Source organism: Sciurus carolinensis, chromosome X (assembly GCF_902686445.1).
Source record: "Sciurus carolinensis chromosome X, mSciCar1.2, whole genome shotgun sequence".
Lineage (NCBI taxonomy): Eukaryota > Metazoa > Chordata > Mammalia > Rodentia > Sciuridae > Sciurus > Sciurus carolinensis.
The window spans coordinates 50,177,910-50,249,998 of NC_062232.1; the positions used below are offsets into that span (position 1 = coordinate 50,177,910).

Consider the following 72,089-nt stretch of genomic DNA (forward strand, 5'->3'; position numbering starts at 1 on the left):
CTCCCTTTTGAAATGTAACAGAGCCTGTGAAAAGAGCCATTTCTTCTTATCTGTTTCTGTGAACATGCTTTATGTTGGAGATCCTGCACAAGGCCTTCACCCACATAGATTAGGTTTTTTTTTACAAAAAGAGGAAAAAGCCCCAATGATAGTAAGGGTCTAAGATGACATCAAATAACATAAATATTGTGAGAAACATTAGATCAGGACTCAGAATTTGGAGCTTTTGTTTTCTTCTGGGCCCACTGGTGTAAAATAAAATTTGGAGTTCTCCTCCTCTCTCAGTGATGCTTGTTGCTTCTAGACTAGTCTGTTTCCCACAACGGAGTGACATTGCATAAAAAGCTTTGTAATAATGGATTATAAACATATTATGGTCATTCTGCTTCAACTGCTGACATGCTATGTGACTCAAAACCAATTGTTTATCTCTTCTGGTTTAGGGTTACCCAATTATAAAATGAAGACAATTTCTTCTGTCCTCCTTGGACTACAGTTACCAGTAGAAAAGAGGAGAGTATTTTGGAGGATAAATGATATAATACTGAAAAGAAAGTCACTAGATAAATAATTCAAGACAATGTTAACCTTCAGTATTTTGGTTTTGTCATGCAATTTACCTGTATACAGAAAAGTCTTTGCTAAACTTGTTTACATTCAGAAGCAAGTTTTTCCTATTGAAATTGTTTCCATTTCAGTAACAGATACTTTCATGTCTAGAAAAATGGAAATTGTCATTTTTTCTCACTTCTAAAGGATGTTGGTGAACAAATGCAGGGTCAATTTGTATTCTTTCCACTCTTAGTTGCCAAAATTTGGTTGTGGACAAACTAAGACATTTTCTGAACTTTCACCATTTTGTCAGCTTTGGTGGAAAGAAATGCAAAACTCATAACTTCTCATTAAATTCATTTCAACTTCTGAATATCAGCCTTAGTGTCTGAGTAAAGATGCCTCTCAAAAACACATTGTGATGATTAGCTTGTCTTGAAGTTGCTCCTGTGGAAAACGTTGATCTATATTTCAGGAGATAGGAATTCTATGCTGGGCCTATTAACATCAAATTGGGTGCCCTGAAGCAAGCTGAAACTCTATTATTTTTCCCATTTAATTTGTCCATTAAGTGGACTTAATGAATACTTCCCCTTGTTGCCATCTGAATTCCAATGCATTTATTGCGGTTATCATTAGAAAACATGCTACTGATTCAGTAATTCAACAAATATTTATTGAGGAACTACTTTGGGTCAGGCACTATTCTGGCTGCTGGGATTATAATAGTAATAAATAATAAGAGAAAGCTTTTGCCATTATAATGCTTATAGTTTACTGGTGGGGGAGGAGGAGAGGAATACAGAAAAGAAACAGACATATAACATTGCAGGTAGCAATAAATATTGTGAAGTAAAATATTGTACAATGATGGAGTACAGTACTAGGAAGGTGAGGAGAGGTCTCTGTGAGAAGGTGACATTTAAACAGAATATTGAAAGAAATGTGGAGGTATGCCATTGAGACATAAAGATATAAAGAAAAAATTATGCTATGCAGAGTGAATGGTAATTGTGATTTAGATGTGGGATGTCCCACAAAATTTCATGTGTGAGACAGTGCGGTGCTAAGGATTTTCAGAGGCAAAATGATTAGATTATGAGGTGTGAACTAATTAATGTATTAATTTACTGATATGGATTAATTGGGTTGTAAGTGTAGGCAGGTAGTGTGATTGAAGGAGATAAGTCACTGGGGTCATGCCTTTGGGGTTTATATTATGTCCCTGGAGAGCAGAGTTGTCTCTGCTTCCTGGTGGTCATGTACTGAGTTGCTTTCTACCACCACACCATTCTGCTATGATGTTCTGCCTCACCTTGTTACTGAAGGCTCATTCTTAGTTCCTGATGCCAATCTAATATGAGGACAAGATTTTAGGTAAAAGGATAAAGAATTTTTTTGTTTTATATATATATATATATAAAAATATAAATATAAAACAATATATAATATATAATATATATGATATAATATATAATATATTAATATAATAATATATAATATATAATAATATATAATATCATAATATAATATATATAATATATAAATTATATATATATATATATATATTTTTTAGTACTGGGGATTGAACCCAGGGGTGCTTAACCACTGAGCAACATCCCCAGCCCCTTTTTGTAAATTTATTTATAGAGACAGGATCTTCTGAGTTCCTTAGGGCCTTGCTAAATTGCTGAGGCTGGCTTTGAACTGGAGATATTCAGGGGCCTCCCCAACCACTGGGATTGCAGGTGTATGCCACCCCACTGTCAACAGACAGTTTCTAAAGAGGTGAGACAAATATCATTATCCTATGTACATGTATGATTACACAAACTGTGTGATTCTACTTCATGTACAACCAGGGAAATGAAAGTTATACCCCATTTGTGTATAATTAATCAAAAAAATAATAATAATAAAAAGTATATATATATATATGACAAAAAAAGACTACATTCCAGGTGTGTCCTGAGGAGAGGGTAGTAATTCGGTAATTCACTTTTTAATTTGGGCAATTTCTTAAATCTTCTGACCACCTCTGAAGTCTGAATTACTTCATTCCCATGGTGAGTGTGTGCTCAAGGACAGATCACTGGGCATAGGAGGGGGAGGAAGGGTAATCCTGTTCCCCCCAGATGAGGGAGGAGAACATTATGAAAGAATTAGTTTAGAGATGGGGAGAGATTAGGGAGAGGGAAAGAGAAAGAAAGAGAAGAAACACATCCATTTGAAAAACTAGTATTAGTGGCAAAACTGCAAAGACTATATTCAAAGTATGAAGTGGATCACTGTTACAGGGGGACAAGGAAGTTTTTTCACCATGCTCAGTTGCCCAGGAAGCTGGACTACTGCTTAAGATGGTGGCAGACCTTTGGATTAACCTGGTCGTGCTGATTCTGCTGAAATTCAACGTGCTAGAATTAGGGGATCATGGATGCTTCCACTGACATTTAAAAGGAAGGTCTGGGAAGTCAGGCAAAGTTGCTGCAGGCTGTCCCTGAGAAGGTGATGCATGAAGAAATGAGAAGGAAGTCAAAGCTGCAGTGGAGATCCCAAATATTCAGGTCTGCCAGTTCTGTGGGACACCTGCTGAGAAAAGGTGCAGGTATCAAGAATCAAGCCAAGAGAGAGGTCATGTGGGCTTCAACCAGTAAGGATACAGGGGCAGAGGTACATAGCCCTTTGGAGAGAACATCACCCTGCCAAGTGTCCCAGATGGAGGATGTGAAGCTACAGAACACGTTTGCCCAGCTGGGATTTGGTCTTGCTTTGGTTTCATCCCTTGTTTCTATGTCCTTATTTCTCCCATGTGGAGTGGAAATTATTACTCCGTGCCATTATATATTGGATATACGTAACTTGCTTTTGATTTTTATAGGGGCTCACATTCAGAATTGTCTTGAGTGTCAGAGAAGACTTTGGAATTGAACTTATGGGCAATCCTGGAACTGGTAAGATGATCAGGACTCTTAGAAATGAACTAAGTGAATTTTACACTGTGAGATGGGCATGAGTTTCAGGGAGCAGGGGTGGAATGTTAAGGTTTATATATGAAGTATTCCCCAAAACTCATGTTTGCCACAATGCAAAAAATTTCAGAGGTGAAATTATTAGATTATGAGGTGCAATCTAACTGGCACATTAATTCACTGATATGGACTAACGGGTGGTAACTACAGGCAGGTGGGAAGTGGCTGCAGGATGCGAGGCCCTGGGAGCATGCTTTGGGGGTTTATATTATGTCCTGGGTAAGTGGAGTTCTCTCTGCTTCCTAGTGGCCATGTCCTGAGTTGCTTACTTCCACCACACCAGTTTGTCATGATGTTCTTTCTCACCTCAGTCCCAGAGCTATGAAGTCAGTCATCTATGGACTAACACCTCTGAAACCATAAGCCCTAAACAAACTTTCCCTCCTCTATGCTGTTGTTGTCAGGTCTTTTGGTCACAGTGACAAAAAGTCAACTAAAATAGTAATTATAAATGTCCCAAAGTGGTAGCATACATAGCATGCCCAAATAATAGGCAAAAGAGACTAGGGTGGTTGATGTAGAGTGAGTAAGAACAGGATAAAGGTAGAAAGTGAGGTGAGAAAAGTGATGGGGATCCAGACCATGCAAGATTTGCAGCACATAAGGAAGTGTTCAGATTTAATTCTAAGGGAGATGGGAGCCATTTGAGGCTTTTTGACACAGGAATGGCATAATCTATGTATTTAAGGACCACTCTACTGGCCATGTGGAGAACAGATTTCAGGTAGCAAGGGTGAAATAAAAGAGACTAGTTATAGTACTATTGCTATGGTCGAGGTGAGAGTAATAATCATTTAGTCTAGGGTGATAGCAGTGTAAGTAGAATGAAATGCTATGGTTCAGGGTATGATTTGCTGAAATAGCTGACATGATTTGCTGAAATTTAACAGGGTTTGACTAAATTTGCTGATGGATTAAATTTAGTATATAAGAGAGACATTAGGATTTTCATTCTCTATGAATGATGTCGCTAAAATGTCCAGCCTCAGAAGAAGTCAAATAAAAGGGAACATTTTAGATGTTTAAGTTTTCCAAGTTAAAATTGACCAATATGAGCTAGGAGATGAATGTACTATTCTCTTGAAGTCTATGTTCTTCAGGTCCATGCTATGGGGGAGATCTATTACTGCCATACCATCATAAAATTGCTTGTTCTCTGGTGTGCCTGCCTACTCTCTAGTATGAGTTGAGGGATCAGAAAACCTGAGGTCTTATTTAGGTTCTGTTGTACGACCACTGTGAGATTTTTAATATAGTCTTTCTTTCTGACTCTGAGTTTCATTCTTCCCATGTGATAAGAGGCCTAGCATAAATGATTTATTAATTCTAACAATCTTTGATGTTTTCCAACTAAAATGTGCTTATCTTCTTGTGAAAACAAAGAAACAAACAAAAAAAAACCCTACTGAATAGTGTAGAACTAATTTTTCCAAGATAAGATATGACATCTAATGTTATATGCAATTAAAATGGATAAGATCCCAGGGCATTTGTTAGATAGGAAGGTTTCCTCAAGGTAGAAAGATAATATTTGAAAAAAGAAGAAAGGAAAGTCTTTCAAACACTTAATAGAAGCCTGAAAGGAAAAAAAAAATGTCTGCCTAGTAAATAGAGGGAGCAAGGGGCCAGCTGTTTCTTTTGAGAAACATTGAAGTATTAGTGCAAAACACAATGGCCTCGGAATTGCTCAAACCTGGAATCCAAACTGTATTATGCCACTTCTCCTCTCTAAATCTTAGTTTCTTCATATATAAAATGGGAGTAATAATAATCTCAACATTGCAAATCTCTAGTGTAGGCATAGAGCACACTGCATGGATCATGATAGTTCCTCACTAAATGGTAGTATTTTCCTTCCCCTTTTGTCTTTCTCTCTACTGTCAACCATCCTCCTTCCAACTCCCAATGCAATGCCTAGTTGAAAGAGTGGACTGTTCATACATACATATACATATATATATACACATACACACACACACACACACAGACACATAAAGACATACATGAGATTTCACTAAATGACAGATCAACATTTCTGAAGACATTTTATAAAACTCATCTCAAATTCCCTATTCTTTTTTTTATTAAAATATTTTTTTATTTTTACAGACACATTTTGATTCATTGTACAGAAATGGCCACCCCCTATTCTGATAGAAACACCATAACTATATGCATTGGTGCAAGCAATATGAAGGTGAAAAGTTGTAGAAAATAAATGGCACCGGCCTGGGAGCTCCCCTGCAGTTCTTCAGATTTATAAGCTTTGGTTTCATCGCCTTAACGATAAGATGTTCTAATTCAGGAAACAACTAAACTAATTTAATGGTATGTGGATAGCCCCAGGAAACATTGCAATCTTGTTGGGTCTCATTGCCAGTTTGTCTGATGGATGTGGAGGAAAGAGGAAGGTTTCAAGGAAACTTTGGGGGACAGTCACTAGTCAGGATTGTTTTAATTTTTAAATAATGCTATTATATGTTTATACCTTTTATTTATTTATTTTTATGCAGTTCTAAAGATCAAACCCAGTGCCTCATACATGCTAGGCAAGCACTCTACCACTGAACTACAACCACACTCCCCAGAATTGGGTTTTTGATAAGTTTTTTGTCATTACATTTTCAGATTAGAAAGAATCTGGGGATAGATTTGTAGATTATCAGGGCTAGGAAAGATAACAGAAATTTTCAGGCTCAAAATCTCCATTTCCCCTCTCCTATCTGAATGAAGGAAGCCAAAAAACGAAGTTTGTTCAAAGTTATTTCCAAGGAATAGAGCTGGTTTAGGATGGTTCCTTTTCACTTCTTCTGAGGTGTTGCAAGGTACGCTCCTGCTTTCAGTCAGAAATAAGCATATGAAGATTTTCAGAAAGTGATGTTAGCATTTTTAGCTACTATGATGCTTAAACATTGATTGCCAAAGGACCTTTTTGTTGCCAATTCAGCACATTTTAAGCTGATAGTGACCATTTTCTCAGCTGCAGCCCTTAAACTACTCTGCAAAGGAACTCATAAAGCTCAAGTCAATCTTCCTCAACAGAAAATTCCTCTTTAAAGGATGTAAAAATTAGTACCTACAGAGTACCTTGCTCAAGGTCACACTACTAATATTTGGCAAAGATGAAATTAAACCAAAGGCATCTAATTCCAAATTCAGTGTTCTTCCTCCCTATTCAATCTTATTTGAAAAACTTCTATTGAACACTAAGTGTAAATGAAAAATTTCTTAGAATAAATATTTGCATGGCTACACGTGTCTATTGATCATTTTGTGGATACTGAAAATAACTAAAATATTTTGGAATTGGGACCAATATAGAAAGGCATTCTCTTTGTACAATTCGAAGAAAATGACTGTCAAACTAGTTCGTAACCAACTCCAGTTCTTTGGGTACCTATTTTGTACTGGTCACTGTGCTGTGAATCTTCACATATACAAGCATCTCAATCAATGGGTAAAACGATCTTGGATGGAGAAAAGCTTATTCATTTTTACTTCTAATAAAACTGATGCTGATAAACAACAAAACACTTGGTCAACTTTACAGTCAGTTCATACTCTACTAGTGTACATAAGCTCAAAGGAAATAGAGGGTCTACCAGAAAACCCCAAAGAATAAATACCTATATGCTTCCCTACAGCAGGATTTCAGGTTAATACTCAGCTGCCCTGTGGTATGACAGAGACAGATCTGAATGTACAGTAGGAAGAACAAAAAGAAAGAATGATGGTCAGCACATCTTTCAAAAAAAACGCTGCTCAGAGATTCTGCTGAGGGCCCAGCCCAGGTCTTAGCTTCACTCTTGGATGGAAGATGAACTTCTACCCTGAGGAAACTGGATGAAATAAAGACTTTAGCATCTTGTAATATGCCATGAACTGTGCTTCTCCTCTCTAATACTTCAGGAAAATAGAGGTTTGGGAGGAATGAAAGGTGGAGAAGGAAGTTCCAGCATGCAGAAAGAATACCTGGCAGGTCCCAGAAAATGTGAAGGCAGGAAAATTGAGAGTATTTATGAAGGAGTTGTGAGGCAGAAGTGTGACATACAATGCATCATTTGCGCCCCAGAGAAGTGAAGAAAAGACACATGGGTACTCAGGTCGCCAAACCCACAAAGAAAGAGCCAGCCAACACAGAGAAAACATCACTGGAAGTAATGAGAAATGTAGGGCAGTAATCCAAATTTGTACTTTCATCATCTTGACATTGGAGCCACTCATACCACTCTTACAGGGTTGCTGACAGTTTGCAATGAGATTATGTGTAGTTCAGGTTTTGATAACAGATAAAATGCTACCTCAGTGTGGAGGATGATCATTAACTTTTAAACCAGACAAATAAGGGTAATATATTTTCATTTCAATAAGCTCAGAGGGAGTTGTTTTAAATGGTTCCTCTTCTAATATATTTGAAAGGATTAAATTATAGCAATTTTGTTGGTACACAACAATTCCAGATATCTATTGTGTAAGCAATGGCCTTTTATAAGGAAGTGTCCTTTGGAAGACTAGGACATGACTGAGGAAGCAGACAGACTTAAAGTTTAGCACAGGTCCAGTGGGGTTGAATGGGAGAACACAGTAGTTCTGCCTGAGCCCTATGCCTGCAGTTGTAGGATGTAGGACAGGTGGAAGAGGGCAGTTGTCAAGGCACTGAGCCAGATACATGCACACACATTAAAACAATGTAAACTCATGTAGTCCTTGCAAAAATATGTAGTTGAAAAATGAGGTTCAGGGCTGGGATTGTGGTTCAGTGGTATAGCACTTGCTTGGCATGTGAGAGGCAGTGGGTTCAATCCTCAGCACCACATAAAAATAAGTAAATAAAATGAAGGTCCCTCAACAACTAAAAAATATTTTTAAAAAGGAAACATAAGGTTCAGAGAGGTGGTATTAATTCCACAAGTTAATACAAATAGTAAATGGCACAACCAGGGACCAAACTCAGGTCTTTCTGAACTAAATTTGGTGTTCTTGCCACTACTCATACTGACCTACTAGAGTGTCTGTTGAGCGGAGAGGGAGAAACGTCTGGGAGAATTTCATTCACACCAGGGAGTATGGGGTATATCAGGGCAGTCACCTAATTCTTTAAGTACAGCTCCTCCAACAAACAGAAGGAAAGTAAGTTGAAGTAAGGATTTCATACTTCACCCAATGCAGAAGATGCTACCGGTTGACTGTATGAAGTTGTGTACAAATAGTTTATATATGTATAGTTTAATATGTACAGAAACCACTAAGAAAATTATGTAAATTGATACTCTTAAAAAAACTATGGACAAGTAAAAATGGAATCCTACAAAATGTTCATTTAGACACTGGGAAGATACAAAAAGAGAAACAGAGAAACTATAAACACAGGAAATGAACAGAAAACAATACAATCACAGACTTAAACCTTAATATATCAATAATTACCTTAAATATTAATAGTCTAAAAACTTCAATTAAAAGATAAAGGGTGGGTTGGGGATATAGTTCAGTTGGTAGAGTACTTGCCTCCCAAGCACAAGGTCCTGGGTTCAAACCCCAGCACCATAAAAAAAAAGATAAAGGGTTGAGGATGTAGCTAAGTGGTGGAACATTTGCATAATATGTGCAAGGCCTTGGGTTCCATCCCCAGCAACTAGAAAAAAAAAAAAGACGGATTGATTTAGTAGATTGAGAAACTTGATCAAACAATTTTCTTTTAATAAGAAACTCATTTCAAATACAATGGTATAGTTTGAACAAAATGACGAAAATTATATATAAGTATTAAGGTTTGAATGGCTTGCACGTGTTGTTTAAGGGTTCATGTGTTGGAACTTAATCTTTATTGTGAGGTATTAACAGATGAAAATTTAATCCAACTATGGTGTTTATAGGTAGAAACTTTGGAAAGTGATTAAGATTAGATAAGGTCAAAAAGGTATATTTTCCATGATTTAGTACTGTTGGTTTTATAAGAAGAGAGACAGAGAGACCAAAGACACATGTGTTCACTCCCTGTGTCTTGCCATGTGAAGTCCAGTGCTGCCTTAGGACTCTGCCCGTATGAATGTCATCATCAGATGTAGCCCCTCAATCTTGGATCTCCAGAGGCATCAGCCAAAGCAAAATGTTTCTCTTTATAAAGTTACACAGCTTCAAGTATTTTGTTTGTATAAAGAAGAACCATGCAAACAATAAAAATGTCGCTATATTAAATTCAGTACACTTCAGAGCAAAGGAAATCATTCACAACAAAGAAGAACATTACATAATGATTAAAGGATTAAAATACCAGGAAAACACAATGATCCTAATTGTGTACACACCAAAAATAAAGTAAAATAAAATAAAGCCTTTAAATAGATGGGGCAAAAAATGATAGAGCTAAAGCAAGAAATGGACAAATCTGTAATTATAACAGAAGATTTTAAAATCCCCTCTCAGCAAGACAGAATTAATAGATGAAAAATTAGCAGAACATCAAATTCAATCAACAGGATCTAATTCACCATATATTAAATACTTCACCCCCAAACAGCAGAATACACAATTTTTTCAAGTGCCCATGGGATATTTACCAAATACAGAAAATTCTGAGTTATAACACAAACCTCAACAAATTTAAAATAATTGAAGCCATATAAAATATGTTCTTTGGTCATAATACAATCAAACTAAAAGTCAGTATCATAAGGATATTAGGAAAATAGCCAAGACTTAGAAAGCACACCCTACAAACTAATTAATGACTCAAAGAAGAAGTCTTAAGGGAAATTTAAAAATAAACACAACTGAAGGGAATAAAAAGACAAGACACAGACTGGAAGAAAACAATTCCAAAACTCGTATCTGAAGAAGTACTTGTATCCAAACTATGGCAATAACTAGCAATATGTAAACAAAAAACAAAGTTAAAAATGGGCTAAAGGTCAGAATAGATGTTACCAAAGAAATATACAGATGACAAACATGTGAAAAGGTGATCAATATCATTGCATTAGGAAATTGCAAAAAATAGTACTAATCCTACATAATCTCTCCCAAACAAAAAGCACAAGAAGAAATATGTGATACTTCAATTTTTGAGACTAGTAATTTCCTGATATCAAAACAAAATGAAGACAGTTTTAAGAAAAAGTAGACGAGTGACATATCATTCATAAATGTAAAAACAACCAAAATTTTCAACAAGCTGTGCATAGTAGCTCATGCCTACAGTCCTAGTGATTTGGACTAAAAAGGGAGGGTTATTGGAGCTCAGAAATTCTAGACCAGTCTGAGCAACACAGCAAGACTTCATCTGAAAAAAATACTGAAAAAATTATTACCAAAACAAATCCAACAATATGTAAAAAGAAGTAAGCAATGACAAATCATAGTTTGTTTCAGAATATAAGGCTAGTTCAGCATTCAAACATCTATATATCATATTATCATTATAAAGAGGAAAAAATGAAATCATATAAAACAATTGTTTAAAAATTTCAGTCCTTCAGGATAGGAACTGTCAGTAACTTGGAATCAAAAGGAATTTTCCTCAATCTGATACAGACTGCCCACAAAATACATACAGCTAACATCATTCTTTATTCCCACAGTTTTATTGGTGCATGATAGTTGTACATAATGATGGAATTTGTTGTTACATATTCGTACATTCACACAATATAACAATATAATTCGGTTAATATCACTCCCTAGTACTTCCCCCGCCCGCAGCCTCCCAGTCTCTCATCGCTTGCAAACTATGTACTAGTTTAAAACTTTTAGGACGGTATAAAATTCCTCTACTGATCTCCTTTTGATATTCTAAATGGTGAAAACTTAATGCCTTCTCCTTAAGATTGGAAACAACACAAAAGTGTTCACTGCCACTACCGCCATTATAGATTATCCTGCAAGTCCTTTCCAGTGATATAACTGGAAAAAATTTAATGATGTGATATCATTTACAATATCTGCAAATAAAATATAAAATGCTTAAGAACAAATCTAACAAAATATGTACAAGATCTAAATGCTGAAAACTATAAAATCCTTGTCAAAGACATTCTTTAAACTAATAGAGAAGAATACTTGGTTTGTAGATTTAAAAACTCAAGAAATGTGTCAGTTCCCTCCAAATTGAATTATAAATTTTACACAATATCTTCTCACAAAAATTCTAACAGGATTCTATTTTATATATTGACATATTTAATATAAAATTATATGGTAAATTGAAATAAAGAACCGTGCAAATATTGAAAAGGATGAATAAAGGGGAGAAATCTTCTATCCACTTTTAGTTCTTATTGTATAAACTTATTAATCAAGACAGCATTATTGGTGGGGGTTAGGGTACACATAGATCAATGGAACAGAATATGGAGTTCCAAAGTAGCTTCACAAGTATAGCCAATTTAAGTTTTACAAAAATGCGAAAACAATTCAATGGAGAGAGGATAGCTCTTTCAACCAAAAGTGATTAGACACCCATGAACCTAAGATACATACACAAACTCACACATAAACACGAACTGTGAAGTAAATCTTACATAAAAGTTAATATATATTTTTTATCTAAATATAAAATTCTGGGAATCATACGTGACTATGAAGGGTACTCTAAGGAAGTTTCTGAGAATAATTCTGTCCCCTGATTGTGAAAGTGGCTACATGAATTTATCTATATGTATGATAAAGGTTGATGGAAATGCACATGCACACAGACACACACACACACTAACATACATAATGCAGAGCAGTGCATATAAAAATCGGTGAGATATGGGTGAATAGTACATGCAAACTGTGTACTAGTTTTAAACTTTTATGAGAATATGAGTTTATTTTACAATAAAAAGGTTTAAAAGTAAAATGGAATATTTCTGGGGAATGTAGTTCATTGGAATATGAAATAAACTGGAAAATAGAATGGGGAAATGTATATATCAAAATGAAGTGAATACAGATTGGATTGAATGAGACAAGGAATGAAGGAAAAGATGAAGTAGAGTATGGATTGTCAAGTAGAATGAAATGGGCATTTGAATAGAAAAAAAGGAATCAGAAATGTAATACAAAATAGGATATGGATTAAAATGCAAAGTGAATGTCATGAAATATCAAGTGAATTAAATATGAAGTGGAAAGCTATGTCGATTGGACATTGAATAAGTTGAATTGGAAGAAGGAATGAGGCATAAATTTCAATGAAATGGAAAAGTGCAACAGAATGGTACATGAAATTTAATGGAAAATGTCATGGAAATGAAAAGGAAGGGAAAAATATTAAATTTAATTACAATAAAATGTGCCTATTTAGCATGCACCAGGTACTAGGTTTGATACCAACCATTGCAAAATGATAAATAAATAAATAAATAATGGGATGGAATATATTATAGAATGTGATCTTGAAAGAAAAGTTATAAAAATTTTAAAAATGAATTCAATGTGAATGAAAATATGGAAAAAATTAAATATGGATTACCAAACTTGTATAAATTCAAAATTCAAATGAAATGGAATAAAGTAGAGAATACACATTTTGTAGAGTAGAATGGAAAACCCATAAGAAAAAAAAATTAAAGGAAAAGAAAATAAGAATTAAATGACCAGTCAAAGTAGCTCATGCCTGTAATCCCAGTGAGCTGGATGGCTAAATCAAGAGGATCTAAAGTTCATAACCAGTCTCAGCAATTTAGCAAAGCCCTAAGCAAATTATTGAGACCCTGTGTCAATATAAAAATTAAAAATAGCTAAGGATGTGGCTCTGTGCTCAAGTTTCCCTGAACTCAATCCCCCTTACCAAAATAAAATAATAATAATAATAATAATAATAATTAAATGTAGTGTAATAGGGTATGGATTACCATGGAAAATAGAATATGATATAATGACTAAATATATACTAAAATATTGTTTGGACATTCAATGAAAACAAAAATTATACTGTAGATGGAATGGCAAACTGAAATAAAATAGAACAAAATGAAACATGCAATCAAATGAATTGGAATATGGTTTGGAGAAAAGAGATAGGGAATGATGTGAAAGATGAAGTAGAGTATGCTTCATCAACTAGAAAGAAATAGACATTCGAATGAAGAACAATAAAACCTGAAATGTAATAAAAGATGGATTATGGATTAAAATTACAATGAAATTAATTATGAAATGTAGTAAAAAATGGAATGGAATATAGAAATTCAATGCAATTCAATATGAGTATTATAAGTTTGGATAAAGTTCTATGGATTATCAAATGAAGTTCCAATAGAAGCAAATTGTATTGAAACTTAGGATTTATTGAAGTGTGAAATACAAGACTAAATGAAGTATAAAACCAGACATAATTTAGAATATGGAATGGAAAATAATGCAATGGAGACATCAAAAGGCAAATGGAAAAGGTAGAATAAGGGATCCAATGAAATGCACCATAGAAACATAAAGGATTAGAATATGAAGTGAAAGTAAATGTAAACTGCAATGAAGAATACAATGAAAGATAATTTGAAAGTCAATAGATAAAAATGGAATGCGTTGTATATTTGAACTGATTATGAGAAGGAGGAATGAAATAAAACATGAAAAATGAAATGCAATATTTAACAGACTATGGTCTTAAATATAAAATGGAATTTGTTATGAAATGAACAATATAAGATAATATGGAAAAAAAGGAACAAAGATAGGAAAAAGTAATGTAACAAAATGGAATGTGAAATAGGAACAGAATTAAATATAAAATTAAAATAATCTCTAAAAATTCAATGGAATACAGAACAGAATCTTAATGGACAATTGATCAGGAAGTGAAATAAGAAATAGAATGAGGGAAAGAATCATACAGGAAATGGAATCACTATGAAATAAAATGGAATAAGTAAAATGGGATGAAATTAAGAAGAAATTAGAATGAAGTCTATTAGAACATTAAATGGAAATGTAAGGAATAGGGAAACAAAATTTGATGCTTCATTGATTTGAATTATACTAAAAGTGTAATAGGTATAGAAAGATACAAAATAAAGTTTCAAATACAGTTTGGAATTAATGAAATATGAAATGAACTGAGATGAAGTAAAGGGAATGTAGACTGAAAAATCAAATTAAATAAAATATAGGATGAAATTGAGTTAAATATAAAATAGAGCTGAACAGGAAATGGAATATTAAACATGTTATGCATTGGAAAAGAAGATAGAATTTACTCTGGTTCAGTAAAAAGAATGGAATAAAATATGTAACACAAATTGAAATGGATTAGGATTAGAAATAATATAATGTACTAGGGATGAATTGTGAAATGGAACAATGCCACAAAATGGCAAATGGAACCAAATGAACTGGAGTAAAATATAAGAAAGATTATAATCTAATTGATAACTTATCTGGAGGTAAAATGTGATAGAATAGGCAATAAAATTGTATTGGAAGGGAATGGAATAAGTAAAATATGGGATTGAGTGGATAAGAGTATGGATTTTAAATGAAATAGATATATCAACATAATTTAATAGAATATACAATAGGTTATGAATTGAAATGGAATCTGGAACATATTAAAAACATTCTCATTTCAAAAAGAATACAGAGCCAGGAGCAGTGGCACATGCCTGTTATCCCATCAACTTGGGAGGCTGAAGCAGGAGGATCTTGAGTTGAAGGCTAGCTTCAGTAACTTTGAGACCCTAAGCAATTTAGTGAGACACTGTCTAAAAATAAAAAATAAACGGGGTTGGGTATGTGGCTCAGTGGTTAATCATCCCTGGGTTCAATCGCCAGTACCAAAAACAAAAACAAAAAAACCCCAAAAAACAAAAAGCACAAAAACCCAAAAAAACAAGAATATTAAACAGAATAGAAAATAAGAAAATGATGGCATGATATAAAATTGAATGTGTTAGAAAATGGAAGACAGCAAAATATGGATCCAAATGGAATCAGCTATGGAAATAAATAAATAATATTGAATATAATTAAATGGAAAAAGGTGGTGTACAATAAAAAACAATGGAATGAAACATGAACTATGGAGTAGAATGAAATATAAATTGAAAATAGAATTAATTAATATTTTTAAAATGTGCAGTGGAACATGGAATGGTATAGGCATTGGAGAAGAAATTTAATTTAATTATGACATTAAATAAATAACTAAATGTTGAAAAAAAGCATGAGTGATTTGAAATTTATGGGAATATGAAGTAGAAAGTGGGATTAAGTAGAATATAGAATCAAGCAGTATATGTTATGGAAACAAAAAAGACTGGGACATGGAATGGAAAAATAAAATGAAATGTGAATTGTAATAAAATTCAAAATATAATTCAATGTGTTAAGAATATGAATTTAGATTGGGATATGACTGAATTGAAAATATTATCTATTATGTTATGTAATACAGAAGAGAAAGGACTATGGAAAAAACTAGAATGTACATTATAGAAAATACAATGTAGTGAAATGGATTGGAATATCAAAAAGAAATTGAACAAAATGCAATATGGTACTAAATGGCATATGATCTGGAAATGGAATAGAATGAAACATTAAATTGAATGAAATGGACAATGCAATATAATGGAATATCTAGGGAATATAGATTGAAAAGAAATATAATAAATAATGAATTAAAGATGGAATGAAATGGAGCATGGAATTGATGGATTTTGCATGCAAAATAAAAATGAACAAACTATAAAAATTAAATTGCAGGGGTATGGGGTTGTGGCTCAGTGGTAGAGTACTTGCCTATCATCTGTGAAGCCCTTGGTTTGATCCTCAGTAGCACATAAAAATAAATAAGTAAAGATATTGTGTCCATTTACAACTAAAAACATTTTTAAAAAAATTAAATTGCAATTAATTGAAATTTAACATAGAAAAGATAAATGGAATGAGTACTATTAAATTAGATATGAAATGTGGAAGTGAATAAATGATAGGATAGGAAATATAGTGGAATGAGGAAAAGGAATGAATAATGGAATGGAAAATGCAGGAAAGATGAAATAAGACAAAGTTTGGGATGGAAATGAACTACTACTTAGAGTGGAAAGTAATATATAATAGAAGAAATGGTATTGAATATGAAATATAATTGAATATGAATTAAGTGAATTAAACTATGAACGGAAATTAATTGAAAAATGGAAAGAAATAAGACATTGGAATGAAATGTTATATAAGATGGAACCAATAAAGTGAAGTGGAAATTTCTGAATTGGTATTATGAAGAGCAGTGTGGAAACTCTTCCCAAGGAAACAAAAATAACTGATAAAATTACTTTTAAACAAAACCTATACTTGCAGTATTTCTTGTATGTTTTATTTGTAATTTTATATTTTCAGTTCCTACATTTTTATCTTTGATCCATTTTGAGTTGATTTTTCTGCTGCATGTGAGACAGAGGTCTACACATCAATATCCAGTTTCCCCAGCACCATTTTGCAGAGGCTGTCCTTGCTCCAATGTTTTTGGCACCTTTGTGGAGAATCGGTTGACTGTAGATGTGTAGATCTATAACTGAGATCTTTATTGTTGCATTGGTCTGTATGTCTATTTCTATGCCATCACCATACTGGGTTACTGTGGCTCTGCAATACATCCTGAAATCAGGTATTGTGAGGCTTCCATCTTTATTCATTTTGTTCAAGATTATTTTAGATGTTTTGGGTCCTTTGTACTTCCCTGAGCATTTTAGGATTGTTTTCCCTTGTTCTGGCAATGGTTATTGGCTATAACCTCGAATGCACAGGAAAACAAGCAAAACTAAACAAATGGAATTACACGAAACTAAAAAAGATTCCGCACAGCAAATAAAACAATCAATAAAGGGAAAACACAACCTACAGAATGGGAGAAAATATTTGCCAACTTCTCATCTGGAAAAGGGCTAATATATAAGGAATTCAAAGGAATTTAGGAAACATAACAAAAAACAAGTAATTCATTTTTTTGAAAAAATGGACAAATGATCTGAACAGACACATTTAAAAAGAAGAAATACAAATAGCCAAGAAATATATGAAAAAAATGTTTCATAACATTAGTCCTTAAAGAAGTACATATCAAAACTACAATGAGTATCATCTCATTCTTGTTAGAATGGTTATAAAATAAAACAAAAAAATGCTGGTGAGGATGTGGAGGCAAAGAAACTTTTATACACTGCTGGTGGGAATGTAAATTAGTACTGTTATGGGGAATGGTGTGGAGATTCTTCAAAAACTAAAAGTAGATCTACCATATGATCCTGCTATCCTAATTCTGGGTATTCATACAAAGAAAATGAAATCAGCATACCAAAGAGATAACTGTACAACCATGTTTATTGTAGCACTTTCCACAATAGCTGAACTATGGAATCAAACTATCCATCCATCAAAGGATGAGTGGACAAAGATATGCAGTATATATACACAATGGAATATTATTCAGTCATAAAGAACAATAAAATTCTATCACTTGTAAAAAAATGTATGGAATTGGAGGATATTATGTGAAGTGGAATAGTGGAATAAGCCAGAAACAACCCTAGTACCATCTATTCTCTCTCATATATGGATATTTAAAAAGTCCATCTGAATCTAGAATAGTGATTACTAAAGGTTGAGAAGGAGGGATAGATAAAGGGAGGCTGGATTTGATTAGTGACCTCAGTATGCATGTATTGAATAATCAATCTAAACTCCATAAAAAATTAATACTTGTTAATCAAAATTTTAAAAAATAAATTCACACACATTAAGTTCTCTGGAAATTGTGTAAAGAAGGGCACACCACAAATGGGGAAGCATCTATTCAAGAAAATTACTAAATATTGGTAAAAACTGTGAAAGGCTATGATATGTGAGTCAGAATACATTGTCTTTCCCTTCCCTTCCTCAGCAAGAAGAAAATAACTTTAGGTAATTGAAACCAAGAATACAGGAATCCCTAGGCTATGGTATTCTGCATGTATGCATTTACAGATTTGAATGTACTAATTCAGGTATAAGTTCTAATTCGGCATCATTTCTTCATGTCAATTCACCTTTGATTTTTTCTTCTGTTATTGTGAAATACATTACATATCTATTTAAGTTCAATAAGTCAAATATATATATGTGTGTGTATAGTTTTGTAAAACTGCATTTTAAATCAATTATAAGAAGAAATACACAATTATATCATCTTTTATACTTATATATGTTACCTTTATTGGTGTTTTTTTGGTGTCTGCAGTCACTCACTTTCAGACTGCTGAACTTCCTTTAGTATTTCTGTTAGTATTTGATTTGCTCAGCTTTTAGAGGAAGAGGAGGAGGAGGAGGAGGAAGAGAAGGAGGCAAAGAAAGGAAAAGGGAGAAGAAGATATTTATGGAATCAGAACCCTGACAATAAAGATGTATGTTAAGTAATTAAAGTGGTAAACCAACAAGTCTACCCTAAAATCAGTTATCATATAACATTTTTGAGCAATATTGAGGTATATTTTATATATTATAAAATTTGTGCATTTCAAGTATAGAAGTCAACAATTTTTATTAACTTTACTGAGTAATGCAGTCATCACCATAACTCAATTTTAGAACATTTTCATCTGCTAAATAAGATCCCTCATGCCTATTAACATTTAATCCCTTTTCTCACACCCAGTCCCAGGCAACCAGTAATTTATCTTCTGTCACTATCAGCTTGCATTTTAATATTTTATATAAATGGAATCATACCATATGTGATCTCTTATATATAGATTATTTTACTTAGCATGCTTTGTGGTTCAAACTACAGTATACCATGTGCCAAGAGTTCAATTGCTGAATAACATTATTTATATGTTTATACTACAATTTATCTATTAATCTATTGATGGACATTTGGATTTTTTCTATTTTTTGAATATCATAAATGATGTTTCTATGAATATTCATGTACAGATATTGCATGTGCATAATTTTAATTATTTTGCTTATATACCTAGGAGTGGAATTATTGAATCATATGGTAACTCTAGCTTTTAGAGAAATTGCCAGACTATTTTCAAAAGTGTCTGTACCATTGAATAATTCTGTCAACAATGTATGAGGATTCTCATTTCCCCACATCCTTATCAACATGCTTTGTTGTCAGGATCAGAGAATATTAAACATGAGAGGAAACTTGGTTTTTCTTATTCTCAGATAAACTTATAATAGAGCACAGCATTCAAAATTAAATTATGTTCCTTTACTGGTCCCTTGTATCCAATGAGATTGTAAACACAAATACAGACCCTGAAATGGCAAAGTGATGTTCTTAAGAAGTAATCCTTCGGGTGGTCTATATAGAATAAGCTTGTGATTTTTTTAATAGTATGATCAAAATGAAAGCATACACAAATATGCAAAATCTCTTAGAGTTTTTGAAGACCTCTGACGATAGGTACGCAGTCCTCTTAGGGCTATGAAAAACTGCTTGAGAACTGTTGGTTTAAACTACAAGTGTTTCTAGTAGATTTGCAGCCTAGACACAAATCTAAATGTCATACACAATCAGAAAAATAAAAGAGAGTTGGACTGTAATCCAAATCTCCTAGGTGACAAATCAGTGAATCCCACCACTCTTGGTGCTATAGCCAGTGATCAGAAAGGCATTTCTTCTCTGTAGTCATTGTGCAGACATATCAGCCAAATGAGTAACCCTGGTTTGCTAAAAGCAGAGGAATAAACAAGATATTTGGATGTATTTATGTTTATTGGCTAATATGAAATGTTTGCAGAGTATCATAAACCAAACACAACCCTTCTAGTATCCACACATGCATATGGCTCAAGATCTAACAAAATCTCTATAAATAACTCATTTATGAGGGAAAAGGTAATTAAATGAAACTACATTCAATATATAACACCAAAGAACTTGGTAGTGAGGTGGGGGGTATGAGGGGAACAGAAGATTTGATGATCTCAGTGTGGCATGGTTGCATGTTGGAGAGAGTAGTGCTGTAGTATTTGGCACCCTTACCACATCTGGATTTGAGAATCTTGGAGGAAAATGTACCTCTCACAGACTACCTCTGGTCAAAATCCAAGTTAACCAAAACCCCCAACTCTTCACCAGCAAACATTTCCCTCTCCCTTACAAATAAAAAATAATGTTCTTCGATAGTTTAAATATGGACAACACAACTATTGTCTAGGATCAGGGATATATTGAAAATTTTTCTATCTCATGCAATTTTGGTTTCCACTGACCAATAACCCTCAAGTGGAAAATACACATACAAGCATAGTGCTCAAAGATGCTTCCACTTTAAAAGCAATGAAGAGGAAAACTTTAAACAGACTCTCTTGGACCAAACACTCACATGTAATATTGGCTGTGGTCAAATAGCAATTATAAAGGACAAAAAAAGCATCCTTTATTTCATGTCTATACAATATACCTTAAAAAACAGAGCAAAACAAAACTTAATTGCCCCATTCCAGTTGCTTACTCCAATTGTTAAATTTCAGAATATTGGAATCAAGGTGATTCTAGGTACAGTCAAACAATGTTCAAACTATGAGCAAGAACAGTGAAGTAGGGTGACTGTGTCATTTTATATTATTGTTAATATTGTGTTATAATTTCTATCTTTCCCACAGAGCGGCAGTGTTAGACTTGGGCTTGAACCACCAGGCATATTGTGACCTTTAAATACCTGGGACCTGTTTAGGCTGAATCACCCTCTGTTTGGGTACTAGTTCTTCCCCTACCAGAAGGTGTAGATATGACTAATTAAAGCCAGTGAAATAAGAATAAACTGTCCCAGAAAAAAAGAACAGAGAACCTAAAGGCCAAGGTCTAAACCTTGGCTCACACATATTTGTTAATACCTGGGTGAGGCCAGGCTGCTTGGTGCAGACTTGAAACTCAATTGCTTCTAATCCTCCATCCAGTACAATGGGACCTCTTTGCTTTTACCCAGGTGCTTTTAGCACCCTGATCAATGGACTGCCAAGGGGCCCTTAATCAGTGTTTGTGGATGAACTGTTCTCAAAGATGCATTTAATAAAATCATAGGAATAGAAGTACTGCTGTAGAGAACACTCCTTGTCAGGGCTAGGACCTGGTGATGAAGTGCACATTCTGCCTAAAGGTACTTAATTAACTACCAAGTACTTGTGGAATAGGAACTAGCTGTATGAGTTTCTGAAAAATTCTCAGATAATGAATAATAATGCAGCCTCTAAGGAGTGCTCTTCTGTCTGGTCATATGTAGGTGGGAGCTAAAGAAAAAAGATATTTAAAAAAGTATCAAAGGGGAACGAGTGCTGGAAGAGCTGGGATCTGACATGTCAATACAAAGAGGGAGGTGGGTCACTTTCCCCTCCCCACTCAGCCTATATGAATAGGACAGTGTCTTTGGGGAATGGCTGGGAGGTAGTTTGGGGAACACAGGCACCAGAGAGAAAGTCACCTTGGCTCAGAAATGTTATGTAAGGTTCTAAGTGGGCAAACTCCAGCCCTGCTCCCGGCTGGGGATAGAGAGATATAGCACCTCAAATATAGGCTGAGGCCCAGGAGATTAAAAAAAAAGAGGTAAATTGTGTGTGCTTCCCTATGCTACAAACTCAGGACCATTGCTCTTCAAACATGTAGAAGACCGAGAAAATGCCAGGAATCTAAGGGGACATAGATGAAGGCAGAAAACCCTTGTAGGTCATCAGGGGGTAAAAGTTATAGGGAGAGAAAAGTTAAAAGCTCCTCCATCCTATCCCAGTTGGATTAAGATACAAGTGAAATCATGTGCTATTTTTCAGTAGAAGATTCTATTACTGCCTTAGCAACACTTAACAGATTATGGGCCCAAATGCTTTACTTAGGTAGTGGAGTTGGGCTGCCTTAATCAATCTCCTGAAGCTTACTCCAACCTTTTAAATTCTTTAGGCAGCATTTAGTGAACCAAAATAACATGATGTCATTCAATAACACTGTCTGTCCCTTTGCCATAGCCAAGAGTAGTTTCTGCTCTAACTGCCGTTCCCAGACCTCCACTCTCAGTCATAGGATCCACACTTGGGTCTCAGGGTAGATTTGTAAGGGCAAGATCTTCCTCAAAATTAAATTATTCTGGGTAAGGCACTATTGGGTCTCAGTTTTCTCATCTTTAAAATATTCATGATGTATTAATGAACCTTTTTAAACAGTAAAGCACTTAAGTGTTATTATTGATAGGGTTGGTCAAATATATACAATCTATTTGTGGAAGGCTAATCTGACTCCAGCTTTTATCCCCTTCCATACCTCAGGGGCAAGAGAAGACAGACAGGAAGAGTCCTGTCTAGCTTTATAACCTTTCTCACTTTCTGACCTTTTGGAAGATGGTGCTCAATAGAAAGTCTTAGCTTACTGGGATCAGACCAAGCAGAAAATGTACTAGGCTGGTTGTAGCAGATAGGGGGAACTGATAGGAAGTGGGGCAGTCAGTCTTAGTACGGTGGGTAATAACATTACTTCATTCTCACACTAGTATAAGGAACTAATTTTCCTCTCTACCTCTTTTCCTTTCAAAAAGAGTTGTTTTCTGGAAGAGATATGAAAAAAAAATCTTTCTATCAAAAAACACTGTCTTCTAGAAAATAAATATTTCAAGATATTGAAGAGGGTCTGAAAGCATTCTAGTCTTTATAGTCATACCTATGTCACTGAGTAACTTAAGGCAAGTCACTTTCCATCTCTGAGCCTGTTTCCTCATTAGCAAATTGGGGATAAAAAACACTGCCTTACTCACCTCAGAATCTGTGTAAAGATCTAATGAGATGATGACTGTGAAAGCACACTGAAAAATGTTAAGTGCAGCAGTCATTAATGTAGTGGATTTCAACATTCTTAACCCAGGATAACTGTGTTCTATCTTTAGTCTTGACTTTTCTAATTAAGTTACCTCAAACATCCTGGACTATAAACATTGCTCCTGAACAAAAGAGACAATTTCTCCACTGATTTGAGCACTTGTTCCTTTCAAACCTGACCCACTATGAAGGAATGGGCATCAGTCCAGGTGGCCCATTATGGATATAAGAGGAAACCTAAAACCCATGATAGTCACACCTGAGTCCTGAGGGTTTTATCTGCACTGTTCCATTAGAAAGCATGGAGAAAGCAGTTGTATTTCATGCTGCGAAGCATGTGAAACCGGTGTTGAAGAAATTGACTGGATTTTCTCTAAACCAAGAAAGCACCAAATGGTCCTTGAGCTGCCCTAGGGTCAGGCCCCATTAAGAAACCTAGCTCCTAACTGCTCCATCCCAGACCTCAGGAATTTCACTGTCACCTCCAAGACCAAAGCTCTGAGCTCTGACTTAGCCCTGAGAATCTAGAAACCATGCCCCATAAAGGGACAAAAGAGGCAAGAGAAGAAGAGAAATTAAAATGAAAGTAATTTTAAGAAAGACCATTTTAGAAATCAAAGCACACTGACTTGAATCTCCACTGAAGAAGTGTAGACACCTACTTGTGTGGAGGAAGACGGTGACAAACATGCTGGTTCCAGAGACATCACAGGTACAGAAGTTTAGGACACGAGTTTGGGAATCATGGCACCAGGCCTCCCACAAGATATATATATGTGTGTATTGGGGAGGGAGGCAGTGCTGAGGATCTAAAAGGGAAAGGGTTTCATTTTCTCCCTAAAGTGCTAGGTAGATGACAATAAAGTTCTCAAAGGTCCTTCCTTCATGCCCATGTGACCAAAAAAAACTCAGGCAGGAAAACCCTACCACGTACATTGTCATGATCCCTCCCCTCTTCTCTACAATCCTAATTGAGCTAGGAACATGTCCAGTAGTTCCATGGCTGGGGATTCTGACTCTTCAGGCTTGAACACAGAGTCAAGATATGCTGCAGGTCAGATCTGGGAAAATGGTAGACAATCAATTCTCTGGTAGTATGGGATAGGATACACCCCATTTGTAGAGTGCTGGCTGTTGTGGATACCACATCCCAGGCCCCTGCTGCTGTTGTGGTATAGGAACAAGGCAGGAGAATCCAAGAATGACCGGGCAAGGCTGTCAGGAGCATGAACGACCTAGGGAAATAGCAAAGCAAGTTAGAAACCTGTGGAGCACTCTCACTAGCTCCCTCCTCTCCTAACCCCCCTCACCCAAATCATGGGTTATACCAGTGAACTAGGATACAATAACACAAATACATCACTAATCTAATTCTATCCTTTCTAAACTGGTGAGACCATTCTTCATGAAACTGAGTTTAGTTCTAATCCCCACATACATAAGAGGAAAATAAAGTGGTACTTTCCAGGGCTTCTGCAGGGATAACAATGCAGAGGAAGGAGATGAGGTCTGTGTGGTCCATGGAACAGAGCCAGGACCCATATGGGAGTATTACAGTGAAACAGAAAGTTTTTTTTTTCTTTATATTTGACTCAAATATATTGTAGTTGTACCACACATTTGGTGGTAGTGAGCTTTCTGACACTGAAGGTAAGGAAATTACACATACATTTGGCAGGGGAATAGGTTGAATATCTCAAATCCAAAAATCCAAAATCTTTAATACTTCAAAATTCAATACTTTTTGAGCATCTACATGACACCACAAGTGGAAAATTTCACTCCTGATTTCAAATGAGAGATCATAGTCAAAATGCAGGAACACTAAAAAATATTATACAAAATAACCTCCAGGCTATGCATATAAGGCATATATGAAACATAAATGAATTTTGGTTTAGACTTAATTCCCATTCCCAAGATAACTCATTATATATGTATGAATATTCTAAATTTTAAAAAAATCCAAATTCTGAAACACTTCCAGTGCAAGGTATTCTGGACAAAAGATACACAACCTGTATTATAAAAAACAAAATACTTAAGCATTGATTGAATGCCTCAGAGGTAAAACTAAACTGGATGATATTAAAGGTATCAAGGCTGGCAGTTTTGATACCAGTCAAGGCTTTTAAATATTCATTATTCACATTTTTAGGTAGGATATAGGGAAAAGGAAGTCATGACAAACTTGGCATTATATTAACTGAAGAAATATGGAAATTAGTGGTGAAAAGTAGTTGATTAGTTGAAAATTAGAAATCTGCCCACCCTCCTGCCCATGAGAAAGCAACATTGGCTCCAGATTAATTGCAATGGTGGAGTAGGATAAGCTCTAGAATGGAGCCCCCAACCTGGGCTCAAGTTTAATTAGTTCTGCCACTGGATTTCTCTTATGACTTTGAGAAAATTTCTTCTCCTCTCTTTGTCTCTGTTCTTGCCTCTGTAAAATGAAGCTACTATAGCCTCACCTGCTTACCACAAAGGCTTGGTGTTATGATGACCAGATAAATTCAGTGGATATGGAAGGGACATATAAATTGTGACTGGGGGCAGTGACAGAAATAAAAACTAACATGGCTGAAACACCTCTAATGCATTAGACACTGTAAAGGGTACTTGCATATGATTTTATTTTCCTTTTTTGATGGGGGTAGTACTGGGGACTGAACTCAGGGGCACTCAACCACTGAGCCATATACCAAGCCCTATTTTATATTTTAATTAGAGACAGGGTCTTACTGAGTTGCTTAGTTCCTCACTTTTGCTGAGGTTGGCTTTGGACTTATAATCCTCCTGCTTCAGCCTCCCGAGTTGCTGGGATTACAGGAATGTACCACCATGCCCTGCACACATATGATTTTAATCCAACCCTCACAATAACTTACAAGGTAGATAGTACTTTCCACTTTTTATAGATGAAAAATCTAAGACTCAGAGAGGTAAAAGAATTTACACAAAGTTCATATAGCTACTAGGGAATGGAGGTTGGTTTGAAATATAGGACTTCCAGCTGAAAAGGCTTGTATATTTTTTTCTATTGTGCCATGCTTCTTGTGCACATGAGGGAAGATACCTATGACTAGTAGACAGTGGGGTACTGAGAGAGCTTGCATAATTCCAGGTTGGAGACTGGTGTCATGACAACCTGGCCACTTTCCTCACAATTTTAAGCTCACAAGTATGACAACTGACTGGCTCAAAACATAGTATAACTACTGATGCATCTCCACCCACCAATGTCCCCAGCTTGCTGTTTCTCTACTCCTAGCACTATTAAATGGTAATTATGATAGTAGTATAGAGGAAAATTCCTTGAGGGTAGCCCCTAATTTCTGGTCTGTCTGCCCCACCTTTCCAGCTCACCTCAGTAGAGTTAAGGGCTAGGAACTTCAAAGGGCACATTGAGCTCCAGCCTGTCTCCAGAGCTGTCAGTTGTATTCCCACCCAAGGTCTCGGCTCCAGAATAGGAGGCAGAGCTGGAAAACTTTTGCAGGTCCAGCTCTGTGCATTCGATGGGGGTGTGGACCCAGTGGGAGTGGCTCTCTGAAGCGCAGGAGGCCATGGTAAAGGACTCCTGTGTGGGGAAGCCACGAGTCGAGCTGCAGTCGTCATCCAGGATGGGGTTAAGTGGCTGGGTCTCAAAGATGCTCTCACTCACTGGGGACTCAGGACTGGTCTCCTGGCCAGGTGGTACAGGGAAGAGAGATTCCTCCTCCACTGCCTCGTCAGTCTCAAACTGCAACGAACCTCCTGCAACTCGAAGCAGAAAGCCACTGGGTCACCCAAAGGCAGGGTCTCTTCTCAGCCCGGCACGTGGTCCTGAGCACAAGAGTGGGAGGGGATCTGGGAGCCAGTGTTCCCCTTCCCCTCCCTGGGGACCAGAGCACCTTGCACCAGACTGAGGTAACACGTTTGAGAAACATACTTACATTGGAGTATCAGATAGAGACTACCTGGTGCTGGATTAGATAAATGAATCAATTGTTTAGAGAATAAGAAATACTTTGTGGAAAACAATTTTTGAGAAACCTTGCCCCATCATGATATTTATCCCTGGGTGTTATGTCTGTGTATGTTATATTAGATGGCAATAGAGACTCTGAAGACAGAATTATGATGATGGGCTTCAAAATAGGGAAATCATACTGGATTAACCAGAGGAGTCCAAGTATAATTACATGCTTTAAAAGCAGGAGAAGGCAGAAGTGACAAAGAGTATAAGAGAGATGTGGAATGAGAATAACTCAACCCACCATTCCTAGTTTTGAAAATAGAAGTCCATGTGCCAAAGGGATTATGCCTCTAGAAGTTAGAAATGGTCTTCAGCTTATAGCCAGCAAAAAAATGGAACCTCAGTTCTATAAATGCAAATTCAGTCATTTGCCTAAATGATTAAAGAAACTGATTCTCCCCTAGAACCTCCAGAAAGGAACACAGCACTTCCAATATCTTTCTTTATTGTGAGATCCAGTCAAATCTGTTGAACTATTTAAACTGTGAGATAATAATCTAATAAATGTGCAGTAATTTGTTATGGCAATGACAGAAAAGTAGTACACCTTTCATGTATGAGTCTGATTCAACATTAGGAGCTTATTTAACGTGATTTTCACATACAAAATTCCAGATTTCTGTATTCTCTTGACAATTTGAAAGGTTTTACATTACTGAATATACCCACATGGCAATAAAAAGCTGGAACTGAGTAGTGGATTGCCCTTTAGTTAGGGGATATTTCTACAGCCCCTACTCATTTGTCTTGTACCTTATATTGATCTAATTCACACATTGACCTCACCTACATATGTGCGTAAGTGACTCCTGATAAACACCTTCCCTGAATGAGGAAACTTCTAGCCCTCCTTCCCTTCATGGAAACCATGAGGGAAGCAGCCTGCTTTCATATTCCCAAAAGAGTTCTACATTACTATCTTGAGGATAGAAGGGGAACAGAAGAGAGTTACTCATTATGTCTGTCCTGAAGGAGGAAGAGGGAGACAGGTAATTCTCAAATGTTCTCTCATATTCCATATCGCTGAGCCCCGGGGCCCAAATGCTTTATTGCCACTGTTTCATGCTCATGCTCAGGGATTGGGAAACCACTCTTACTTGAGACACTGGCTTCTGAAGTCAGAGAGAGGACTGTTCACCCTGAGCCACAATGCTTAAGAGCTACCAGAGAGAAGAGGAAATTGAAGTTGAGCTTGAAAATGGTATTGAAGAAACAACAGAGAGACACCGCAGCCTGTTAAATGCTAGATTCATCTCTGCTTAAGCCAGGGGCAAAACCAAGCATAAGTGCTGGTTTTTTTCAAAATAATATGGCAGATCTCACAGCAAAATTGACCAAGGAAGCTCTATCTAAAGGAGATTTTCCAATATACATAGAGTGAGGAAAAAAAATATAGTATTGTTTTGGGTCCAGTATCCATAGGCCAAGGAGTCCTGAGCATCCTAGTATCCAGAAAACTTTATCTTCCTCCTTACTAACTTAAAACTATTCACTAGTTCTGAGTTCCTCTTTTGGTATCTCTGCTTAGCTTTCAGTTCCCTTAATGGCACTGAAGCCATACTAAACTGTGGTATTCTCAGGTGAATTTCTTTCTCTTTCTTTCTTTAATTTTTGGTAATAGGGATTGAACCCAGGGGAACTCTACCACTAAACTACTTCTCCAGTCTCTTTTTTTTTTGAGACTACATTATTTAGAGCCCTGCTAAGTTGTTGACACTGGCCTTGAACTTGTAATCATTCTGCCTCAGGCTCCCAAATTGCTGGGATTACAAGCATGTGCCCACTGCCCAGCTCTTGGCTGAATTTCTAATATCTTGCTTGGTCCCGACCAGTCACCATCCCACCTGCTCCATATTTGCCCAATAAGTAAGTTCCACATTATTGGTTTAAGGGGAAATTCGTGCTGAAAACAGATCACAGTGTTATTAGAATTTAAATATGACCTTCTATTTGGGAATTTTACATGGCCAACTCTTATAGGCTGGGATAGTTCTCTTTAGACATCAGCATTGTCTGGAGAAAAAAAAGTTTAAGTCTGACAACTAGGCACTGGGTTTTGTTACTCCATTTTGGGAAATTATTATGCTGATTATAGTTATCATAGACCTTGCCCATATTTAATAGTATAGATAAGCAGAATTGGAGAACTCAAAAATGAACTAATCCAACCATATCTCACATTTTCAAGATCAGGGAGAAAGAGACCCAAAAAATCTAGATGACTTATCTAATGTTACAACAGTGATTCAGATGTAGAGTTTGAATCTAGTCCTCCACATTCTTTTTGCAAGGGGTTCAGTTCCCATTATGCTCTGCTCTGTTTTGAGTGCCTGGAACTTAATAAACAAGGCTTTCTAAATTCTTAGGGTCCTCTTCAGTCATCTTGGAAATAACATACCATCTAACACAGTTTCGAAGGCCATCCCTGGGTGTTTCCAGCATGGAAGGGAAATCCCATTAACTCTCAACCCCAGAAAATTCCTCTTTTCTACCAATGAGAATCTTACTTCTGATTCATGTCAAATGTGAAGCAGCCACCCTTACCACGCTGGCAATGTCTGCTGAAGAACTGCTTGCAGTAGAGGAAGAAGAGCCCCAGGAAGGCCAGGGTAAACACCACTAGCAGACTGCTCACCAGTGCAACAAGTGTTGCCTCCTGAGGGGGCACTGTGGGTGCATCTGCCTTCACTAAGCTCAACTGGAAGGCACCTGTGAGACAAAGAAGTGGGGCATGTTAATCAGTGTGGGCAGTTAGTATTCACCCTAACACTGGGCCTGGACTTCTTTGGACCATTACCCTATCACTAAGGCTTTCCCCAATTAGGGATTCTGGTTTTACATCTTTGTAGAGCAGGCAAATTTTAAAGAACAAAGAAGAACAACTCACATATACTGCAGACATGGTATAAATTAATATAATTAACTGAAGATATACATATCCTATGGTTTTTACATGCCAGACAAACAGATAAAAATTGATAGTGATACAGGCATAGACTTCCTTTATTTAGCTTTTAATGAGTCCTAAGATCTAGGGATTCCTATACACCTTGAATAATAATAATAATAATAATTCACAATTAAATATTATAATTTAAAGTGCTTTTTAACATCTATTATTTCATTAAACCCAGAAAACCATCTCAAAAGGTATGTAGAAAAATGATTTATTATGAGTCATATTTTTTTTCATATGATGGAAATGACCTTTACTGAGTTTGAATGATTTGTGGGAGTTTACATAGACATTATGTTGCAAAACCAGCATTCAACCTAACTGATTGACTTGCCATGACACTCCTCAGGAAGGAGGATGAGGCAGTACTCATTCCCTCCAAGAATAAAGGAGAAGTCTTTATTATCCTAGTTTGTTGTCACATAATGGGTTGGGGAAAAGGAGAGAGAAGTAGATACACACACTGAACCTCAGAGGTGGGGGTCTGCTTTGTGCATGGGATACACTCTTGGTCCTGTAGGCCTCCAATGCGTGTCTTTCGGTAGAACCTGTAGTCAGATCATAAGGAATAGCAGAGAATTGAAATAAGCAATTCACTTAGAATAGTCCTTCCTGGAAGCCAGTGCACAGAGCACTTCATGAGTTCTTTGCCTCCATGTTTGCTTCTGATTGAGAGGCCCAGAAACCCTAACTTTTCAACCATCAATTAGACTCTTCAGTTAAAAGGAGAGCTAATGTCACCAGAAGGGGGAGCACTGTTTTGCTACCAATTGCTTCATAATTTAAGTCCACAATGAAATTAACTTTAAACCTCGGCGTGTGCCAAGAGTGTAAACATGATGAAAAAACTGTTTACTCATCCAAGACTAAAAATGTGCTGGGCACTTTAAATAGGGATCCTTGGAAGACACTCTTTCTCTTTTTTGGGAACTTAAGTGGAATATGATGTGATAGTTAGAATACTTCAACTAGGTTCTCAGAGAAAAGGATGATAGAAAAAGAAGAGCTAAAAAAAGGAGGGAGGGCTCCAAAGAGCTTGGTCCAATACAATGGATTTACCTAGGCAGACAGTCCCCACAGACTGCATTAGAGGTAGCTGTGCAGTTGGCCTTCTGGACACGATTGATGACAGCACAGGTGATGCAAGTCTGACATCTGTGGTGGCCCCAACTGCTTTTGTACCTTCTAGGAGGGCAAGCTGTACAGTATGCATCTCCACCTTCTCCATAACCACAATCCTGCAGACAAATGGGAATCATCAACATTGCTATATAGGATCATGGAAAAAGGATCAGCTCTGGGACAAGTGAAAATGATATAGAGTAATGTTTTTCAAACTGCTAGTTGCAACCCCATTATAAAAAAATTTACTAAGTTGCATCCATCATTAAAAATTGAAATAGAACAAAAGAGAATAATGATATCAAATATTAGAGTACATATCATGTAGTAAAACTATGTATTTACATCAGTCGGCATAGGCTACTATATTCTTTGGTAAAAAGCAAAACCCAAATATCAGTATATCAGAGGAACCCAAATAGAACAAACTGTATTTCATGTATGTATGATTACGTCAAAATGAAACCCAATATTATGTATAACTAAAATGTACTAATAAAAGCATTTAAAAAAAGAACAAATATTTATTTCCCATTCACACTATTTGCCACCAGGAATTTCCCAAGGGCTCTGCTTTACTCCATGGGGTACCCAGGGTAACTGAGGCTTCATCTTTATGCTGCCATGATTGGAACACCAGGTAAAAGAGAACATTGTGAACTGTGAACTGGCTTTTAAAATTACCCCCCTGCACCACCAAAATGACCTATCTCCCTTTGCTCATCTGTCCAAGGTCACACACCTCAATTTCTCATTAGTAGTTACAAAGGTTATAAAAAAGTGTAATTCTACAGTGTGCCAGAAGGTGGGGAACTAGAAATATCTGACAAATAGCTGTAATTACTACCCATCTTTGATTTATAAAACTTTTACAGATAAAATATATACATGTTTATGTTGGGTTGTAATAAAAATTATTATTTTACTCTAGGTCATAGTAAAAAGATATTTGAACACCAATGGTATGATGGCTCTTGTTTCAGCTCTGGAATCAACTCTGACTCTGGCCAGCATCCCCCAACCCTAAAACACACATACATTCTGGGCATCAGAGGCTCCAACGCCTGAAATGATTGGGATAGTTGGTCTCTAAAGAATATTCCAGCTCTGATACCCTAACTTTAAAAGCAACAAGGCTCCAGTCTGATTACAGTCATAGCTCATTCTCAAGTTATTGCTTCATGGATGCTGAATTTGTTTGGAGTGATAAAAAGGTATTGGAAGTAGGTAGTTATGATAGTTGCACAACATTTTGCATATGATTAATGTCACTGAATCGTACATTTAAAAGGTTAAATAGCATATTTTATGTTGCATTATTTTACCAAAATCAAAAATTAATAATATAATATACCAAATGAATGGGTGAATTTTATGGTATGTAATCTGTATTTCAATAAAACTGTTATAAAAATGAAAGCCTCCATAAGCTTTGGTCCCTGAATGACTTAGACAAATTCTGTTACTCTCAACAATGATTGCAGTTAAAATCAATAATAAACCCTGACTCTGTTATGTTGTTATAGCAGCTAGCATTGCCTGAACTAATATGATAGATACATTTTACCTTCCCTAGAGTTGGAAAAAACATTCCTGCAATCCTGTGCTGGTATGTGCCCACTCTGGCCTTACTCAATGCCTCACAATCCCATTCATAATGATTCCATCTACCATAACCCAACTTTGATGTATACCAGATAGTCCAACATGGGTTCTCATCATTTTGCTCATAGTCTAGATTTCTTGAAAAGATAAAGAGTTTCTCGGAACTGCTGATATCTTACTTGCAATATTGGAATCCTGATAGCTGCCTATCTCCTCTACAGAGTGTGCTGAGGATCACAGTAATAGGAAATACAGCCTAGTTATGAAAAGCCCTAATCCAGGGTCCGAGACATTTAACTTTGACTCCTGCTTCTACCACTGACCAGCTATATGACATTAGTCAATGCATGGGGCCTGAATTTTCTTGTAAATCAAATAGGAAATAGTGCTATGTAACTGATAAACTTGTTAAGATTACACAAACTGAACAAATGAACAAAATGAGTATATCAAATCAATAGAAAAAAGCCGAACTTTAATAGTTCTGTTGAATACCTGGATGGCCAAGTGGAAAACAATAAATTTTAATCTATTCTTCATACTATAAATAAGTCCCAAACTCATTTATTTATTTTTGGTACTGGGGATTGAACTCAGGGGTGTTCAACCACCAAGCCACATTCCCAGCCCTATTTTGTATTTTTATTTACAGACAGGGTCTCACTGAGTTGGTTAGTGCCTCACATTTTGCTGAGGCTAGATTTGAACTCAAGATCCTCCTGCCTTAACCTCCTGAGCCACTGGAATTACAGGTGTGCACCACTATGCAGGCCCAAATGCATCAGTTATTTAAATATAAGAAATGGCAATGTGTGGTGGCTCACATATGGAAACCCAGCAACTTGTTCCTTGGGTTTATGGGAACTTGGTAGTAGGACTGAAAGTTCAAGGCCAGCCTGGGCAAAGCAGGGAGACTCTGTCTCAGAATAAAAGATAAAAAAAACTGGGGATGTAACACACTGATAGCATGCCCTTTGGTTTAATCCCCACTATGGTAAAATAAAATATGAAAAACCACAGCTATGATAGTATTATATGAGTGAACTTCTCTTTAATATGTGAATGGAGAAATATATCCTAACTATAACTCTGGTCTAGAATCTCTATGTTGTCTCAGCAACTTAACAAGACCTTGTCTCAAAATAAAATAAAAATGGGCTGCAGATGCTGTTCAAAGGGAAGACTACTCCTGGGTTCTAGCCCCACCACCATTTAAAAAAAGAATTTAATTAAATAAACTGTGGAAGACATATAACAAAGTATTTTATAGCCATAAAAGGGAATGAAGACTACCTATAATGGAAAGATCTACTAGACACATCAAATGAAATCAAGTGTGCTTTTATCTGAAAAAGGAATGGGTTGCTCTAATTTCATACACACAGATGTGTGCGTGTGCCTGCACGTGCACACACACACACACACACACACACACACACACACAAGGAAGGATAAAGCACCAATCTAAACCAAAAAAAGCAAAGCAGGGAGGAGGAGAATTAACTACAAGGAAAAAATAAATATGTTGAATGGGATAATATCAGAGACACCTTCGTGAATATGCACCTCATTTTGTAGATTTGAATTGGAGAGATTGCACATATTATACCTTAATTATAAACCAAAATTAAAATGAAAATAAAGCAAACCCTAAATTTCAAAAACTGAATGCAATAAATTAACCTAAAATGAGCATGCTCATGAGTGTCTGTATATTGTGTATACATGTATATTTTTATATATATACATATGTATACATATATATACATATATACATATATATCTTAAATATGTGTGTATGTAGTGCTTGTCACCATGCCAAGCACATAATAAGTCCTTTATGAATAAATGAACTTTAGGTATTCTTCTGTTGGAAAGCAAAGTTTTACAATATCTAAACCACTGGAAACAGAAGACCTGAACCTGATTTATTGCTAGAAAAGGGAATGGTGCAGGCTATGTATCATTTATTGAGAATTAGCTAATAAATTGATTGATTAATTGCCACTCCCCTTTGTTATACTAATTTATGAAACACTCAATAAGTGCCTATTATATACTAAGATGCTATTCTGGATAATGCGACTAAATGATTGAATCAAACATACAAAAATCCCTACTCTCATGGACTTATGTACTCCATAAACCTTCTAAGGTTACATTACCATCCCTATTTCACAATTCAGAAAACTTGAGGTGCAAGTGGTTTTGTCAGAACAATTGGCAAGTCTATGAAACCCTTTCCCTGTGGGCCTGAGACTGCACATTCACAACCATAGATACAAGGCTTCATAGAGCATCAACAAGGGGGATTTTGCCACAGTTAACTACCCAGCCCAAGAAACCTCTTTGTCCTATGGGTCTGAGACTACTGCATTGTATGGTGACTGGGTTACACTGGCAAGTTGTATCCTTCTACAACCAGCAGTCTGGGAAGGATTCTTCCTCCCTAAAACTCAGAGACTTCTTAGTTAAATCTAAATGAACCCAGAGACTTGGCCAAGGTAAACTTATAACCCTCAGGAAACCATCCGGAGAGAACAGTGGGAGTCCCAGCAACATGGGATAAATCACCCAAACCAAAAATTGTATCACAAAGTTTCTAAAACCCAAATTGTCTTTAGGATTACCACCAAGAAAAGAAGGCCAGGACCTGCATGTTAAACCTAAATGATGATTGATAAAAAACAGGATTTAAGTAAAACTGAGTCTCCTAACATGAAGTAATTGACCAAATACCCCAGATACAATGAAATATAACCCATCATAGAAACAATCAGGAGTCACTTACACCATGAATGATGAAAGGCAATCAACAGACACCAAAATGCTGACAAGGATTTTAAAGCATCCATAATAAAAATGCTTCCACATGCAATCACAAATTTGTTAACCAAAAGAAAAATTAGAACAGCTCAGCAAAGAAACAAAAGTTATGACAAAAACTCACAAATTGTTCTCAATATTAGAGAAGAGTTGATAGATGATAGAATGAGTGAACTTGAGGATAGGACACTAGAATGTATGCAATCTGAACAGGGAGAAAGTAGACTAAAAATAACAGGAGCAAAGCTTTGGGGAACTGTGGGACTATAGAAAAGATCGAACAATCATATCATCAAAATCTCATGAAAGGGGCTGGGGAGATAGCTCAGTCGGTAGAGTGCTTGCCTTGTCAGCACAAGGCCCTGGGTTCGATCCCCAGCACCCAAAAAAAAAAAAAAAAAAAATCTCATGAAAAAAATGTGTCTGAATAATTTTTCAAAGAAATGAAGGTTGAAGTCTTTATAAATTTGTCCAAAGAGGATGGAGTAAATCACAAGTAGATTAAGTACAAATAAATACACATTAGTACACATCAAAATGAAACTTCTGAAAACAAAAGACATTCTCGTAAATAGTCAGATAGAGATGACATTACCTAAAGAAAAAAACCCATTCAAATGACAGTGGGTTTTTTCAGAAGCCATGAAGGCCAGAAGCAAGCACCACATTTTTAAGTGCTGAAAAAAGAAAAAAATACTGTCCACAGCAAATTTTATATCCAGTGAAAGTATCTTGCAGAAGTGTAAGAAAAACAAAGATTCTCAGTAAAGAAAAACTAAAAGAATATGTTGCTGGTAGACCTACCCTTAAAGAACAGCTAAAGGGAGTTCTTCAAGCAGAAAGGAAATAATAAAAGACGGAATCTTGGTGCATCAGGAAAGAAGAAAGGAAAAGGGAAGTGCAAAAATGGGTATATGAAATGAACTGTCCTTTCCATGAATTTTACAAATCGTATTTGAAGATTAAAACAAATATAACAAAATATTAGTTCTTATAATCTTGACAATATTTAAAAGCTGGGAAAGTAAAGGAACCTAGATGGAAGTGATATAGCCATACTTCACCCAAAACAATAAAATGTTGATACTAGTAAATCCTGAAAAGTCAAATGTATATATTATAATATATATATTTAAGAATATAATTCAAAAATACACCAAAAAACTATAAATAAATAAAGATGGGATTCTAAAAGAAATGTCCATGTAACCTGCAGGAAAGCAAAAAAAAAAAAAAAAAAAAAAAGAAGGGACCCAGAAACATAGAGAATAAACAAACAAGAATATGGTAGACTGAAGGTCCAAAATATCACTAATTATCTTACATAGCAATCATCTAAGTAAATTAGTTAAAAGACAGTGATTGACAAATTATCAAAATATTATTGAGAATCTTCTGTCCTAATTAGAAGGCAAAGTAACTTTTTCCAAATGATCAAGACCACCAAATGCTTTTGCTACTAATCAGTTTTTGCAAGCAGAAATTATTTATTTTCTTAATTTTGCAATGCTAGCATTACATTGACAGAAAATGTTGCTGACAGTGTTAAAACAATATTTATTATCCAAAAATATTAACTTATACAACATAAAATAATACTTAACTATAATCAAGAATGGTTTTTCTTGGGGGGACCGGGGTTGTGGCTCAGTGGTAGAGCACTTGCCTAGCAGGTATGAGGCACTGGGTTCGATCTTGAGGACCACACAAAAATAAATAAATAAATAAAGATGTTATGTCTATCTACAACTAAAAACAAATAGGAATGCATAGCATATTAATTTTAGGTATTGATTTTATGTTATCAAATTAATATAAGAAAGTGAAAATTATATGAAAAATCCATAGATAATGATAGAATGAAACAAAATTCAAAAACATTTCTGATTTTAAATATATTCATATTTATATTACATAAAGGACTTTAAAAAATACTCTGCAATATGTCCGTCTACTCAGGCAACTTACAAGAGTAGGGAATGAACAATAAGCAATGAATATTCAGAATAGAAAAAGAAGTAATCAGAAACAGTTCACAAAATTGGAAATGCAAATGGACAAATAAAGAAAAAATGTTGGTATATTTCCCTATAAAATACAAAAAGTAAAAACAAAATTCTCATAAAGTCCTCATAAATTAGTAATTTAATATTACAGAGGAAGGCATAAAATTAATAGACAATGGAACATGCATTATTCATTTGTAGTTAGGCTTCTGGGACATGGGAATTCTATGCACTGTTGAAAATAAATGCAATTGTAATGGAAATTAGTAAAAAATTCCGAAGTGTTATCTGCTAATACATTTCAAAAATCTTTAAATTGTATTTAGCTTGGCAATTACACTTCTAGAAAATGTCCTGAGGAAACAGTGTTAATTTTCTCAAATGATTTATTTACTTTGATATTCATAATTCATAAGTAAAATATTAAAATAAATAAAGGTAACTGAAAAAAAGTTCATCTCAGATGCTGCTAGCTGTTTATTCAAACATCACTGGTCACCTTCTTCCTTACTGTCAGAACAATGATTTCATGCTAAGTAGCAGGATGAACAGCCTCAAAAAGGAATTATTAATTACTTGGTCAATCATGGTCATCCCATTCTTGTTGGCCAGATACTCATTTCCCAGTCTCCCTTCCAGCTAGAGATAGCTGTATTACCAAGGTCTGGACTATAAGATAAAATGGGAAATTAGAAAATAAAGGCAAGCTATTTTGACCTTGCCCCTGCTTCCTGACTTTGATTATGGTGTGAAGATGTTATGCTTTGAGTTGTGCCAACCGTGAAGTCACAAGCATAAGAACAAAACAGCAAGTGTCCAAAATGGATGAAAAGAGCCTGAATTCTTGATGACATGGTTGATCTGCCCAACAAATCAAAAGGTTTCCTGTCTCCAGACTTCATCTGGATCATATGCTTATTTCAAGTCAGTGTTAAGTTTTATGTCATATTTTTTTCACTCTGAACATAGATAATGTATTGATAAAAAAGTTCTTTCTAATTTTTCTAACTAAGTTTATTTTTGAATGGCACATAAAACATAAACATTGTACATATTAATGGGGTAGTGCCACATGATTTGATTCATTGTATACTACTTAAATCTATTAAACTTATGTACCTCCTCAAACATTTATCAAATTTTTTTGATGGAAACATTCAAAATCCTTTCTTCTAGGTTTTTGAAATATTATATATAATATTATTAATTATACTATTATTGATATATTATTATCTATAGTCATCCTACTATACAATAGCACAGCAGAACTTCTTGCTCTTACATAACTGAAACTTAGTAACCAACCATTGGTCACCCTTTCCCCTTCCCTTCCTTTTTCTATTTTCCCCAATCTCTGGTAACCACCATTCTACTATCAGTTTCTATGAGATCAATTATTTTACATTGCACATATGAGTGAGATCATGTGGGAGTGTGTTTCTGTGCCTGACTTATTTCACATAACACAATTACCTCCAGTTCCATCCATGTTAATACAAATGAAAGGATTCCATTATTTTATATTTCATTCCTTTTCATTGTCTAATAGTATTCCATTTTTTATATGTAGTACCTTTTCTTTATCTGGTCATCAGATGATAGACACATTGTTTCCAATTTCTTGTCAATTCCAATAGACAGTGCTACAGTATACACTGACGTGCAAATGTCTTTTAATCATACCAATTTTATTTCTTTTGGACATATACACAGTAGTTGGATTGTTGGATCATATGCTAGCTCTGTTTTTCCATTTTCAAGGAACTTACACACTGTACTAATATACATTCCCACCAACATTGTACAAGGTTCTCTTTTCTTCACATTATTGCCAGCACTTGCTATCTTGAGTCTTTTTGATAATAGCCATTCTTACTGAGATAGTGTATCTCACTGTAGTTTTGATTTGTATTCCCCTGATGATTAGTGATGTTGAGCATTTTTATGTATTTATTGCCCATTTGTATGTCTTCTTTTGAGAAACATGTTACTTTCAACTTAGAACATCCTATTTTTGTTCATAGGCAAAATAATTTGTCCACAGCAAAGATGGGAATCCATCAGGTATATCTGGTTCCAAGGTTTACATTATATTTTTGCTGTACAATTGAGATTTGGGGTAAGTCACACAACCTCTTTCAACCTTGGTTGTCTCATCTATAAAATGGGGCTTATAATACCTTCTTGATGGGACTGTTGTAAAAACAAATAAGGGAATGCACATGAGAGTTCCTTAGAAAGTACAGACTACTAGACAGGTATAAGCTATCTATATATAAAGCTTTTAGAGGAGCATTTAAATTGCAATTCATTCTGTTTCTATGAATTTTCTTGTGCTGAAGTAAATGTCATAGAGGTGCTGAGTCAAATGTACATTTCATGGTGGGCTTCTTTTTAAAAGCTTAGTAAGAGCAGTTTGATAGATACATTTTTCCCTTTAAAGAAGTTCAGCTTTGTAAATACGGATGGCTTTTAAACTAATGGCCGTATATATGACACCAACATTTGTAAGACTCTTTATCATGAATATTGAAGGTATTTGAAATAGATTTTGGTCAAGGCAAGCAGTTTATTCCTTTGAGTTCATTCTAATATCCAACATGACCTAACTTCTCGTGGACTTTCCTTGGTCTTTGAATCCCTTATTGACTATAGGGTCCACTATGGAACATACACAATATTATATGTAAAGAGAGAGAAGGAGGAAGGAAGGGAAAGTGGTGAAGATATGGAATGATTTTAACAAAATCACATTATATACATATATAAATGTACCAAAGAGAATTTCACCTTTACGTATATGTAGAAATTACCAATAAAAATAAATAAATGAGTGAAAGGAAGATTATGTTAGAGTAAAGGAAGGACATTAGGGGTATGGAGGAGGGGAAGGAAATACAGTGGGGAATAGGGATTAAAATCAAATATCTTGCATATACGATTTTGTCAAAATTAACCCAACTACCATGTATAACTGTACATCACTAATTATAAACAATAAATAAATTTATATGAATGCTTATACCCCTTGATATACCTGGGCCTTATCCTCTTCATTTTTTTTAAGTTCAGAGGTAGGAAGAATGTGGACTATATAATCACTTTATTTTCTTTCAGACATAGGATGATGTCACTCAGAACCCTCCAAAGGGTTCTTAGTACACTTAGGAAAAAAGATTTCTCATCATAGACTTCAGGTCCCCACATAGTCTGGCCAATATATCCCCCTCCCTCTCACCGTATACAACTGTCCCTCTCACTCACCATAACCCTTCTTCCTTGAACATACGTAGTTCATTTTCATCTTGGGACTACATTAGCCATATCCTCTCCCCAGAAGGTATAGCCTTAGGGAGTCCTTCCCCTGTCACTCAGTATCAAATCATCCTAATTTAATTCTTTCTATAGATTCAGATCTATATTCCTTATTTATATGTGTATATATCTCATTTGTATTTGTATCATTAATAAAAAGCTATGGTTCATGAAAGCAAACACTTCTCTCTGTTTCACATATCCATGGATCCAACAACCATGTTTGCATAAAATAACATGTGAGTATAGAGAACCTGCTGGGTATTTTCTCCCAGTCTCCATAGCATAAGCTGAAACCCAAATTTAATATCATTCCAAGTTCAGGGAACAACAAGAGACTTAAAGAAGGAAGAATTAAGCAACACTATCCGTGCTCTTATTCCTGCTCTTATTTCTGGTCATTTTGTTCTGACCTTACCTCTAATTGGGATTCTAAAGTCCCCCTAGTTCCCCAATCCTGAATCCTCCTTTGTATAGCCTTCTCGGTAATCTGTACCCTCTAGACAGAGGCCACACTTCAGCCTTCTTGGTTCTTCTCTCTACCCCCATCTCCAAGACCTAATACCTGGCTCCTAAATACCAAGTAGGTGGTTCTTTATTTAGTTGACAGATTACTCTAATGCTAAACAATCCTTCTGAGCCTTTGCATTCCACATCTCACATTGACGTACCTTGTTCTCTCCTGTAACTTGACCCTGATCCATCTAGGCTTATTCTTGCTGGAACAGTGACTACTATTGCATACTCTCTGAATCCCATGTCTTGCCTACTGAACTGGATCAGTCATAGTTCAGACTGGCTCTCCTAATCTGGGTCCCTCTAAATTGAGAGACTGATTCCCAAGATATCAAAACACAAGTATACTAATTTGGGAGACTTACCTTGGAGAGCTCTTGTCCAGGACCACACTGTTGGCATGTGACACAGCGTCCCCACTGGTCCCAGTACTCATTTTCTTGGCAATCCATGGTAAGAAGGCTGTAGGTACAGAACACAAAAACTAGGGAGATAATGGGAAGGAATTGCAAGGTAAGTTGTGACTTCCATGATGCTTGACTGCTGGGTTATCTTAATCTAATTCATGCTCTTATTTACAGGGGCTAAAGAGGCCAACACAAAACATCTAATGTTTATATAGCCAGACTGTGCTTATATAGTTCCAGATATTCTAAATGCTTTACATGTAATAGTCATTTAATTCTCAAACAACTATATCAGAGATAATTATTTGCTCTATTTCTCAGATGAGGAAATTGAAGCACAGAGGCCAAAGAAGTTTCTCAAATTTTCACAGTATGTGGTTATACCAAGAACTGAACTGGCAAAGAGAATAACACAAGTAGCTGACTTCTGTCCAGGTGGAGCATAAACACCATATTCTCTGATGTGTGACCATCTCTTTTAATAGTATAGAAAGTGTTTACATCTGTTATTATTACACTATTATTACATAATCTGTACATTAATCCCTGTGAGTTAAACAGTATAGGGATTGTCATCTTTATTTTGTGGATGGAAATCCTGAAATGTGGTTCTCTTTTGCCAACAGTGTCTTCAGTACCTATGAGGACCATAAACTGCCATTGCATCTGTCCTATGTAGAATGGGAGGGGAGGATGACGAATCTTGCAGAAATACCTTTGTGCACTAAGGTTTAGAGAGGGAAACATTATTCTTGTAACAGTTCTTGAAGGAGAGATATTATGGGGCAATAACACTTGAATTGTACTGATATTTGATACGTATGAATTCTAATCCTGTCTATATAGATAAGAATAACCAATCATCCTGTTTTCTCAGGACTAAGAGGTTTCTGAGGTCATGGGCTTTTTAGCTCTAAAATGGAGATTCTCAAGCAAGTTGAGATGGTCAATCAACATATCTGACTCTTTCATTTTGAACTATGATCTGGATGAATTATTTTATCTTTTCTAATCTCTGTTACTCAATCTGAGAAAAAGGGACAGTATATTCCTCACCTTGATTAGATATCTCTTGAGAGGATAAAAGGAGAGCTCATGATCATCAAAACATCCTGAAGGTCTTAAAGTACTATACAAAATAAGACAGTTAAATATGCAGACAGGTAATCTTCTACAAAGAGGCATTTTAATGAATATGGCTAAAATTATGAGGCTTTTCCTTCTTAAAGATAAAGGTGTTCTGAGGTCCTTTTGCTCACTCATTGCATACCATGATGAATTTCAGGTAGTTTGTCAAATACCAAAAGTCCTGAATGTGTACTTCATCAGAAGAGAGAACACATGTATACCTTAAAAGTCATCAATGCAGAAAGGGTAGGACATTCTGGCTGACATTTTTGCTTCAATGAACCTTTTCTGTACATTGACTGGACGGTTCTTTTCCACTCTTTCATTCAGAGGGAAGTGGCCTACAAAATCCAATCCATTTTTGTACAAGGTATCCTCTCCTGTTTCTGTTTTGAGTAGTCACCCAAGGTGTTAGCCTCAGGAGGCATGCTTCCCTGTCCTTACTACCCACCTTTCTCACTGAGCACAAAAATCATTGGTTTCATAGGTCGCATGACAAGGGATTTCAATACCATATGGGTACAAAGCCAGCATACTGGTCTGGAAAACTGTCCTGTGTCCTTTTTCTTGCCAGAAAAACAGAAAAACATTGGCAGGAACCAAAAAAAAAACCCACTTTTTTGAGATAAGCTCTCAAAACAAGCATCTGAAATCTTCATGGCAGCTGCTGTTGGTCTTGAAGTGCCTGGCATAACCTACTGGTTTGGTTTCAAGAGACCCACCTACCTAATAAACACAAGCCTTAACACAGCCTTAAAACCCTGGTTTTAGGACTTCACTCTAGGCAAAGTAGGTCTATTGCCAAATTCCCATATTCCATATCAGGAACTAGGGAATAAATAAAGGTCTTATTTTTTTTCTCCTTTTTGTCAAACAGTTTATTAAAGGCATATAAATTAACTTGTCTTTTATTAATTAGAAGTTTAAGAAATTGCCTTTATTAAGGAGAATAAAATCATATGGACCTTGAACTGTTCTGAAGAAGGCAGCATATGGGTAAAACTGCTTGTTAAGGGTTAAATGTCACTATCCTGAGGCAATGTGAGAACTTATATCAGATTTTCCCTCATGGTCTGCAGTATCTTGCAGCAAATGTAACTGCCTTTTCATTTTCAGAGAGCGTAACAAAGAATAAATAGATTTTGAGAAAATCAGTTGCTCATGTAACTGCAGTTAGACACTCCTCTAAAGTGTTACCGAAGATGAGGCTGAATCCCCCAAACTTCTGACTAAGTTGGTAATATAGAGAGACCTATAAAATTCCCAGGAGTACAGACCATTTCATGCCCACTACCTAGGCCTGCACTTGGAAGAGTTGTAGTTCAACAGTCCTTACTCTTTATTAGCTTATCAACATGCTTTGTTTCTAGGACTATGGTAAACTATGTATGTGTTTAGTCACCTAGATTATTTTTCTCTCAGATAACAACTTTCTAAACAATGGTTAATAATTCTGTCTAAAAGAAAAAACAAAGATCTTAATTAGTGACATGTGGACTTGTGTTTTAATTCCATCTCTACAATTTAGTAGTCATGTATTCCCCCCAAATTGTTTGATCTTTCATGGCATCAGGTTTTTCATGTGTAAAAAAGAGCATTTAAATAACAAATGCATTTTAAAAGTTAAAAAAAATGATACCTTCCTTATGGAGTAAATTAGAGGATTAAATAAAATAATGCATGTTAAAGGACCTAGTATAAGGCTTGGTGTATATGAGACACTTGGTAATTAGTAGATTCTCTTCCCAGTCCTTCCTGATTTAGAAGGGCCCTTTTCCCCCATCCCCTTCAGAAGGGTGAGGTTACACTATGAGTAATGCACACTCATCTCCCTTGGGATTTGTGGGGAAGAAAAAGGAAAGGGACCTAATCTTTTACATTGACCCACCCCAGCTGAAGCACAGAGACTATGCCTAAGACACAAGTGTCATTACAGCATCTCCCTCCTTACTATCTGTTGCCACTGGTGACCTAAAGCTTAAGGACAAGCTTCCCCATAATACCTTCAGTATCTAAGTCATGTGGACTAAAAGGAACTTTGTTCTCAGTATTTGCTGGATATTTTTGATCAAGATACTTTTGTACAGGATGAACTTGGTTGAAAAAGGTTTGAAAAACATTTCTGAGACAATTGCCTTGAAATAAAAGTGCAAAAGAAATAAAATTTGATTTACAGATAAGTGAGAATGCCATTAGATACTTTGTTGAACAGCAGATCATTTTCAACAGAACATTCCCTCCCACTTCTACAAACTAAGGCTCAAAAAATTTTTTCACCCCAAATCTGACACAGGAATGTGCTCTCTTTCTATTATTTCATTCACTACATTAGTGTGGGGCAGGGAAATAAGGTAAGTGTCAGGCGTCACTTCTCTCCTCCCCTTGCATATGATGCATTCTAGAGTTCTTCTGCCAAAGCCCTCCACAAATTCAGCTTAATGCCTGCAGGTTTCATCTTGAAAAACTGCCTCCAACTTGCCAACAACTCAAGAAAAGCACAGACCAGGGAAATGCATGGACGATGAACAAAGCCCAAATAGTTACAGTGGATAAAAGTCTATGGTTTGTGACAGGAATTTCAACTCTGTCCCCAACAGAAACTCCCCACTACAATTTGGGCAGCTCACTCAGTTTATTCATCCACAAAATGGGGACGTTTCTACCTTTTCTGTTTAACTCTTAAGATTATTTTGGACATCACAATGTGGAATGTGGAAGTTTTAATGTGGAAGTGCTCTAGAAACCTCATATAGATCACATACCAGGACTATTTTTATTACAGCACCACAGATACCCATAAAGAGAACAAATGTGAAGCAAACTGATAAATTTTTACATGTGCATACACTAGTGTAAACACTACACAGATAAAGATACAGAACCTTTTTATTAACTCAGCAGCCTCCCCCTTGCCCATTTTCCAGTCAATACCACCCCTTTCTCCAAGTAATTACTACTCTGGTTTCTGTCACTATGATTACTTTTACCTAACCTTGAACTCCATATAAATTAAAATCATACAAGACACACCCTTATTTCTGGATTATAAGACTTTTCTTGTAAGAAACAAAAATAATTCTATAATCTTAAATTGCTTTCTTATAAGAAAATATAAGTGTAAATCTTTATGACCTTGTATTAGGCAATAGTTTCTTCGATATAACACCATAAGCACAAGAAAAAGAAGTAAAATAATAAATTCATGCTTAAAGTTAGAACTTAAAAATTCAACACTTTTCTGCTTCAAAGGACACTATAACGAGATTGGGAAGGAGGAGGGAAGAAGACATAATGGGTGACTATATTTGACTGGTTTACACTGTATACATGTGTTGAACTATCACACCGAATATCATTAATATGTACAATTAACATGTTAATTAAAATGCTATAAAATATTTAAAAAATTAAAAACTGAAAAGAAAGAAACTAGAAGACAATCCACACAATTGGAAACAAAAATTTGCAAATCATGTATCTGATAAGAGATCTGCACCTAGAATATACCAAGAACATTTACAACTAAAAAATAGTCAACAACAATATAAAATGGGTAAAGTATCAAAATAGATATTAATCCAAGAAAACATAAAAATGGCCAATAAGCCCATGAAAATATGCTCAGTATCATTAATAATAAGGGGAATAAAAATTAAAACTGGAAGACAATATCACTTTATGCCCACTAGGTTGACTATAATAAAAGACTGGACAAAGAAGTGGTGTTTTCAAGGATGCAGAGAAATTGGCACCCTAGTATATTGCTCATGGGATGTAAAATGGTGCTACCGCTTTAGAAATTTTTTTGTCCTCAAAATGTTAAACATAGAGTTACAACATGACTTATCAATTCCATTCCTAGGTATATACCCCAAAGAATTGAAAACACATGTTAAACTAACATACGAATGTTCCTGGAAGCATTATTATAATAGACAAATGTAGAGGAAAACCCAAATGTCCATTGAAATGATAATCAGACAAAACTTGATCTGTCTGTACATTAAAGAATTAATCAACAAAAACAAAACAAAACAAAACAAAAATAAAAGCACAAAGCTGGGTATGTGGTGCATGCCTATAATCCCAGGGGCTTGGGAGGCTGAGGCAGGAGGGTAGCAAGTTCAAAGCTAGCCTTAGCAACTTAGTGAGACCCTAAGCAACTAAGCAAGACCCTGTCTCTAAATCAAATATAAGAAAGAGCTTGGGATGTGGCTCAGTGGTTAAGCACCCCAGGGTTCAATGCCTGGAACCAAAAAAATAAAAAACCCAAAAAAAAAAAAAACATGAAGTCCTTAATACATGCTATAACATGAATGAACCTTGAAAACATATATGATAAGTGACAGAAGTCACACACAAAAGAGCAGATATTATATGATTCTATTTATATAAAATATCCAGAACAGGCAATCCATAGAGAGAAAGATTTAGTGTTTGCCAGAGACTGAGGGAAGGAAGGAGTGACTAATTAATATGCATGAGTTTCTTATGCGGTGATGAAATGACCTGGAATTAGAGAGAGGTAATGGTTGTATGATGGTAAATATACCAAAGCTCAGAGCTGAGTAAACTCTGTACACTTTAAAATGGTGAATTTTGTGATATGTGAATTATATCCTAATTTTTTAGAAATGATGGCTCTTCAGTTTTTTCATTAATACTGTGAACTATCCCATATTATTGCAATAGACATTTCTAAGTTAGCACCAGAATAAAAAAGGAAAAGAAAAAGAAAAATTTAAAGCTGCTATAGATATTCTTATACGTGCCTCTAAGTGTAAATTGATTCACCCAAAGTTTGCTTAATCCAAACTTATCTGGTAAATTTTATATATATATATATATAAAATATATAAAATTATATATATATAATTATATATAATAAATTATATATATAAATATAATATATATAAAATTATATATAATAAATTATATATACAATATAAATATATAATATATATAATATAAATAATATATAATAAAAATTATATATATACATATATATATATATATATATATATATATATATAAATGAGTGCTGACAAGTGGCAACATGACTAGTGTCTCTTTATTTGGCCTGTCTTTGTCATGTGGATGCTGTCTCTGCCCATTCCCTCTGTCCTGGTTCCTCAAAAAATAACCTAGAAGAATAAGAATATATCAGACAGACAGGAAAGAGGAGAAGCAATGAGGTTGACATTAATGATAATCCCCACATTAGCTCATTGTGCCCTGAATAATTGCTGCTGGCCAAGTTTCTGCTGGATGTGAGGTGTTCAGGCGCTGGGGGTGCAGCTGCCTCTGGCTACAGCTTGCGGCTGCTGCTCTTCTCAACTTGCCCACATGCCTATGAAGTGAAACATGCCCTCTCTATCTAGGATGGGTAGGCAGAACAGGATGACAAGTCTAAATTAAGAACTCAGGACTTCAGGATATTTGCTTTGCCTGGACAGTGCAGGAGGTCTGGGATTAGAAAGGGTGAGGAAGACAGCAGCTGGTCCATGCCCTGCCCATTCCTCTCCTCTGAGTCCACTCAACCACCCACATGCACAGGATTGGCAAAATCAAGACAGTTGCTCTGCCACTCTTGAGAATACTCCATTCCTTGAAAATCAAGTTTCGAATCAGTACAGTGCCTTCATCATTTCCAGATGTTTGGTCTATAAGACAGATGTTGCTTTACCATTTGGTGCTGGCTCTCAGCCTTCCCTTTTCTGGGTTGGCCAACAGTCACTCTTATTCCAACCTTCTATTGCCCATAAGCTATTTCCAAACTATCAAACTTCTTATCTTCTTCCAGTCCCACTATTTGTGAATTTTATATTTCCTGTTTCAACTCAGTGTGGTGAATGGGCCCAGGCCTAACTCTGCCAACAAAGAGCATATACCTAACTAATGCCAGGACTGAGGTTCCTGTATGTACCATGAGGGAACTTGTTTAGCCAATTTCTTAAACCAGTGGTTCTTGCTGTTGGCTGCACCTTGGGAGCTCAAGAATATGCTGATACTTGAGATTCAACCCTGATAATCTGATGTAATTAATTTGGAGTGTGATCTGAGCATCTGGAATTTATACAGCTCCCCAGGTGATTCTCAAGTGCAGTCAAAGTTGAAAATATTACATTGATAAGGAGCCTCTTTTGGTTCTAAACATGTCTGTTTTGCCTGATTATAAGGTGCAGTCGAAAGAGGTTTTTCCATCCCCCATATAATAGAAGGAATTTCATGAAAAAGTAATGTTTGTCCTACCCATTTTTTTGGGGTTTAAGAAAAATGAGAAAAGTAAAGGGGATGAAAGTGGTATGGCTATTTCAAAACATGCTAGGCCATGTCGTCTCCAACTTGTAAATCCATTGGTAACTCCTCCTTTCACTCATAAAAGTCAAAACCTCCCAATGATGAGGCCTTAGATAATGTGCCTACCTCAAATTCCCCAAGTACTTCTTCGGATCCATGCTCTCTATTTTTCCCCTTACTTTCTTCACTCCAGGCATGCTGGCCACCTTGCTATTCTTCAAATTTGCTAGGAATTCTCTCACTTTAGGTCCTTCACACCTGCTCAAGTCAGGGTGATTCTTGCTCATGACAAGTTCCCTCATCCTCTTCAGTTCTTTGCCCTTCTACCATTTTCTTGTCAGAGCCTTTCTGATCACTATTTTAAAATTGCAACTTCCTACCATACTACTTATCCCCCTTTCCTATTTTATTATCCCCTATAGCATTTATGACATTCTGACCTATCCAATATTTTGGTTATTTACTTTTTTATTGCCTGTGCTTTCCTCAACTAGAATGTAAGCACCACGAGACAGGAGTGCCTAACATGTTCACTACTTCATATTTGGTGATTAGAACAGTCAATGGTATATAGTAGGCACTAAATAAATACTGGTCGATGAGCAAATGATGAAAGTCTACAGAATAAAGGTCACAATCTTCTGACTGAGTGAAAGATTTCACAGTTCATGAGGAGTTTCATATTGATTAACAGATCTTCACAATGACCCTAGGGATTATTATCCACAATTAACATACTTGCAAAGAGAGAAAAATGAGACTCAGAGAAAAAGTTTTACTGTAAGTTTACTTAGTTAGTAAGAAGTACTCAAAGATAATTTAGGGCCCATGAGTGAGGCATGCTTTCCAAGGTAGTATTGCATTAAAATAGGGAATAGAGATCTTCCCAGCCTTCACTGAAATTTAATTTATTCTTCAGTGATATTTTGAGTGTGCCAAAAAGTATTTTTGAACATTAACTTGATTGTGCTTTAAGTAATGGTTTGACAGGTTTACTACCCAAGCCTTAAAGAAGAGGGCCAGGATAAGGGTGTAGTAATAGGAATAGAGAGGAAGTGACATTAGGAGATATGATCCTTACAATGTGAGTACCAAGAGAAAGATACTAGTTAGAGAACTTTCTGAGAGTTCCTGGGCAAGAAAACAGGAGAATCCCAGGTCATGAAGATTGTGGGGAACTTGCTTGGTAGGAAAAAGGCAATACACTATTTTTCAATCTTATTAAGTATGAAGAGTTGGAGGGGACAGAGGAACATTGCAATGGTCATGTCCAGCAGGCAACTTAAGTGTATAGAACATAGGATGGAGTTAGGAATGACTCATGTGCATAAGACAAGAATAGTCACTCTTGCTCATGGATTCATATCAGAATCATCAGTGAGACTTTTCAAAACTATCAATGCTCAAGACTTACTATGTCAAAAACCTCTGAGATTTAAGGAACACTGGCCTTGGTAAGCTGTGGGAGAGTTTTAGGTGGGTAAAGAAGAATACCAAGAACAAAACATTGAGTGCCACTGATATTTGATTCTAGAAGAATAATAGCCATCGGCAAGCAAGTAGTGGAAGCCAGGGAAGAAAGAACAAAAATTGAACAGGATAGTAAAGATAGCAAATGACAAAATTTGAAGAAGTGAGGGTAAGAAATAGTGTCAGCTGTTATGATATAAGGAGATGGAGGAGTGTTCTGGACTGGGGATGTGTTATTTTAAGTTATTTCACGTGTGTGTGATAAAAGTAAATTGCATTTTTATGTTCAAGTATGTTAAAATGTGTGCCTGGACTAGAAATAACTCAGAGGCCACAGGTGGTTACTACAGTTTTTAACAGGTTTCATTCTCCATTTCCAAAATGGCTGAAGAATTTCAACTGTTAGTAACATCTGGTCTAGCTACATCAGGATTAGCATAACAAAGGAGAATGAAGGGAGCTGTGCAAAATTAAAGAAACCTCACCTGTTTGCTCTGTGAGAGGTAATGAATGCCCCAGCTGGGGTAGAACAGAAGACAAAAAACCTTATTTAAAGCAGTTGTCACAGTACAGAAATAAATTAATAAACAACTGATCCATCCATTTTCACTTAACCAAAGACAAACACTAACTACATGAGTCAAATGAATTTTTTTTCAAAATACTCATGTGCATATTTGTGCACGGACACACACACACACACACACACACACACACACACACACAAACACTGAAAAAAAAGCACAAACCTCAAAAGACAAATGTAGCTTAGAAGACTGTAAATTGAGTAGAAGAAAAAGCTAAAATATATAAATATTTGGTTAGAGTCTGGCAACTGCCGAAAAAGAATTTTTAAAAGGAGAAAAAAAGAATTGTGTAGCCAAAAATATAGACATAATTAATAAAACAAATGGGGTGAAATTAGGACCAATAAACTTTGGGCTGATTACAAGGAGAAATATCCTTTTAGTAATTGCTGAAACAATCTTTCCATGTGGGAGCAAAGGCACTAAAATTACCCTGGATGATGTTCCAGGGAAATAATGAGATAATGTATGTAAGAGTGCTCTGGAAACTCCAGATTGTGCTACACATGTGAGGAGTTGCTATGATTGTTGTTATTATCCCACCCAGAACTGGGGAGCAAAGGGCACTGGAGACAAGCCTCAGGCCAGGCCAACATTTAGCCAATACCTAAAGCCTCTGCTTTGCTCTACTGTCACCCTAGCCAAAGTGAGTCACTTATTTGTGTACTGACCACCATAAGACACCATGAAATTATTGTATCATCAAAAATTAGTTACCCCAACAGCCGTACTGAGAGTGGAGATTCATTAATTTCCCAAGGAAGTTTTTGGCTGTGTTGTCCCAGCTTGGAATTGAATTCATGGCATGATTTCTTTGCAGAGCTGTGAACTGGACAAAATTCAATCAAGTGTTCTAATTTCTGATTCCTATTATGTTTTTGGTTTTGCCCCACATTGTCTCCACCCTGTCCAATTTACCAAGCAATCTAGAATAGCTGTATCTCTCTGAACATATCAATAAGAAGAATCCATTTTTCCCCTAACAATCCAAATTCATTTATTCTATACCTTCCTCATAGACCAGGGAATGAAATATCCTAAAGAAGGAGGGAGACAAACCACTGGGTATTTGTGTAAAACCCAGGCCAACATCCTTATGGTAAGACATAAGGCCTATTTGTACAGGATGTGATACGTCTGCCCTTTCTTAAAAAAAAAGTCTAAGAAAATAAAGATACAACACAGTGGGTTTGAGAGCATAAGGTGAAACTGTAAAGAAGCAGCTTGTCGTCTCATATGTAAACACACAATCTCTGACATAATTTTCAGTCTCTGACAATCAAGAGTGAAAAGGGAGTTTAAAACTCATCTTAGCCCCAGCGGCTTGTCACACTGTAAAAGAATCCCATCTATTTCTGCCTGAAGTCCTTTAGTAACAGGTAGCTCAGTACTTAAAAGACAGCACATTCTAATATGTATTTTTTTTCCTTTTCTTTGAAAACTGATTAAACTTTTCAAACTATTAAGCAATTTGAAATAAATATATAGTCATGGAATTCTAAAAGGATTCATCAATATAAACTAAGTCAATTCCCTTATGGTCCAGATGTAGAAACTGAGACTTAGATAAGGAATATGATTTTCCCAAAGTCACATAGTTGGTCAATGGCAGAGTAGGGACTAAAATCCAAGTCTGCATGTTTGGGTCCAGTGTCTTATTTATTTCCCATATATAAAGAGAGAAACGGGCCTAGCTTCAGGACTGATTACTCAGTGACTATGTTACCAAGGTTCCAGCTTCTTGTCTTCACACCCACAACCCAACATTGGCTCATTTTACCCTAAACAGAACAAATCCAAAGGGTGGACTGGGTCAGGGAAAGGTGGCTCATGAAAGGGAAGCAGTACTGCCTACTCTTTTTGGCTCATCCACAATGGTGACTAATAACCTCCTGGAAGTAATGACATCTTACTGTTTAATTCCACCATATATTGCATGGCAATTCTTTTATTTCTGAGAATGATATGATGATTGTTGAGGATACTTGGGGGACATAATACCGGTTATTGCTAAAGGATGGATTTCAAGTCACTTAAAACTCACTTGATACATGCCTTCTATGCAAGGAATTCTATTAGAACTTAGTAACAAGAGGAAAAACAAGAGGTTTCCACCTGTAGGAAATCATGTCTGGTGGGTAAATGGAGAATATATACAGTTAACTCTAATCCAAGACAGACTATGGTCATCATTATATCTCCTATGAGCACAGAATAGTAATGGTCCTTACATTTTATGAGCTGATGGCAAAGCTGATCTGTATCCTTCCTGTTAAGCTCCCAAAGGGAATATACATGGATGGAGCCAGTATTCAGAAAGAGAGCAGAGAAAAACAGGTTCTGCTTTAAAATTTAAGCTTCAGCTCTAAGAAATAGCTCCAAAAGATATCTGATCATCTGCAGAAGGTATTCAAGTAGAGCAGATCAAAAAGACATGGAAGGAGAGTTGTATGGCTAGTCCCAGGTTCTAGGCCTTTCCCATAGGTCTAGGAACTGTCTCCTCTTAATAAGAACTTTCAAGGGAATGTCCGGCATAAGGTGATTGGAAGATCTACCCTCCTCTTGCCTCCTTTTCTAGTGCCAGAGCTGATCTAATTGAGTGTCACCTTAAACCCAAATAGCTATGGAAAACGAAAAAAAAAAAAAAAAAAAAAAAAAAAACTGAACGTGAAGTTAAAAAAAGTGACTCCAGTTTTAGCTCAGACACATACTAACTAAATTATATCTCACACATTTACCTTCCCTAGTTCTGGTGAGGTGTCATTGGGATTATGGTTTAATAAACAATACATTACAAAATTTTTTCTCACATTCACCTATCATGTTCCTTTTGCAGTGTTCCCCATCGTTATGAAGGTGTTACCACCCCAATTTAAATAGTTCAAAACCTCAGACACATATTTGATTTGATGCCATGTCACATGGGAAATGGAAGCAACTGAGTTGTTTGACCTAGAGACAGAAGATGTAGGTAATCTGGCCTCTGGTCTTCAGATCTTTGAAGAAATATCATGGAAGAAAAAGAGAAGACTTCTCTGGGTGGTCCCAGGGAGAATAACTACGACATCTAGAGGCAAGTCATAGGTAAACCAAGTCCAGTTTACCAAAAGAGAGAACTTTTAACAGTCAAGGTTTTCCTTGAATGGAATGGTCTCTTTCAAAGAACAGTGAAGAGAGCAGAATCCAAGAGATTCTGAATCTCACACTCCTTTTTTAAGACCATATAATTTATCAACTTCAAATTTCTGAAGATTCAACTTATGTGATGCCTTTAAATGCACTGCCTCCTTTACAGTCCGACAGTCATCACTTCAGCTCCAAGGACTTGTCCCCTCTCTGTATATAGTTTACCCACCTCTTTCATTCTCCCATTCCAATATGGCTGACTTACATTCATAAAATTATTCTTCTTATAGTACAGATCTTTTCTCTTTAGCTCAGAAACTCTTAATAGCTATCCACTGTCTGCCCAACCAAATTGAAACTGAAGTATCCAAAGTCTTTTGTGGTTTACCACCAACCAAACATGGCAACTTTGACTTCCACTTTTCTCCTAATTGTACTCTAAAATCCATCTCAGCTGGTGTTCTTTTCACACTTTGAGGTTCTGAGCTTCCCTGTCTTCAAGCAGTTGTTCCTGTTGTTTTTTTTGCTTAAACTGCCTTCTCTTCTATCTCCACCTGTTGAAATTCTATCTGTACTCTATGGTCTAGCTTAAAAAATAATAGTTAACATTTATTGAGTGCTTATTTTGGGCCAGCCACTGTGCTAAGCATGTGCAAGTATTTTACATAGATTATCTCATTTAATCCTCACAACAACCCAATGAGGTAGGTGCTATTATTATCTCCACTTTAGCCTGGAGTTTACTGAAGCTCAGAGAGGGGGAAGTAATTCTATTTGTTCAAGGGCACACCAGTTAATAAATGGGGGGATGGAATCTGAACCCAAACAGTTTGGCTCTGGAGTGCAGAAAGGTGTTACTATTTCAAAAAACAATCAAAAAGATTCTCAGATTTTCTCTGACTCAAGTTGATATGATCATTTCTTGATAACCTCAGAGCACTTTGCTCCTTAAAGATGTATCTTGTGTTATATTTACTTGTGTCCTTATACTCATGATGAGCCTACAGGTCCCAGTGGCCACAGCCTAGCTCTTGGGCTTCTCACTGTCTCACACTTGATGACACAGAATAGGTGCTCAGTAAATTCATTAAGTTGAATTAAAAGAATATTGGAGCGAAGGAAAGGTCAGGAGAGTTATCTAGGGTAGATGTTCCACACTTCCCTACCCCAACTACCCTGTGTGACATTGGCCAGAGCTACCAACACCTGTCCAAATCAGACCCTTCAGTCTGTTTTCCCAGCCTGGTCTCTGGCGGGTCTCTTCTTGTCCCCCCAGTTTTCACAGCTGCCTGGGCTTTGGCCAGTGTTTGGGGTGAGGCAGGATCAAAATATCACTGCCCTAGGCTCAGCTTCCAGGACTGAGGGATCAAGTGAAACCCAGCCCAGCGGGTGAGGGGGTGGACTGAAAGCCCCCATACAGAGCCAGCAAGCTCTTTACACAAGCCCTGACTTGCCCAGGGACCACGTGGGTGGGCCAGCAGTTTAGCTTCCCTCAGGGATGCTGCACTTGTCTGATCCACCGCCTCCTCCCCTCTGCTAAATCCCAGCCTCCTCCTCTTCCTTATCTCCCAACCCCAGATGCTCAAGGTGGTTGGACAAGTCCGGGCATGTTCCCAGTGACCATCCGGGTCCAGTAAAAGCCTACACATGGGGGTATTGTTTCGCCAAGGCTGTAAGAATATCAGCCTAGGTTCCAGACACTTCAGATAGTGTTCTCTGAATACACAGGATTAACTGATAGAGAGCCAGGGATGCCTTTCCAGCCGTTCTGACTTTGCAGCACCCAAGCAGGGAAATCCTGACCTGGTCCTACTTGGGTGCCACAGGTTCCAGCCGGCTTGCCACGCCAGGGTGTGCTCCCACACTTACCCAGTAACGGATGGAAGGATGGATCTTACCAAAACAACAATGGCATTCCCAGACAAACAGAAAACGCACCTCAGCACGGAGGGAACATCCCGCTCAGCTCCAGCCCCTCAGTCCCCAGCAAGCATACCGCACTCACAGTAGATGAAATCCGGTTGCAATCAAAGCTCCGCTCCACTCATTTCATATCCACGTGTAGCAACAACGGATCAAATCCACCCTCTTTTCCTTTCAAGCTAAGCCTATTTCTCCCGCCCCTAATAGGCTTCCGGGACAGCTATTGGATTACCTAATGTATCTAGGCGTGGCTATGCAAAGAAATCCCGCCCCTGAATAGGACACTGTGAGTCCGGGGAGGGGAGGGGTGTGAACAGTGACAGAGCCACTGGTAAGGCTGAAGTTGCAAAGCTCCTGGGACTGAAGCGGGGGCGAGAGGGCAGAGGGCCAAGGAGTTTGGTCCAGCCCAGTCTGTGGGAACCGAGGGAGGGTCAAGTGGTTGGAAGCAGCTAAATGGAGCTCAGCAATTCAAAGTTTTATGCATGTTCAACAGGCAAAATCAGCATTGCAAAAAGTAAGGATTTTTAGACATATGGAAAAGCTACTTCCCAGTTCTGGCCCTGCCTTTAAAAAAATGTTTTCAGAAGAATTTTAACAGGATGAGGAGAGGTAACATGAAGTTGGGGGGAAAAAACACTACAAGTTAAGAAACACTGACTTCTGGACTTGGTTCTGACTTTATGCACACCCTTCACCTTCTGTGGAGTCCTAGGTCTCTGTACAGGAAAAAGGGTGGACTAGGTAGTCTCTAAGGGCCCTTCCAGTAATGACACTTCAGGAGTTTATGAGTTTATGATCTCACTGGCAGCAGTGGGGAAGTCCTGGAATGATGTCCTTGACCTTGAAGAACTTGAAGAACCCCTCTTAGGGAGACAGGACAGACTAGACACAGAAAACAACATGCTATATAAAATGCATGAAACTATGCATGTGTGGGGATAAGGGATAGGTGAAAAATTTCTGTACCTTCCTCTCAATTTTGTGTGAACCAAAAATTGCTCAAGAAAAACAAAGTCTTCAAACAAAACCAGAAGAGGACTAAACTATGGGACACAGGCTAGAAGGGCACTGGGATGCAGGAAGGAGTAAAAATGAAAAAGAGTATATGACTAGGAAAGATAAATACTCTTCAGTGGATTGAGTGGTCACAAGAGGTGGAGTGTCAAACAGCATTATGGAAAGAGAAAAAGGAAAGCTTGAACCAAGATATGGGGTAGGGTACCAAACAATGTGCCATGATCAGACTCCAAGGGGCTCCACCTTACTTGAGCAGAGGTTATATACCAGGAGTTTAGAGGGAGTTTTCTGTACAGGGGTTGAAAAGCCTTGGTGGAAAAGGGTTGAACAAGCACAGAGGGGACTTTGAAAGGGTACTAAATTAATTCCTTATCTATCTTCCAATAAGAATTGAGACTAGGCATTGCGGCACATGCCTGTGATTCCAGCTACTCAAGAGACTGAGGCAGGGGGATCACAAGTTCAAGGTCAGCCTTAGCAACTTAGCAAGGCTGTAAGCCACTTACTGAGACCCTATTTCAAAATAAAAATTAAAAAGGGCTGGGGATGATACTCAGTGGTTAAATACCCTAAGTTCAACCCCTATATCAAAAATAAAAAAAATATATTGATACCAGAATGTGGTCATCACTTAGACTGCTGTTGTGGGCTCAGAAAGAGAATTGCCTGAGTTGTAATTTCCGGTTTGGTCCTTAATAGCTGTGTGACCTTGGGCAAGTTAAGTAACTCTGTATCATAGCATATTCATTTATAAAATGGAGACAATAATAAGCTCTTCCTTGGGATTATTTTGAGGATTGCATTAATTTATATAAAAAATAGGGTTAATATATATAAGGAAATTAGAACAATTAGTGGGACATTGAACATAACATGCACATGTTTATTAGGTATAATAAATAACACACACATATACATAAGCATTTTAGGGCCTTTAGATCTGTGAGATGAAAATGAAAATAGTTGTGCTGTGTATTACTTCCCAGAGGAGGCAAAGGAAGGGCCAGAGGAGGAAACCTCTGCTTTTTCTCCCAGGGGATGGGACTCTCCCAAAAGAGGGGTCCTTTGATTTTTCTCCAACTTGTGCTACCCAGATCTGGGTTACAGTCTTGAGACTATACTGTAACAGAAAGAAACGTGGCTTGGGATTTAGGAGTCTTGGCATGTGTAAAAATCTTATAAGTGTCTTTCTCTCTCTGCCTTTGTAACCTGAAGAGGTTCTTGAACTAGATGACCTTGAAACAATAGAGCAGTGCTTTTCACATGTTAATGTGCACACAGAATCACCTAGGAATTTTATTAAAACACAAATTCTGATTTAGTAGCTCTGTTGTGGGGGCCAACATTTTGACTTTCTAACAGAGTCCCTAGGTGATTCAGATGGTGCTAGGACACAGACCACACTTCAAAGTGAGCATTTAGAAGGTGGTTAGGAACAGTCTTTACTAAGCATCTCTTGTGTTAGTCAGCATTCCATTGTTAAAACAAAATATCTGAGATAACAAACTTATATACAGGAAATGTTTATTTTGACTCCCAGTTTTGGAGGTTTCAGTCCATGTTTTTTGGCTCTATTGCTTTTGAACATCATGGCAGAGTGTAGAGTTATAGTGGGGTTAAGCCATTCACTTCATGGCCAGGATGCAAAAGAGAGAAAAGAGGAGAGATCTGGGTCCCATTATCTCCCTCAAGGGCATACCCCCAATGACCAGAAGGCCTCCCACTGGGCCCTACCTTTTAAAGGTTCCACCATTTCCCAATAATGCCACAAGCTGGTGACCAGTTGTTTAACACATGAGCTTCTGGGGATCATTTCAGAACCAAACTAATCTATAAATCATGCAAATGTACCCCTTTGAAGCTTACAGAAGTCCTGTGAAATAGTGATTACTATCCCTTACGGATAAAGAGGTTCCTTGTACTCTATGATGCTGCCTGGAGTACTGAAATCAACGTGAGATGAAGGTACTAAGGCAACTTCAGAGTTCACAAGCTTTTGTCAGATTATTTAGAAAATGACGATAAACAAAAACTGTAAAGCTAACACTGCCCTCTACCATATCTTGTCCAATAATACCACAATGGTAGCTGACCCTCACAGAGCACTTTTCAGGCAATGTTCCAACAGTTTTGCATAAATTAATTAATTTATCTTCTCATTAACCAATGAGGCCAAAAACACTAGATTCATTCTTGCCTCGTTTTCTCACTTCATATTCATCCCATCAACAATCCAATCATCTCTGTCTCCAAAATATCCCAAATTCCACATTTTCTCAGTACCTTCACTGTAATTACTTTAGTGAAAATAATCATTATAGGATTCCTTGATCTTAAAGTCATACTACTACAGTCAATTCTCAGTATAGCAGTCAGAGTGACCCTTTAAAAACGTAAATCAGTCCAAGTCTGTCCAAACCATTCCACTTACTGGTTTCTTATTCCTAGTAAAAGTCAAGGTCCTCAATTATGGTCTGTGAGAGTTCACAATCTGGCCCACTCCATCCTACCCACAATCTGCCCATATATCTTTAATCTCATTCCTGCACTCCACTTCACTACTGCACCCAACCATAGTGACCTCCTTGCTCTTTATTCTACCACTCAAAGCATGCTTCATGCTGGTCTTTGTATTTGCTGCTCTTTCAGCCTGGACACTTCTTTCCATAACTACCTTCACTAATACTTTCCTCACTTTCACCAGATTTATACTCAAATGTTACCTTATCATTTTTTACAATACTTTCCTGAACTACCTAATAATAAGGTAATGAAATTCCAAGGGACTTTTGGACTATATAGGTAGACTTTGCCCCAGCACTAGCCCCAAGTATGTGAGGTGCAGTGTGGCAAGGGGAAGAGTTAAGATTCTCAGCCCTAAGTCATTCCAGCCACACAGTCAGTCAGAACTGAAGATATGTCAGCTCATTTCTTGGAAACTCCCTGCAACCTCTCCTCTCATGATTGACAGGAATAATTTCATTTACCCAAACAGAGTAATCCCAAACAATGAGTTTCTCTAACTATACTTCACTGCTATAACTATCCTAATCTGACAGAAACCCCCACCCCACCTATTTCTGGGGACAGAAAAGTTCTTCTGGAGCCCAGTGAGAGATTTTGGGATCTCTGCTACTAACTTTCAGTTCTTCTCAGAGATTATCTAGGTTTGCACACAGAAATACTGTCCTTGGTTAGGTTTAGAGAAGACTGAATAGCCTCTAATTCTAGTGTAACAGGCAGGCAGGGTGATTTCTTATGAGAAAACCTCATGTTTGTTTAGAAAGACTAGTGCCCTTACAGCCTCTGTGAAGACTGAAAGAGGAACAGAGGTACAAGTTGAAGTACCAGTAGATGCTGGTGTCTGTGGGGCAGCCCCTTTGTACTGTAGTATCTTGAGGGATGTTTCTGAATACAGGATCAGTTTCTGGTGTCTTTTAGTAAGCTTGTGGAAAAATGTGCAGATAACTTTAACCATAGCTGTCTGATGCAATGGCGTACATGCTTGGGTATTCTGGATTAGAAAGCTGGGGTATGAGAAAGTTACTTCTAGTTATGGTATTTTTCAAAATTCAGTTGATTTCTAGCATAGTTCATTTTAGGTCTTTTCTCTCATTTTAATCATCTTCTACTCCACTTGCCCCAAATTACTTTCAAACTCACTCCACTTAGGCACATAACCAACCCTTAACCTCCTAGTAGAAAACTTCACCTCCAGTTCTGCTGAGAACATAAAAGAGCAACAGGCTTAAACTCTCTAAACAACTTCTGTTTTCTCCACCTTCAAACTCATTCTTGTCTCTTATCTTGGAGCTTCTTCCTGCTGGAGACTAATCTCTTCATCTGCGTTACAATTTCTTTTCTGATCTACTTTCCTTTTCATGTGTCTTCATAGTCTCTCTTCCTCTAGATCCTTTCCCTAACCTCTACCTTTCCATTCTGAACCAAGATTCTAGAAAGAAGTTTTCATAGTCATTTCATATCCTCACCTTCACCTCTTCATTTCTAAACTCATTACATTCATGAATTTATTGATATCAGCCTTATAGGTTCTTTCTATCTTCTTTTTTGAATTCTCTAAAACATACGTATTTTTGGCTTGTTTCTTCCCTAACTCTTCCCTTGACTTTCAGGGAAGCTATGGATCCTCTATTTAATCATTTAAAACTTTCTCTGGATTCTCCTTCTCTACTCCCATCAAATGATGGGGTATTTCAGAGCAATCCTCTTTGTCCCTTTTGCCTGATTCTAACTTCTCTCACTGGAGTGTGAACCTGTGTGGTAGGCACCTCCTCTGTCATTTCACTAATTAATTCCCACATGCAAAATAATACCAAGGACTTATAAAGCACTCAATATATTTTATATATTTTCTACTGTATATACATATACATTAAATATTTTAATTAATAAATAACTGAATGAGTGAACCCAAGGAGGATAAAGCTCAAGTCTGATTTCACCCTTCTGTATGTGCTCCTAAGCCTCAAGTGAGCCACCATACTTGTAGATTGCCAAAAATTGGAGCCATATCCAAAGTAATAACAATAGCCAAACTCAATTAGAACTTGATCACCTGTATATGTTAGGTCCTGTGCTAAATGCAAGATCTCACTTAATAATCACAATAACCCTATGAGATAAATATCATTTATATCACCCCTATTTTATAGATAAGGAAATTGAGGCACAGAAATGATAAGTAATGTTCCATGGTACCATAACCAATAAGTGGGAACTGATATAGGATTCTCAAGAATTGCTAATACCTGAAAATTCACTGCCACACTCAAAAGTGAATGCTCTATTTCATTTCCAATTAGAAGCTCTTTCCATCCAGAAACTCTTCCCATCATTCCTGTAGAACTATTATAAACCTCCACCTTATCCCTAAAGTCCGGCACCTAATACTTAATCAAGAAAATGGACTTCTGTCCTCTTCATCAATAAAACATGCTGGCTGGGTGTGGTGGCGCATACCTGTAATCCCAGTGGCTCAGGAGGCAGAGGCAAGAGGATAATGAGTTTAAAGCCAGCCTCAGTAACTTAGTGAGGCACTAAGTAACCCAGTGAGACTCTGTCTCTAAATAAAATATAAAATAGGACTGGGGATGTGACTCAGTAGTTGAGTGCCCCTGAGTTCAATCCCCAATACCAAAAAAAAAAAAAAAAGAAAAGAAAACAGATGCTAATAGTCAATTAATCTACCTCCTTTGTTCATACATGTAAGGTCCTTCTCTCCCTCCCTCTCTCCCCCATCCTCTCTCTCTGTCTCTCTCTACACCCAGCCTAGCTTTTCCTCTTGGAAAAGAGAAGGTAATGAGTATCTTTTCTTCCCCTGTCCCTATGGACCATGCTTCATCAATTATCTCCAGCAACTCTGGTATCATTTTTTTCTCAGCAATTTTTTTGTTCTTTTTAGATATATATGACAGTAGAGTATATTTTGACATATTATACATACTCAGAGTTTCTGTATCATTTTTATTTACCTTCTCTCTGATGCTCACCTTCTCTACCTTTGAATATGTTCAAATCCCTCCCACTATAAAATTAACTCAGTCTTAGTTCTACACTGCCTCCTTCTTAACTAGCAGTCTCATCTCTCTTCCTTTCTCAGTTAAAGTTTTGTCCATATAGTCTGCTATTCCATGTCTAGTCATTATTTCCATGTCTTCACTTTCCACTAGCTTCCCAATCTATTGCAATCTGGCTTCTAGCCCCATGTGTTCTCTCTCAGATCACAAGGGACCTCTTTATTGCCAAATTTTAGGGAATATTTTCTCTCATTTTCTTATTTATCCACAGCTTTTTCCAGGGTTGGTCACTCACTGTTTACTTTGGAAAACATTCTTTCTTGTGTTGGGGAAAGAAAAAAGAAACTCTCTCCTGGTTTCCTTCTAATTCTTAAACCCTTCCTTTTTAGATTGTGTCTTTGCATATTCTCCTTTGTCTCATGCCATGAATGTTTGGTGAGGCTGGGTCCCTCATCACATTTTATTCACATGAACTCATTTATCTCATAGAACAACACTTTAAAGTAGTGTGCTAGTCAGTTTTTCATCACTATGACCAAAATACCTTACAATAAAAAACTTAAAGTGGAAAGATTTATTTTGATTCACAATTTTAGAGGTTTTAGTCCATGGTCTTCTGGCTCCATTGCTTTGGGCCTGAGGTAAGGTTGAACATCATATCTTACTGGCATGTTGGAGGGAAGCTTCTCATCTCATGACAACTGGAAATCAGAGTAAGAAAAAAGAGAGGAAGGGACTGGGGAAAGAATAATTCTTCTAGTGCATAACCCCTGTGATCTATTTCCTCTAACTAGGTCCCACCTCCCAGTATTTCATTCTAATTATTATTCAGTTGAATAGATTAATGCACTGATGGTGCTAGAGCACTCATAATTCAATCAGTTCTTAAAAGCCCCACCACTGTACATTGCTGAATTGGGGACAAAGTCTTCAACATATGAGAATTTGGGGGAACATTCCAGGTCTAATAGCAACTATAATAACTAGGTATTATTTTCTTCACAGAGAAGAAGTCAGTTCGAGATTAGAGAAGTAGACTGAAATGCCTAAGGATCCATAGTAAGTACACATTCAATCTAGAATGAAAGCCAGGATGTGATTCTAAGCATGTCATATCATATTGTCTTTCTCAAATAAGTAAGTGCATGACATAGCAATAAAATGATTTGGATTCTGAGTTGATATTCCAGATATGTTACATACTAGCTTATATACTATGTTATTTTTGAATAAGTAACCAAACATTTCTGAACCTCAGTATCCACATCTATAAAGAGGGAAAGAAACAAGATTTTTTAGGAAGATTGAAGAAGAGCATTTAGAGAATTCCCAACCCAGTTCCAGACACAGGAACTCAATAACAGATCCATTAGGATGATGGTGATTATTAAGGCTATAGTTATTTACATTTTGCCCTCTGTTATAGTCTGAATGTTTGGCTTTCCCAGAATTCATATGTTGAAACTTAAACCCCCATGGGAGAGTATTTGGAAATGGTGTTTTGTGGGGTGATTAGGTCATGAGATGGCAGAGATCTCATAAATGGGACTAGTTCCCTTGTAAGAAAATTAATATAAACCACAGAGATCCCTTGGGATTTCTACCACATGGAGACACAACAAGAAGAAACATCTAGGAAGTGAATCCTCACCAGACACTGAATCTACTGGCACCTTACTTAGTCTTGGATGTCCCAGCTTATAGAACTGTGTGAAATAAATTTATTATTTATAAGTCGTTCAGTTTATTGTGTTTTGTTTTAGAAGCCAGAATGAACTAAGACACATCCTCCCCAACTGTTTCCTATTCTCAGTCAAACCTTATTGGTCTACATTTTTGTCATTACTTCTTATTTTTGCCTGACTCCAACCCCATCTGAAAGAATGTAATTTTGACTGAGACAAGTAGCTAAATCCCTATGTCTTCTCTGAAAGTACTTCAGCAGGCCTAGGTCCAGAAGCCCGACACATATTGTCCAGAAGTTCCCAAAATCCTGACTTTTCTATATAAGCATGTTTATTAATATTGCTTTAAAGTAATGTGGAGGCATAGCATTTGATCTTTATAATCATTAGAAAGTAAATTACTATTTTTATGCCAATTTACTAATTAGAAAGTGCAGAATTGCTATCTGTTAAATGAGTACTATATGCAGGTACTGTTCTAAGCAGTTTATGTAGGTTATTTCACTACCCCTTTAGAGCACATTCATGATTAGCTTCATTTCAAAATTTTAAAAAAATGAACATGTAAAATATTAAGTGAGAGTGATATCAGCAAGATGGTGGAATTGTGGTTCGGCAAAGAGGTGCATGCCAGTAATCCCAGTGGCTCAGGAGCCTGAGGCAAGAGGATGGTGAGTTCAAAGTCAGCCTCAGCACCTTAGTGCATCCCTAACCAACTCAGTGAGATCATATCTCTAAATAAAATACAAAAAGAGGGCTGGGGATGTGGCTCAGTGGTTAAATGCTCCTGAGTCCAATCTCCAGTACCAAAAAGAAAAACATAAGATGGTGGAATAGCACCTTGCAGAACTTGTCCCTTGCAGAAACATCAATTTGAAAAAGTGTCCATATGCAAAAGTACCTTAACAAGAGCCGTGGAATCCGGGTAAGAGATTACTGTGCCTAGTATAGCACAGACACCACATGACTGAAATCCTAGGGACTCAGGAGGATGAGGCAGGAGGATCTTAAATACCGGACCAGCATCAACAACTTAGTGTGATACTGTATCAAAATAAAACAGTAAAAAGGACTGAGGATGTAGTTCAGTGGTATAGAGTCCCTGGGTACAAAACTCAGCAAAAACAAACAAGCAATAAAAAAAAAAAAAACTCATGTATCCCATTTGTTTACAATAATAAAAAAAATAAAAGAAAAAAAGAAAAAAAAACTCAAACAAATATAAAAGAAGAAGAAACAAAAGAAAAGAGGCATTGAGAGGATGGGAAAGGAAGTTTCAAATTACCCACATTACACCTCCCCTAACCAGGTAGTAGTGGTGTGGAGAGAGAAAGCTTCCATAAGGAGGAAGAGAGTGAAGTACTACATTTTGCAAAGGACCATGGCACCATGCTGTCACCCACAAACTGAGACTCTGGGTCCAACTCAAAACCAGGTCAGCCCCTGTGCTCCCAGACTCCAGGCTGGCACTTGCAGACCTAGTTACCCTGGGCTGATCCATATGGCCCCAGGCTCTAGGCCTACCTGGCACCAGGCCAGCCCCCAGAGACAACAGGCTCCAGAAAAATATGTATACATTCAAGCTCCAGGCCAAACTCAAGCTCCAGAGTATCCTCAGCACCAGGCCAGAACTCACAGCATCAAACTCTAGATCAGTAAAACTATAGATAATGCCTAGAGGCCTACTACATTGTTAGACCAGCATCCATAGACGTAGGTTCCAGGCCTGATCCCATGAACCCCAGACTCCAAACTAACCCCTATAGGACATAGCTTTCAGGCCAGTCCCTGAAGACCCAGAATTCAGGCTTGTCCCAATGAAACTAGGCTCCAGGAACATCCCAATGGATCCAGGTTCCATGTTCTTCCCTGAGGATTCAATTAATAGGTCAGCCACACTGAACCCTGGCACCAAACCAATCCATCCCATGCACTCAAGATTCAAACCTGCCCCATTTGCTGATCCAGGTACCAGGCCAGCCTGCCAGAAGATTCTACATCTAGACCCTGAATGAGAGCTTGCTCAGAATTTCTGGATGGGTGGATTTGTATAAGGGCATTTACTGCTGAATCCAGCCTATCAAAGCTGGAATAAGGTGGTCCTATTCCTTCAAATGTGTAGACACCAATGTAAATTAACAAAGATCCCGAATCATCTTGGAAACATGATACTACCATATAAAGAAAATTAAGCACCAGTAACCAACTCTAAAGAAATGGAGATTTATGAACTGCCTGACAAATAATTCAAGACAATCATTTTTTTCGTATTTTTATCAGTGCACTTTAGTTGTACATAACAGTGGGATTTGTGTTACATATTTGTACATACATATAATATAATAATATAATTTGATCACTATTATTTCCAAGTAGTTCCTCTTTCTCTCCCATCCTCCTTCTCCCTGTTCATTTTCTTCTACTCTACCAGTCTCCCTTGAATTTCTTAATATTTCCCTTTCTTTTCCTTTGTCCTCTTTAGTTCACACACACATATGAGAGAAAAATTATGACCTCAACTTTCTGTGACTTATTTTGCTTAGCATAATGTTATCAAATTCTATTCATTTTCCTACAAATGATATAATTTCATTATTATGTGTGACTGAATAAAACTCAGTTGTGAAAAAACTCAATTGTGTTTATATACCATTTTATTTATCCATTCATCCATTGATGGTCATCTAGGCTGAATCCATGGTTTTACTACTATGAATTGTGTTTCTATAAACATGGGTATGTTTGTATTGTTATGTATGCTGACTTTAATTATTGAGGATAAAAACTGAGGAGTGGTGTAGTTGGATCATTTGGTAGTTCTATTTCTAGTCTTTTGAGGATGCTTCATACTGATTTCCATAGTGGATAAACTAATTTAAAATCCCACCAACAGTTTTAAAGTGTTCCTTTTTTCCATATCCTCTCCATCATTTATTATTGTTTGTGTTCTTAAAGGGTGCCTTTCTAACTGGAGTGAGAAGAAATCTCAGGATTGTTTTAATTTGTATTTCCCTAATTACAAATGGTGTTGAATGTTTGTTCACATATTTGTTAGTCACTTGTATTTTTTTTTTTTTTTGGTGTTTGTTTTGTTAATTTGCCAATTTATGAATGGGGCTGTTTGGTTTTGGTGTTAAGTGTTTTGAGTTCTTTAAATATTCTGAATATTAATCCTCTGTCAGAATAGTAACTAGAAAAAATTTCTCTCCCGTTCTATGGGTTCTTTCTTCATATTCTTGTTTCATTTGCTGTGCAGAAACTTTTTAATTTGATGTCATCCCATTTATCGACACTTGACATTATTTCCTGATCTTTAGTAGTTCTATTGAGAAAATCATTGCCTGTGCCTATTTGTTGGAGTGTTGACCCTGAAATTTCTTCTAGGAGTGTGCATAGGTCTTTGATCCGTTTTGAGTTGACCTTTGTGCAGGGTGAGAGATGAGAATCTTGTCTCATTCTTCTCTATATAGATAACCAATTTTCCCAACACTGTTTGTTAAAAAGGTTGTCTTTTGTTCAATGTATATTTTTGGCACATTTGTCAAGGATCAGATGACTGTATATGTGTGGGTTTGTTGCTGTGTCTTCTACTCTGATCAGTTTTTCTCTGTATTTCTTTTTAATCCAATACCATGCAGTTTTTGTTGTTAAACCTCTATAGTATAATTTGAAATCAGGTGTTGTGATGCTTCCAGCATTGTATTTTTAGTTTAGAATTTCTTTGGCTATTCTAGATCTTTTATTCTTCCAAATGAATTTTAGGACCTTTTTTTTTCTAGTTCTGTAAAGAATGTCATTGGTATTTTGATGGGCATTGCATTGAACTTGCCTGTTACTTTTGTTTGGTAGTATAGCCATTTTAACAATGTTAATTCTGCCTGTCCATGAACATGAAAGATCTTTCCATCTTCTTGTATCTTCTTGAGATTTTTTTCTTCAGTATTTCATAGTTACCATTGTAGAAGTCTTTCACCCCCTTGATTAGATTTATTCCTATGTATTTTTGAGGTTATTGTTAGTGAAATTATTTTCCTGTTTTCTTTCTTAGCAGATCATTATTAGTGTGTAGAAAAACTTTAGGTTGCTGTATATTGATTTTGTAACATGCTACTTTGTTGAATTTTTTATTAGTTTCAGCACTTTCTAGAACTTTTTGGATCTTCTAAATATGATATCATGTCATCTTCAAACTTCAGTAATCTGAACACTTCCTTTTGTTTTTTTATTCCTTCTCTTGCCTAATTGTTTTAGCTAGAATTTGTAGTACCTTATTTAATAGGAGTGGTGTAAATCAATCATCCTACAGAAGCTCAGTGAAGTACAAGAGAGCATAGATAAGACAAAGATAATCAGAAAAATGATGTGTGAAGAAATTTAGCTGTTCAAAATGTGAGAGATTATATATAACAATCAAACAGAAATTCTAAAACTAAAGAAAACTCTGACTGAACAAAAAGTTTCCATAGGGAACTTCAAAAGCAGACCTGATCAGTCAGAAGAAAGAATCTATGACCATGAAGGTAGGTCATTTGAAATTGCCCAGGTAAAACAACAAAAATATAATATAGGAAGAAAATCTACAGGAACTATGGGGCACTATCAAGAAAACCAATATATACTATATGGCAGTCTTAGAAATAGCAGAGAAAGTGAAAGGGAAGAAAGGCTAATTGAAATAAATAATGACAGAAAACCTTCTGGATCTGGAGAGGAAAAAGAAAATCTAGATCCATGAAGCCCAAATAACTCCAACAAAACTAAATATGAAGGGATCTTCAACAAGATGCATTATGATCAAATTCTCAAAAGACAAAAGGAAAGAATTTTGAAAGAAGGAAGATAGAATCAACTCATTACATACAAGTGAGCCCTCATAATAAGAATATGTGTGCATCTCAGTAGAAGCCTTGTAACACAGAACAGAGTGAGATAATATATTCAAATTGCTGAAAGAAAAAAAGATACTGCCAACATTGAAAACTATGTTTGGCAAAGGCAAGATGAGAACATATCCAGATAAACAGAAGTGGTAGGAGTTAATCAAGATAAGACTTGTCTTACCAAAAAAGGTAAAGTGAATTCAGTAAGTTGAAATAAAAAGACTCAAACAGCATGAAAACATGGAAGTATATAACACTCACTGTAAAGGTAAGAATATTGTCAAATTCAGAATACTCTGATATGATAATAATGGTGCACAAAGCACAAAATATAAAAGTAAAAACAAAAATATTATTTTAGTAAGTTTTTTCACTGCTGTGACTAAAGACCTAACCAGAACAACTGTAGAGGAGGAAAAGTTTATTTGGGGCTCACGGTTTCAGAGGTCGCAGTCCATGCACAACCAACTCCATTCCTCAGGGCTTGAGGTGAGGCAGGACACCATGACAGAAGAGTGTGGTGGAGGGAAGTGGCTCACATGATGATCAGGAAGCAGAGAGAAACTCCACTCACCAGATATAAATATAGACCCCAAAGACATGTCTCCAAAGACCAACCTCCTCCAGCCACACCCTACCCACATACTCAGTTAATCCCATCAGGGGATTAACCCACAGATTGAGTTAAGGCTCTCATAATCCAACCATTTCTCTTCCAATCCTTCTTGCATTGTCTCACATATGAGCTTTTGGGGGGACACCTAATATATAAACCATAAAAAATATTAAACATAATTATAGCTACAATAATTCTTTAATAAATATAGTATATAAAATAGGTAAATTGTGACAATAATAACAGAATATGAAGAAGAGGAAGTGTAGTTTTTAACATAGTCTAAATTAAATTGGTACCAACTTCAAGTAGACATTTTTATCTCTAAGGTGTTTGATGTGAGCCCCATGGTGACCACTCGTAAAAAATCCTACTTACAGGTCAGTGGCAATAAAGCTCTATAACAGCATTTTGCAAAGTATTAGGGTTTTTAAACTTACTTTAATCTTAAAAGCAATATGTAAAATAATGCCCCGATGCAAAATAATAACTTTAATTAAAAAATAAGGAAAAATGAAAAAGAATAAAGGTATGGTGGGTGGCAACAGTAAAAGGTACATATATATCTAAAGACTCATACACATCTAAGAGATTTATGTAGTTCCCAGAGGACGGGTATTAAAATTCTTATTCTCTTTACTAGTGTTGGATTACCTGGATACCAATTGCACTATCACCACACTCCCACTGTATTTGGTTTGGCAAGATTCACTTTCTGCCAATATATTAGGGGCAGCCTCATGGTAGAAGGAACAGTTGAGTATGAGTGATTTCATGGGGCAACATGAGGACCTGTGGATAGTATGTAAAAGCAGAAAGAGTTGTGCACAATATTAAGAATGGTTTTCTAACAATCAGAAAGAAGGAACAGGTTTGGAGTGGGGCAGCCAGGGTCATTCTCATTTTTTGTTTTTAAATCAAACCTATTTTTAGTTGTTGATAGACCTTTATTTTATTTATTTATATGTGGTGCTGGGAACCGAACCCAGTGTCCCCCGACACATGGTAGGCAAGTGCTCTGCCCCTGGGCCACAACCCCAACTCAGGGTATTCTTTTTATATATAACTCCAGCCTGTTTGGATTCTGAGTAATTTCTTCAGGGAAGACTTTATATTTTGGGGTATTCTTCATCTACCTTTCAAGATTCAAGATTTCTTCCCAGGAGTGATTTGCAGGTCTTGCTTGGGTCTCTACTCAGTGAAATGCAAGTTGACTCCTAATAGGAAAATGTGATGTTAATCAGACAGTTTGGGACCTTCACAGACTGCTCTGGAATATTTATAATGGACAATATAAGGAGAAAGTGAAAGCAGGCTAAAATACAGAGACTGCAGATAGAACTGCTACTAAGCATCAAGGATCAGTCCTCTCCAGAGACATCCCTAGAAGTCAATCAACAAAAAGTCAATGAGGATGAGGCTATCTAAAGGCTTGGACTTTGGGATAGAAAAGGGCAGAAAAGAGAGTTTGCCGTAAAAAGTGAGCTCCCAATCCTGTGGGATTTTCAACTTTTCTTGATTACCCAAGTTTCTTCCAAGCCACCATCAGGTCCTGTTCTAAATGGTTTACATGTCCAGTTTTTTACAAAGATCTTCTGATATAGATGCTTTGATTATCACCCTTCTCTATCAGATGAAAACCAAGATACAAAGAGGCTAAAAATCTTATTCGTAGTCATACAGAGAGAAAATGAT

The 72,089-nt window shown here is 36.6% G+C and overlaps 1 protein-coding gene across 6 annotated transcripts; it reads right to left on the reverse strand.

The window, feature by feature from the left end:
* Positions 1-24,407: 24,407 nt before the first annotated feature.
* Positions 24,408-56,835, reverse strand: Eda2r (ectodysplasin A2 receptor). 6 transcript variants are annotated; one of them, XM_047536058.1, is made up of 7 exons: positions 56,733-56,835; positions 42,084-42,180; positions 31,388-31,566; positions 30,791-30,876; positions 29,917-30,081; positions 26,724-27,110; positions 24,408-24,592 (listed from the first exon to the last, which is right to left on the reverse strand). In XM_047536058.1, the coding sequence occupies exons 2-6, from the start codon at positions 42,168-42,170 to the stop codon at positions 26,734-26,736; spliced, it is 894 nt and encodes a 297-aa protein (XP_047392014.1). In that variant the 5' UTR covers positions 42,171-42,180; positions 56,733-56,835; the 3' UTR covers positions 24,408-24,592; positions 26,724-26,733. The 6 variants fall into 6 exon arrangements, with proteins under 6 accessions (XP_047392014.1, XP_047392009.1, XP_047392010.1 ...); XM_047536053.1 differs by having other exon boundaries at positions 26,724-27,116; XM_047536054.1 differs by having other exon boundaries at positions 26,724-27,116; positions 56,742-56,827.
* Between the last annotated feature and the right edge of the window lie 15,254 nt (positions 56,836-72,089).

Excerpts from the sequence above, each read along its gene's own strand:
- Eda2r (XM_047536053.1), bottom strand. The coding sequence starts at position 42,170 with ATGGATTGCCAAGAAAATGAGTACTGGGACCAGTGGGGACGCTGTGTC. Across the intron at positions 31,567-42,083 it reads CTGGACAAGAGCTCTCCAAG|GATTGTGGTTATGGAGAAGG; the intron begins GTAAGTCTCCCA and ends ATTTGTCTGCAG. Across the intron at positions 30,082-30,790 it reads CCCCACCTCTGAGGTTCAGT|GTGCCTTCCAGTTGAGCTTA; the intron begins GTGTGTATCTAC and ends TTTGTCTCACAG.